General features: G+C 42.7%; 2 protein-coding genes and 1 long non-coding RNA gene across 11 annotated transcripts; all 3 read right to left on the reverse strand.

Annotated features, from left to right (window-relative positions):
• Positions 1-15,702: 15,702 nt before the first annotated feature.
• LOC139531882 (uncharacterized) lies at positions 15,703-19,315 on the reverse strand. Its single transcript, XR_011666445.1, has 3 exons — positions 19,046-19,315; positions 18,249-18,375; positions 15,703-18,126 (listed from the first exon to the last, which is right to left on the reverse strand). It is a non-coding gene; the product is annotated as an uncharacterized lncRNA (long non-coding RNA).
• Positions 19,316-25,616: 6,301 nt separating this feature from the next.
• Positions 25,617-35,164, reverse strand: LOC139531883 (cyclin-dependent kinase 13-like). 2 transcript variants are annotated; one of them, XM_071328817.1, is made up of 14 exons: positions 33,224-35,164; positions 31,717-32,259; positions 31,427-31,594; positions 31,151-31,290; positions 30,793-30,963; positions 29,555-29,744; positions 29,287-29,343; positions 29,012-29,113; positions 28,804-28,881; positions 28,532-28,648; positions 28,285-28,416; positions 27,951-28,150; positions 27,302-27,772; positions 25,617-27,061 (listed from the first exon to the last, which is right to left on the reverse strand). In XM_071328817.1, exons 1-14 carry the CDS (start codon positions 34,360-34,362, stop codon positions 26,382-26,384), a joined length of 4,188 nt encoding a protein of 1,395 aa, XP_071184918.1. In that variant the 5' UTR covers positions 34,363-35,164; the 3' UTR covers positions 25,617-26,381. The 2 variants fall into 2 exon arrangements, with proteins under 2 accessions (XP_071184918.1, XP_071184917.1); XM_071328816.1 differs by having other exon boundaries at positions 27,302-27,775; positions 33,224-35,163.
• A 2,758-nt stretch (positions 35,165-37,922) lies between these two features.
• ralaa (v-ral simian leukemia viral oncogene homolog Aa (ras related)) lies at positions 37,923-56,288 on the reverse strand. 8 transcript variants are annotated; one of them, XR_011666451.1, is made up of 7 exons: positions 56,202-56,288; positions 54,301-54,559; positions 47,571-47,779; positions 47,300-47,474; positions 47,082-47,145; positions 46,872-46,946; positions 37,923-38,313 (listed from the first exon to the last, which is right to left on the reverse strand). XR_011666451.1 is itself a non-coding variant. In XM_071328820.1 (6 exons), exons 2-6 carry the CDS (start codon positions 54,412-54,414, stop codon positions 46,936-46,938), a joined length of 573 nt encoding a protein of 190 aa, XP_071184921.1. In that variant the 5' UTR covers positions 54,415-54,559; positions 56,202-56,288; the 3' UTR covers positions 46,208-46,935. The 8 variants fall into 8 exon arrangements, 2 of the variants coding, with proteins under 2 accessions (XP_071184921.1, XP_071184919.1); XR_011666450.1 differs by having other exon boundaries at positions 37,923-43,938; XR_011666449.1 differs by adding an exon at positions 38,409-43,938 and having other exon boundaries at positions 46,872-47,145.
• Between the last annotated feature and the right edge of the window lie 4,660 nt (positions 56,289-60,948).

The following is a 60,948-nucleotide window of genomic DNA, read 5'->3' on the forward strand; positions in this document are numbered from 1 at the left end:
TGTCATTTCCTGGTTGCTAAAATTCTAATAGTTCGCCTAATTTCTGTTTTGTGACAAAACAAGCAAATATAGTGTAGAGACGCATTGTACTATCTAAACTGCTGTGAAATATATTTTCCATAATCAAAATATTGTATTTTCAGCTGTTTGTAGCTGGTGTACAAAACCGAAGGTAAATGGTGCAAAAACTAAACTTTTGAACGGGAAGCATAGAAAAGCACACATAGAAGAGATCTACTGTACCACTTCTTAGACTTGCTTTCAATGAGAATGACAGATCTATAAGACACATTTCTATGTGAATTTGGTCGTGTCGCCCAAAACGTTACAGTACATATTGCAGCTTTAAAGATGCACTATGGAGAAATTGCTCCACCATTTCCTGGTTGTTAAAATTCTAATTGTTCACCTAATTTCAGTTTATGTGACAAAACAAGCAACTAGTGTAGAGAATCATTGTACCATCTAAACCGCTGTGAAATATATTTTCCATAACCAAAAATATTGTATTTTCAGATGTTTGAAGCTGGTGTACAAAACTGAAAGTAAAAGACGGAAAAACTCAACTTAAGCATGGGAGCTATTGCTATCAGCTTCATGTTATGATGCCAGGGATATCATTAATGCAAACAGTAGTGTCACGGATTCCCTGGTACTGCTGCTCATTCCACCAGTTCCAGAGGTCTACGTCACCGCCCTCTAGGCTTCACTGAACTGTCTCATTACGCACACCTGATTCCAATTCCCCTGACTAGTAATTGCATATATGTGCCCTCTGTTCACCATTGTCTTGTTATTGTTCCCATGTTCGTTGGTCTTGTGAGTGCCTGTGCTTTGTTATGTCGGCTTTCATGCTGCGTGTATTGCGTACTTGTCACTACGGATCTCGTCCCGTGTATTGTTATTATGGGTTTTGTTCCATGTATTTATTAGAGGTTTAACCTCGCTCTTTTGTTTGGGTTACATCCTTGTGTTTTTATATACGTGTTTGTTTTGAGCTTTGTCCCCGTGCCTGCATGGCATATTGTAATTTTGGGTGTAGTATTAAAACCCCCTATTACATATTCCTGCTCCTGTGTCCAATCGTTTATACAACGTGACAAGTAGCAAATTGTTTTCCAACCGGAATATGTTTTGTAACAAAAACCAATGTTTCTTGTTGGACAAGTTAAATAAGAAAAGTTCAACAAATCCCCTCCCAGTTTCAGCCTGTTTTCTGCTGTTTGTTTCTAGTGAATACCTCCCAGAGTTACAGGAATAAAGTGGATGTTTACATGACTTGTAGTAAACTAAACCTAATGCTGACACCTATGGAGATAACGTGTAACAGCATGTTCATGTTGTCCATATCATTACAAAAATAACTACAAAAGTGCACACGAGCTACTGATACACAAGTAATACTGCCCATAAGTATTTTAAACCCCAGTTTGAGAAATGACAGTGATGATACATGCATAAGTTGAGGCCCTGTCTTTATTTGGCATATGAATACATAAATACAAATGAATACACAAGTATGTTGTACATTGTTAGATCTCTGAACACAAACTAGCCCAAGATATACATGTAAATTCACACACAAGAGACAATGAAGAAGAAGCGTCATGCTCTCCCTCCGTGAAAAGAAATTTGACTGCAGCCAACCACAGCGCACAAAAATAACACTACGGAGAGGCGGGACAGACATCAGACTGACAAAACAGCAGTTTCCCTGTCATTGCTTGCTTTGTGATTGATACTCTAGGCACCTGTCCTATCTATAGATCACTAGAAAGAAGATGCATATCATTCGTTCTAGCGGGAGAAAGCTTTAAAGAATTTTCTAACTAGAGAATTGAAACTTTTTTAAATGAAAAGAAGCTTAGTTAATTTATGAATTGGAAAAACACTGATTGCCTTTGGTACAGCTGTATACTATTCCAAACCGGTGTTGTGCCGAAAAGCTCCCCCCTGCCACAATTGATCGCGGGGTTAGGGTTAGGCACTAGTAATGTCTGCAGTTTTCAGTTTCGCTACTTGTTTCAAGAGTATTAGTCTATTAAAAATAAATTTTGGTTGCCTATCCTGATGTGAAGTTTGTTCTATAGAAAGTATTTGACTCTAGCCACAAAATTAAGGAAATTAGAAGGGGGGGGGGGTTAGGCAAGGCTATTTTCTTGCCTGCCGAAATTCTCCCCCCTATTCTTTCTTGGAACTGCAAGGCCTGGCACACTTCTGAATCAATCATTTTTGGTGACCTATCATGCCCTCTGATGTGTGCCACAGGAAGTATTAGACTCTAGTCACAAAAGGAAGTGGTTATTTCAGCAATAATAGTTTTCAGAGCCCTGTACTGTTCTCTCTACCCATCCCTCAATCCCCCATCCCATCATGCTTTTCCCTCTTAGGGCTTTTCCTTAGTTTTTAAGAATGTAGGTACAGTAGTAATAATAAAATGATGATAACAATAATAAAATAAAATAAATTGTACTCTGGGCGGGAAAAAATATATATATATGTTTAACATGAGTGCAGAGGAAAGGTAGATAGTTGGGATCTATCTAGGCCCATATATGATTCGAGGTCTCGAAGGGAAAAGTGCGGACTTGGAAGATGACAAGGGTGTTATCTTCCCTAAAATAAGCGTGGATCACCTGAGGCCTCATATAAAGGAGACTGGTCGGATCCCTCATAAAATAAATTCAGCAGCCTCCAGAACCACCACACCAGCAGGTGCAGCCTCCACAGCCACCACACCAGCAGCTGCAGCTGCTACTGATATAAACAAATGTATGTATGTATGTAATCTTGTCAGGTTGATCCATTTATATATCTCAGTACACTTGTAGGTACATTTTTCCAGGTGTTGCAGAGGCTTGGGGAGGAAAAGATGTATATGTGCTGTTGTCTAAAATCGGCTCATATAAAATCTTTTATCAGGATCTCCACAGAACTGGTCCAAATATGGAGCTGGAACGTGTGGTAAGACTTGTGTTGCACATACAGTATATGTAAACACTGTATGTGTGTGATTAATCTGCGTATTTATAAGTAAAACTTAAATTGTTGTTTTTCCAAGGAACAGATTTACCTTCATTGTCATTCTTTTTTTCTGGCAGGCCATGTTCCATCTGGTGCGGAACCTTTATAGGCAGTCAACCGAGCAAGCTTTCTACATTGACACCTTTGAAATGACTAGCATTTGGAGGAGCAAGAAATCAAAACTTAAGGTTGGTTGGATTATTCTCATAATATCATATATTATATGTTATATTTGACAGATGTTGAACTCAAGCAAATGTATCCTTGCTCTTTTAAAATTTCAGATTGATCCAATAATGTACAAATACAATGAACACAACCACTGGACTGTGACGGTAAGAGCCGCTAAGGCAGTACTAAGAAATACATACATAATACAGAATATACATGTGAACACACAGTCGTTACTTTTCAAAGTCTGCTGCCTGTAACGGCTTTCTTCCTGGGATGAAGGAGAGGACCAAAATGCAGCGCGGCTAGTGTTCAACATGATTTAATAAAGAAGAGACAATAACGTGAACACTATACAAAATAACAAATGTGAAAACCGAGACAGTCCTATCTGGTGCAGAACACAAAGACAGAAGACAACCACCCACAATCCCCAACACAAAACAAGCCACCTATATATGATTCTCAATCAGGGACAACGATTGACAGCTGCCTCTGATTGAGAACCATATTAGGCTGAACACAGAAACAGACAAACTAGACACACAACATAGAATGCCCACCCAGCTCACGTCCTGACCAACACTAAAACAAGCAACACACATAAGAACTATGGTCAGGACGTGACACTGCCTCAGTTTGTATGATGGCAATTTGCATATACTCCAGAATGTTATGAAGAGTGATCAGATGAATTGCAATTAATTGAACTGAATCCCCAAAAAACATTTCCACTTCATTTCAGCCCTGCCACAAAAGGACCAGCTGACATCATGTCAGTGATTCTCTCGTTAACACAGGTGTGAGTGTTGACGAGGACAAGGCTGGAGATCACTCTGTCATGCTGATTGAGTTCGAATAACAGACTGGAAGCTTCAAAAGGAGGGTGGTGCATGGAATCATTTTTCTTCCCTCTGTCAATTATGGTTTCCTGCAAGGAAACACGTGCCGTCATCATTGCTTTGCACAAAAAGGGCTTCACAGGCAAGGATATTGCTGCCAGTAAGATTGCACCTAAATCAACCATTTATCGGATCATCAAGAACTTCAAGGAGAGCGGTTCAATTGTTGTGAAGAAGGCTTCAGGGAGCCCAAGAAAGTCCAGCAAGGGCCAGGACCGTCTCCTAAAGTTGATTCAGCTGCGGGATCGGGGCAACACCAGTACAGAGCTTGCTCAGGCGAAGACTTTTGAAGGATGGCCTGGTGTCAAGAAGGGCAGCAAGGAAGCCACTTCTCTCCAGGAAAAACATCAGGGACAGACTGATATCCTGCAAAAGGTACAGGGATTGGACTGCTGAGGACTGGGGTAAAGTCATTTTCTCTGATATATCCCCTTTCCGATTGTTTGGGGCATCCGGAAAAAAGCTTGTCCGGAGAAGACAAGGTGAGCGCTACCTGTGTCATGCCAACAGTAAAGCATCCTTAGGCCATTCATGTGTGGGGTTGCTTCTCAGCCAAGGGAGTGGACTCACTCACAATTTTGCCTAAGAACACAGCCATGAATAAAGAATAGTACCAACACATCCTCCGAGAGCAACTTCTCCCAACCATCCAGGAACAGTTTGGTGACGAACAATGCCTTTTCCAGCATGATGGAGCATCTTGCAATAAGGCAAAAGTGATAAATAAGTGGCTCAGGGAACAAAACATTGATATTTTGGGTCCATGGCCAGGAAACACCCCAGACCTTAATCCCATTGAGAACTTGTGGTCAATCCTCAAGAGGTGGGTAGACAAACGAAACCCCACAAATTCTGACAAACGCCAAGCATTGATTATGCAAGAATGGGCTGCCATCAGTCAGGATGTGGCCCAGAAGTTAATTGACAGCATTCCAGGGCAGATTGCAGAGGTCTTGAAAAAGAAGGGTCAACACTGCAAATATTGACTCTTTGCATCAACTTCATGTAATTGTCAAAAGCCTTCGACACTTATGAAATGCTTGTAATTATACTTCAGTATTCCATAGTAACATCTGACAAAAATATCTAAAGACACTGAAGCAGCAAACTTTGTGAAAATTAATATTTGTGTCATTCTTAACTTTTGGCCACAACTGTACACGTGTGTAAAATGTGTATGTGCCGTATGTGTGTGTAATTGTCACGATCGTCTTGCGGAGAGAGAGAGGACCAAGGCGCAGCGTGTGCAAAATACATTCTCTTTTATTCAGAGAAGGGAAAAACACGAAACGAACACTGAATACAAACTAAACAAAACAACAAACGACCGTGAAGCTAACGACGTAAGTGCATAGACAAGCAACAAACGTACAACATAGACAATTACCCACAAAACCCCAATGCCTATGACTGCCTTAAATATGGCTCTCAATCAGAGACAATGAACCACAGCTGCCTCTAATTGAGAACCAATCTAGGCAGCCATAGACATACAAACACCTAGACAAGACACTGACCCATTTACCATACAAAACCCATAGACAATACAAAACACATACATTCCCCATGTCACACCCTGACCTAACTAAAATAATAAAGAAAACAAAGAATACTACGGCCAGGGCGTGACAGTACCCCCCCCCCCCCCCCAAAGGTGCGGACTCCGGCCGCACAACCTGACATTGAAGGGGATGGTCCGGGGTGGGCCTTATTATGGCGGCGGCTCGGGTGCGGGATGTGGCCACCACTCCACCATTGTCAATACCCGCTTTGGTGGCGCCTCTGGAGCGGCGACCCTTGTAGCAAGTCCCGGACTGAAGACCATCCCAGAGGGCGCCACCGGACGGATGGGTAGCTCCGGACTGAGGGGTAGCTCCGGACTGAGGGGTAGCTCCGGACTGAGGGGTAGCTCCGGACTGAGGGGTAGCTCCAGACTGAGGGGTAGCTCCGGACTGAGGGACTGCAGCTCCGGACTGAGGGACTGCAGCTCCGGACTGAGGGACGGCAGCTCAGGACTGAGAGACGGCAGCTCATGGCTGGCTGACGGATCTGGCTGCTCATGGCTGGCTGACGGATCTGGCTGCTCATGGCTGGCTGACGGATCTGGCTGCTCATGGCTGGCTGACGGATCTGGCTGCTCATGGCTGGCTGACGGATCTGGCTGCTCATGGCTGGCTGACGGATCTGGCTGCTCATGGCTGGCTGACGGATCTGGCTGCTCATAGCTGGCTGACGGATCTGGCTGCTCATGGCTGGCTGACGGATCTGGCTGCTCATGGCTGGCTGACGGATCTGGCTGCTCATGGCTGGCTGACGGATCTGGCTGCTCATGGCTGGCTGGCGACTTTGGCAGATCCTGGCTGACTGGCGGCTCTGGCAGATCCTGGCTGACTGGCGGCTCTGGCAGATCCTGGCTGACTGGCGGCTCTAGCGGCTCCTGACTGACGAACGGCTCTGACGGCTCGGGACAGACGGGCGGCTCTAATGGCTCAGGGCAGACGGATGGCTCAGATGGCGCTGGGCAGACGGATGGCTCAGATGGCGCTGGGCAGACGGATGGCTCAGATGGCGCTGGGCAGATGGATGGCTCAGATGGGGCTGGGCAGACGGGCAGTTCAGGCGCCGCTGGGCAGACTGTAGGCCTGGTGCGTGGTGCCGGAACTGGTGGTACCGGGCTGGGGACACGCACCTGAAGGCTAGTGTGGGGAGAAGGAACAGGGCATACTGGACCCTGGAGACGCACATTAGGCCTAGTGCGTGGTGCCGGAACTGGTGGTACCGGGCTGGGGACACGCATCTCAGGGCTAGTGCGGGGAGAAGGAACAGGGCATACTGGACCCTGGAGACGCACATTAGGCCTAGTGCGTGGTGCCGGAACTGGTGGTACCGGGCTGGGGACACGCATCTCAGGGCTAGTGCGGGGAGAAGGAACAGGGCATACTGGACCCTGGAGACGCACATTAGGCCTAGTGCGTGGTGCCGGAACTGGTGGTACCGGGCTGGGGACACGCATCTCAGGGCTAGTGCGGGGAGCAGCAACAGGACGCACAGGACTCTGGAGACGCACAGGAGGCGTGGTGCGTGGTGTAGGCACTGGTGGTAATGGGCTGGAGACACGCACCATAGGGCTAGTGCGTGGAGGAGGAACAGGGCTCTGGAGACGCACAGGAAGCCTGGTGCATGGTGTAGGCACTGGTGGTACTGGGTTGGGGCGGGGAGGTGGCGCCGGAAATATCGGACCGTGCAGGCGTACTGGCTCCCTTGAGCACTGAGCCTGCCCAAACTTACCTGGTTGTATGCTCCCCGTCGCCCGACCAGTGCGGGGAGGTGGAATAACCCGCACCGGGCTATGTAGGCGAACCGGGGACACCATGCGTAAGGCTGGTGCCATGTAAGCCGGCCCGAGGAGACGCACTGGTGGCCAGATGCGTTGGGCCGGCTTCATGACATCCGGCTCAATCCTCAATCTAGCCCTGCCAGTGCGGTGAGGTGGAATAACCCGCACCGGGCTATGAACACGTACAGGAGACACCGTGCGCTCTACTGCGTAACACGGTGTCTGCCCGTACTCTCGCTCTCCGCGGTAAGTACAGGGAGTATGCGCAGGTCTCCTACCTGACTTCGCCACACTCCCTTTTAGCCCCCCCCCCCCCCAAGAAATGTTTGGGTTGTACTCGCGGGCTTCCAGCCTTGCTTCCGTGCTGCCTCCTCATATCGCCTCCTCTCGGCTTTAGCTGCCTCCAGCTCTTCACGAGGGAGGCGATATTCTCCCGGTTGTGCCCAAGGTCCCTTTCCATCCAATATCTCCTCCCATGTCCATGAATCCTTTATGCGCTGCTCCCATTGCTGCTTTACACGCTGCTTGGTCCCGTTATGGTGGGTAATTCTGTCACGATCGTCTTGCGGAGAGAGAGAGGACCAAGGCGCAGCGTGTGCAAAATACATTCTCTTTTATTCAGAGAAGGGAAAAACACGAAACGAACACTGAATACAAACTAAACAAAACAACAAACGACCGTGAAGCTAACGACGTAAGTGCATAGACAAGCAACAAACGTACAACATAGACAATTACCCACAAAACCCCAATGCCTATGACTGCCTTAAATATGGCTCTCAATCAGAGACAATGAACCACAGCTGCCTCTAATTGAGAACCAATCTAGGCAGCCATAGACATACAAACACCTAGACAAGACACTGACCCATTTACCATACAAAACCCATAGACAATACAAAACACATACATTCCCCATGTCACACCCTGACCTAACTAAAATAATAAAGAAAACAAAGAATACTAAGGCCAGGGCGTGACAGTAATATGTGTGTGAATGTAATACAGTACATCCACAGTAAAAATGAGTCCTATATCGACATAACCTGAAAGGCTGCTCAGCAAGGAAGAAGCCACTGCTCCAAAACCGCCATAAAAAAGCCAGACTACGGTTTGCAACTGCACATGGGGACAAAGATTGTACTTTTTGGAGAAATGTCCTCTGGTCTGATGAAACAAAAATAGAAATGTTTGGCCAGAATGACCATCGTTATGTTTGGAGGAAAAAGGGGGAGGCTTGCAAGCCGAAGAACACCATCCCAACCGTGAAGCACGGGGGTGGCAGCATCATGTTGTGGAGGTGCTTTGCTGCAGGAGGGACTGGTGCACTTCACAAAATTGATGGCATCATGAGGTAGGAAAATTATGTGGATGTATTGAAGCAACGTCTCAAGACATCAGTCAGGAAGTTAAAGCTTGGTCGCAAATGGGTCTTCCAAATGGACATTGACCAAAAGCATACTTCCAAAGTTGTGGCAAAATGGCTTAAGGACAACAAAGTCAAGGTATTGGAGTGGCCATCACAAAGCCCTGACCTCAATCCTATAGAAAATGTGTGGGCAGAACTGAAAAAGCGTGTGTGAGCAAGGAGGCCTACAAACCTGACTCAGTTACACCAGCTCTGTCAGGAGGAATGGGTCAACATTCACCCAACTTATTGTGGGAAGCTTGTGGAAGGCTACCCGAAACGTTTGACCCAAGTTAAACAATTTTAAAGGCAATGCTACCAAATACTAATTGAGTGTATGTGAACTTCTGACCCACTGGGAATGTGATGAAAGAAATAAAAGCTGAAATAAATCATCCTCTCTACTATTATTCTGACATTTCACATTCTTAAAATAAAGTGGTGATCCTAACTAACCAAAGACAGGGAATTTTTACTAGGGTTAAATGTCAGGAATTTGGCTACGGTGTATGTAAACTTCCGACTTCAACTGTATAGTCTGTTACAAGTCATGTAATAATGAACTGGCTATTGAATCACTAAGACTTATCATACATAATGTATAATAAATCATTTATACATGCCTCCTCTCAGTCAGCAACAAGCTTCATGGAACATGGTCTCCTCAATTGACTCCATACTGAAATACTGAAATGAAAGTAACAATTAGCTGTCAGGCTGTGTCTGTAGCTCTATTTGGAATATAATACAAAATAATGTTAATTTGAAAGAGTTAGCTGACTAGCTTGTAAAGTGGCGAATTAAAGTAAAGTAAACTCACCCCATTCCGTACAAATGTGCGCAGCGGCGACATTCAAACGAGGCTGCAAAGAAAACTAATGCGACTGTGTTGACTTCAAAATCGGGGGTGTGAACTACGTTTCTATTCAAGCGTTGATCGACATGGTAATGGCTCTATAGTATTGGAGAAAAGTTGAAAAAACGGACCCTCCGTTACATCATGACGTGTCATGCCGTAACGTACAGCACGCATAAAGCAACTATTTCTGTTTTACAATCTCTCTCCGCCAGGTGTAGCACTTCTCTCATCGTTTAAAAACAAGAAATGGACAGTGACGGGGGTAAGGGGGGATACCTAGTCATATTTTGCATCGTCACTGCAAGCGATCACGACTCTCAAAAAAACTGTTTACTTCTGAAGATAACTTTAGCACCGTCCTAAAAACCAGATTAAAATTCGACACAAACCTTCAAATGAGTATGTAATCACACATTATATAAACTCTTTATAGTGTTTTATTGACATTTTAGAGGTGATAAGTTGGACAGAGTGAAAAAAAGCAATTTTCCCACAACATCTCTCCTCACTATCACGCATTAGTTTTGCTTCCCCACCCGCCATTTTTAAAAAGACCCGACGGGGCTCATTGCCTTCTTGAATCATGCAGAAACGGACAGTGTTTAGGTCATGTCATATATTTTGTTGGAAAGGGGAGAAAGTGTGATTTACAACGGTATTGACATTACAGTTGATCTGGAAGTATTATGTTTTTGGGGCGCTAAAATAAGGTCAATTGTACGGACCAAGGCAATGTACAAAAGTGAGTGAGTTTACGTTACCCTAGCTTTTTCTGTTTTGCTAGCTAGCTTACAAAGGTGCTCAAATTAGTTTCAACTTTAATTATCTAACCTATAGTTTATCATATGACTTTGGCGTCATATATTTGAATAAAAAAATATTACTTGCTTACCTTAATACATTGAAAAATAACGTGCTTATTTGTAGGCTACTTGCAAGTTGGTTCAACCACCATCCTCTTGCATCATCGTGCTGGAATGGCAGTTTTAAGAGTGTATGCGTTTATTAAACACATTATTTCCTCTTACTAGCATTTAGTTTGCAACAGCACAGGTTTGTATGAACCTTACTGTTTTCCACTCAGACCTAGACAACAATGTTGCAAAATCTGAATTTGATCTTTGCCCTGCCATAGAGAGCTAACATCAGACGTCAACTAGCCATTTTTCTGACCAGGTAAAATCATGCAGCAGCATCATTAATATGGATATACATGTCAATACAAAACAGCTGGAACACTTTTGTGTTTGATGTGACTGGGTTAGCGTTTGTTAGCTGTTGCTTTCTAAAATCCCCATTACACCCTGGGGTATGGATAGAACCCTCATGCTTATTTACCTTCACTGGGTAAATACACTGAGTGCACAAAACATTAGAAACACCTTCCTAATATTGAGTTGCAACCCCTTTTGCCCTCAGAACAGCCTCAATTCATCGGGGAAAGGTGTCGAAAGCGTTCAATAGGGATGATGGCCCATGTTGACTCATGCTTCCCACAGTTGTGTCAAATTGGCTGAATGTCCTTTGGTGGACCATTCCTGATACACACAGGAAACTGTTGAGCGTGAAAAACCCAGCAGTGGTGCAGTTCTTGACACTCAAACCGGTGCGCTTGGCATCTAATCTCATACCCCGTTCAAAGGTACTCATTTTTTTTGTCTTGCCCATTCACCCTCTGAATGGCACACATACACAATCCATGTCTCAATTGTGTCAAGGCTTAAAAATCCATATTTAAACTGTATCCTTCCCTTCATCTACACTGATTGAAGTGGAATTTAACAGGTGACATCAATAAGGGATCATAGCTTTCACTTGGATTCACCTGGTCACTCTGTCAATGTTTTGTACACTCATTGTATATAGAACCTTTTTATAGTAAAGATTTCTTTAATCTCGTCAAAAGAACCAAAATGTTGTATATAGAACCCCAAAGAACCATTTTGTGTATGGTATCTCACCTTATACCATGGTCAGGTTACTGCCCCAAGGGCAGCAACATCAATAGAATCTGCCATTATGATATACCGTTGTGGCCAAATATATTGGCACCCTTGCACTTTTCTTAAATAATTACCTATTTCTTCCAAAATAAGTTCAAATTGGAAAAAAAACTTTTGGTCTCCACACATTATTGGATGTTCAACATTGCAGATCCAATTTAGATTTTTGAAACGTAAGTTTAGAATTTTTATTTAGAAAAGAAAAACAAAATACCCAAGAGGTAATATTTGGTTGCACAGTCTTTGGCCTAGATAACTGCTGATAAATTATTCTTAGCCATCAATGAGTTTGATGCACCTTTCTACTGGAGGTTCTGCCCAGTCTTAAACTACAAACCACTCCAATTCTGCAATGTTTGAGGGGTACCTTCTACCAACTGGTGTTTTCAGATATCGCCGTTTTCGATGGCATTCAGATCTGGACTCAACGCTGGCCACTCCAGAACAGTCTAACATTTCTTGTTAAATCATTCCTGGGTGATTTTTTTTTTTTTTTTGACAAGAGACCTAGTTTTGGACACTGGGTGGCACATTGGACTCAAACACCTTGATAATCTGTGGATTTTATGATGCCTTGCTACCAGAGGCAGCAAAACAAACCCACAGCATTATCAAACCTCCCCCGCTGTGTGTGTATTCGTTTTAACCTTCTGAATGAATTAATGATTATATTGAAGAAAGAAGGTGTAATGAAGGCAACTCTTATGATTAGGCTATATGTAGGCCTCATGATTCATTTAACCAATTAAATGTAACTAAATATAATCTATGTAATCCCCAAAAGTCTTAGCCTATTTATCATAACTTTTTTTGTTGTTGCAGATAGCAAAAGTTTAAATATTTGACTCTGGTGGCAAGTCCTGTCTTCCATTGTGGCTGACGGCATTCACCGCCATGCCTCAACTGCATTTACCATCATGCTCTCATTGAAAACAATGACATCTGTGAAATATTACCTGATTTTCAAAAAACAGCCACACATTTGGGCTCTCGTTTCTGCCTGACTAAATTTTGCACAGTGCAAAAGAGTAGTGTACAGGCACACTTGCTTCAAATAACTTGTTCAGTGCAGTGGGTGGGTGATTAAAAAAAATATGTGAGCTATTCATGTAGGCAACACTGTCCTGTCAATGTCTCGCAAAATCATCCCATTGTCCCGCATTTGGGTATTTTAAATGTTGTCACCTTAGGTTGACTACATCCATGATTGTTTTAAATATAAAAATGGGGTCGCAGGCCAAAAAAGTTTGGGAACCCCTTTCTTATAGAATATTAGCTCAAAGGTATTGTGGAGCTCCTGCACCTAAATATAAACAGTACTGGCACCCAAAATGAGTACCGGCACTTAGTCCATTCCAAGTCAAGCACTGAATATACAAAGATAACTAAAAAATAGCACCAGGAAAGAGAAATGCTAACAAAAGGCTAATTGCTAATAGGCATGCTAATTGCTAATAGGCATGCTAATTCCTAATGCATTCTAAATGAAAATGCTAATGCTAGCATGAGCACGAGCTAGTTAAGAAGCTCAACATGAATGCTGATTACAACAATAGGCAATCTTGAGCTCTGAATACAACAAGACATCTTAAGGCACTTAGGCCTACTTTTAGGTGGACGCACAATAAAACATCAAGTCAGCAAATGTATTGTGACTACAAGAAGAGTAGTGGGAGGGAAAACATAAAATGCTCATCAGGATCAGGGGAGAGTGACTGCCTCTTATTGAAGCCACGGAAGTTCAAGGCAGACCGCGGTACTGCAGGCATTGTTAGCAAAAACAGGATCCCCATTATAGTTAAAAATTGCAATCTTCCTGTAAATAAATAAAAATGTTTTGAAGACAATCATGGTACCAATAATTGCTTCTATTACATCAGATGTATGGCCTTGAACCGATTACTTTTAAAACACACGTAGAAGAAATTATAAGGATAATTGAGTTAATGCAGTATCCAGGTCGGCTTCAACTTGAGTTACTCAATGACCACGTTTACATGCGCACAGTATTCCAAATAGCTCATATCCTCAGGGCTGACAACTTTTGAAGAAAGCTTGGAGTGAAATTTGCTATATGAATTCCATTGTCTCCTGGCTTAACCCCTAGATGGGGGTCTGGGTGTCCTCCCCCAGGAAATGTTACTGTTTTAAAGCTTATTTCCAAAAATTCTACCTATTTCAACATGGCTTAGGCCTTTGAGCAGGGTTGATTATGTTGTATATGCCACAGTTCAGGTGTATTCAGGATGCTTTGAATATTAAATGAACACTCAAAATTTGACGACTTTGTTACTTTGAGATTTTTGGGGGATGAAATTTAGTATGCTAATCTTTTTTTTTTTAATTATTATTATTTTGGGGTGGTTTGACACTTTCTTTCAGACAGTAAGGAAATGGGAGAAACAGTGGGAAGGTTGGAAGCAGGGATTAAACCCTGGTCTCTGGTGGAAAGTTGTATGCAACATGTGCCAGGGAGTGTTACCACTACACCAAGGCTCTGCAGAGGAAATACTAATATTAATGGTTGATGGCAGTGGGTAACTAAATCATAGATTGCAGTCTATGCCTACTAGTTGAAGATCCTTTTCATCATCTTACTCTGCATAGACAAAATATGATGCATTTATGACTTGTGAGTCCCCTCTACCATCTCTGCCTAGTATGTGCACAATGCTAAAATGTAAAAAATTATAGGTGAGGCCTGGCGCATTTAATATCCAACGCTTATTTGTATGACCTATTCAAAACTGTCCATGAATGACTGCAAAAATACATAGCCTCATATCATTCATTTTGAAAGACAAGTAGGCATATCAGATTTAAAATATGTGATTACACTGGCAAAATTGTGAAGAAGCCGAATAATAAAATAAGTGCGGGGAATAATAGTAGTGTTCTTGCTGACAAGTACATTAATTACCCTATAATTGTTAGATTACATGTTAGATATTGCTGCACTGTCGGAACTAGAAGCACAAGCATTTCGCTACACTCGCAATAACATCTGCTAACCATGTGTACTGTATGTGACCAATAACATTTGATATGATTTTATCCCATTGTTAAGAATGAGAATTGTTCCAATGATCAGGTAATAGATAGATAATAAAATGTTGTGAAGACAAGACGACCCTACACCCTAACCAAATTATTTTCTACTTATTTCCCCTCTAGAATCAGGTCAACCTACCTTCCCTGCTGAAACATAGTGTAGGTCTGTCTGCTGCCTTCTCCTTGTCACAGCCTAAATGCCAATCACCAAACGAGGGGACTAATGCAAGTGTGGATTAAATCAAATTTAGTACAAGCTGTCAAAAGGGACGGGAGTAACAGCTACATAATTGTGTTGACAACATTGTACATAAAACAGCGCAACCGTGCTGCTCTTTTTACAAACTTAGCGGCGAACGTTCTCTCTCCATTCAGCTCCACTCTAATCTTGAGGGGCTTTTCTTTAAAATGCCCATCCAATCACCTTGATCCCTTACATAACTGGACTTCAATGCATTGCGGTTCACAGTGCTGTGACAATACAGGACAATAATGCTAGAGGTTCCGCTCGTAAGGTTATTAAATTGCAGGTGCAGACAGTGGTGGAAATAAAGTTTTATACATGGGGTGGCCAAGGCTACTTCAGAGGGTCCATAGACCATGACAGAAAATTAGTGTGTAACCCTAACCTTGCATCTAAGGAGCATGAATGAATCCTATGATTTCTGATTAGTTCTTCAATGTGGCAGATAGTGTGGTCCAAAAGGGTTACTTCACTAGAATTCTTTAACATACTGTGAATACTCAATGTCTCTACCTCGGAACTGCAGCTACATTTCTTTCTCACACACACACACACACATACTGTACTGTCCTCACACTGGAGAGACTTGTGTCACTCTGTTTTCATGAATATATAATCTGGGTCTATAAGTGTTGAACATCCAAAATATTTTCAGAAAATAAAGCTCAAGCACCAAGGAGATAGTATTTGTGTGTTACATAAATTGCATAGTTTATTTACAAAAAAACACACTGCAATTTGACATACCAGGTATCAAGAAATGGACTTGAAAAACTTTTTTGCCCATCAAAATGACAAACTTACAGTATCATATTTATGCTCAAATATATTATGTTAACTAATAGCAAAGAAACATTTTGGAATTGGCCTAATCAAGACCAAATTAAATCTGTGTGACATGATACCCCTTGGATTTATCATTTTAGAATGTCAGTATACTAGCTAGTACACAGTGCAGGTATAAATCCTGACCAGAGGGACTGCCTAAGTGCCAAATTATCCTAGGTAGATTTAAAACAGCATAATTCTGTGGTTCTGTTGAGAACTGGCAATGTTTCACAAACTCATCCACGTTGAGGGAGCGTGCCCTCCTTGACTCAACACTGAGAATTCCGAGGTGATTTAAGGTGGTCATCAACCATTGTTGTCTTGAGGTGGGTTTTAATCCGTTTTAAAGCTGAGAAGCTTCTCTCGTAAGAAGCACTGCTGACTGGTGTAACAACAGAAATCTTACGAAGTCGAAATAGCTCATGGAAGACCTCTTTCAAGGAGAGTAGACGGTCTGTCCCTTCCACTTTTCTCTCTCCTATCAAAAAGCCTATCAAGAAGCCACTTGGTTTGGTGAACCTCATGTTTGAGGTCCTCTAAATCTGACTCAAAGGTCTGAGCAAAGGCAAACAGAGGCTCCTCATTCAAGAATGTTGTACTCTTTGGGTTGAGAGACTGGACCCCTTGCATTCTCACAATTCTTCTTTGAAAAACGCCTCTGCAGCTCAGCTGTGAGACTGTCAAGCACCTGATAAAAGATAGCTCTTTGGAAGCTCTCACCATCACTTTGATCACTCATTTTCTGTCCTACAGTGCTCATCGTCAATGAGTAGTGAAATCTTAAGCTTGTTTTAGGCTGTCTTTTACACACTGTTTGTACACTTATTGTGCAGTGCTCTGAAATCTCTTCAACCTCTTTCCATAGTTCTCCAAAGTAACCCTCACTTCTGTAGTCCTGTAATGTGTCTGTAAGGGCACCTACTAGATCCACAGCTCTTGCTAGGTCAAGAGAGCTTGATTGGAGCATGTCAGAAAGACATTTGGTATCACCAAGCACTTTACAAAAGGTAACCAAAAGCCCTCTGAAATGTAAATATAACTGATCTATCACCACTATTTTCAAGTGTGATATCCTGTAGCACTCTCAGAACTGCTGGAAGCCTGTCCCTCAGATTACGGCATACCATGTATCTGCATGCCCACCTTACATCCGTATGTCTCTGTAGTTCCCTGGACTGCTGCTGTGGATACAGCTCTTTCTGAACTGCAAGCCACTTGAGATGAATGTAGAAGCCAGATACAAAGTTATAACTTTTTTGCTCTCCTGCAGAAGCTTTAACTGCCTCAGGCACTGATTTTACAGCATCGACAAGACCCAAATTCAAACAATGTGCATTATAGTGCACATAAAATGCAAATCACGCACTGTTTTTAATCCATGCAGACACACCAGAATGCTTTCCGCTCATGACGGATGCACCGTCAAATCCTTGCCCCACAAGATTATTTCTGTAGTCCAGAACATGTTTTTCAAGCCAATCAATTATCATTTTTGCGAGACCTGCTGCATCTAAGCTTTCAGCTGACTGAAAGTGTAACAAGCTTATGTGGATGGCCTCATTGTAATAGTACATCACAACTAAAGACATTTGTTACTTTTTCTTTAAATCTCTGGTTTCATCTGCAATTACACTAAAAACTTCACTTTCTTTTACTACTCTTATTATTTCACTTTGTACCATCTCAGCTAAGCCCTCAATCACTTTGTTCTGGATTTCGTGGCTTGTGTACTAAGCATTGCCACATGCATTCATCCTTTTCTCTGAGTGCCATGCTTTGCTATTTCTTCTAAGATTGTCAAAAAATGACCCTTGTTGTGAGAGTGATCAGACTCTCGATGAACTCTGTGCTATATTTTGAGTGGTAGTTAATAGGAGCACATCTGCAATAGTTTTAATGTAAGTACAGTTTTCCTCCACTTTCTTTTCTGGTCCTCATTTATGACATCTAACATTGATGAGTTGCTGTCAATAGCCCTTTTATGCTGATTCCAAGCATACATAGCATTTATATGATGCTCTGCCTTCGAATGGAGCCTAAACCCAGAATCTTTAAACAGCGCCTTTTTTCCAGTTACAAATACCTGACTGTGATGTGAAGGCAGATTCAGGTGTATTGAGCAGAGAAAAATGCCTACAGGCGAAACAATAAGTCAAATCTTGATTTACAGAATATTCAAGCCATGAATTGTCCTTATACCAGGAGCTGTTGAAAGCCCTGTTCCTAGTACCAAGCTGAGTACTGGGAAATGATTTCAAACACAGCTGTACAGGACCTTCTTCTCTGGATCTTGAAATGTCTGAAATACACGTTAAATAATGTGTCATCTCTCTATGGAAATGTATAATTAAGGGATCCACAAGATTAGATACCAACAGCTGCTAACTAAAATGTGTAGTTTAAAGTATAGGCCTGGCCTACCATTGGGTCCTTTTGGAACAGCATCTGGTGCTTGATGCAGTTGGGAGAGGCTCGATGACATCTCCAGGCAGCTCTGGCTCACTGTCTTGCTCAGAGCCAGAGGTCTCTGTGTCATCCTTTGATACATCTATTACATTAAAATAACACAAGAACCATTAGTGTATAATCACAATAAAAATGCTACAGCCATCAAAACAAGAACACGAAACAAGAACAACCAACATTTTAAAGTGAGGCTTAATCTAACAACATCATCCATTACAAGCTGAAGCTAAACTTAAATTCTGAACTGGGCATGTGACTGACCGCCTGGTAGATGCTCTGACCTGGTGGTGGTAGACTGGGTCCTTGTGAAGTCTGACCACACTGACTCGGACTAGCCTCATGTAAGGAGCTGCTCTGGGGTCCGGTGGTGATGGGGCTGGGGGCTGTTTGCACCTGATCTGCCTGTTTGTGCTTCTTTAAAAATAAGTCTATCTCTCCCTTTCTTTTCATGTTTAATTGTGGTAATCTTTTGAGTAACGTTAACAGATTGATAATAACAATTGTTTGTATTCAGTTCAAGTACGAAAATCTAACTGAGTTAATGGATTTCCAATTGCTGAACACTGACAGCTGTAGCCTACTACTTACCCCACATTAGCTAAACATTCGTATACTGTAACTTACGACACTGCACTGTATTTGCATGTCTTACTAGCACAGATGTAAACATAATGTTAGGCTAAATTGGGAACCGATCTCTCTTATCTGATTAACAGTCTTTTAATGGAACCAAAGGTCTTACGTTAACTTACACAGCAACTCAACTTTCGGAAAAGTTGTTCAGGAAACCTAAACCCGATGCTAAACCTTAAAATTTACTTCAAATATCATGCTTTCGCCAACCGTGAAAAGAGCTCATGGAGCTGTGGAAATATTCTCTCTTCTTCTTCTGTATGTTCTTCTTATTCTTCTGTATCTCGCAACCAACCAATATTCTCTCTTGTTCGATTTGAAATATGCGCCGCCGAACGTCAAAATAAATGCTTCTTTCAACAAGAGGTGAAATGAGATGGCAATCAGCATCAAACTGTCAGTAGCGAATAAAATGTTGGGGTGGCCAATCAGATGTCAGGGGTGTCCAGTGCCACCCCGGACACCCCTCTGGCTCCGCCCCTAGGTGCAGATGCTCCGATTTCAAAACGATTTGGAGAACATATGAAAAGTTAATGCACTGAATATACACTGGATTAATCAGTAAAATAAAACCAGTGCTTTTAGATGCGTGAGATATAAGAGGTGTGGTGTGTGAGCGTGAGAACTGGATGCGTGTGTCTCACGGTCAATGCGTGAGAGTTGGCAGCTGTATCCCACTTAAGGTCTTAAAATATGCGCCCAAGATGAACTGAAGTCTTATAAATGTGTTTAATCGTTTTCTCAGCTTTTAATTTCCTTAACACTGGTCAAACTGATGACATTGGACATTTTACACATGACCAATCTTTCCACTTTTGGAGCTATTGCATTTTATCCTGGTCTCTAAACGAAACAGACAACTTTACCAGTGTTATTACCAGTGTTAACTATCGATGTAAGACATTATTCTGGTGAGCACTACTTTATTTAGTCTTCTAGGTCAACGATTTATGACAAAAGAGTAGTTGCATGTATCTAACTATAGTTGACAAATGGCCTACCAAATGTCCAAAATTATAATATGGCCTACCAAATGTTGGAAATTATAAGGAGAAACTTGTCTAAATTAGGAGTGAAAGTACCCACTATGTTATGTGGTTCAGTACGGAGTATCAGCAAAATAAATTGTTATTGAATTCTTATGGTGGATCGAACTGCGCAAGTAGCCTACTTTTTGAAGTGGTTTGTTTGACAATCAGATGAAAACATAATTACAAAACACCACACACTGCACAACACATATGATATGTGCAACTGAGCCTGCGCAGGCCGCAACAAAACAACAGTAAGCAAGATAAGATGTTTACATGCCACAGTATCCCATCTAAGATATGCATATCCCAGGCATCTTATCCTGGTTTCACATACGCAGGATACAAGCTTAATCATGTTATTGTAAACGGGATATGATGTTTATATGTGTCAACTCAAAAACAGAATACTTGAGTATCCCGAATAATACGCTAACCAAATTCCCATATCGATCAATGTGATACAATCCTTTTCCAAAGCGTCTGGTCTATACCTTAACATTAATAAATATGAACTCATAGCTGTCAAAGATTGTGTGACACCTTCATATTATGGTATTCCAGTAAAAGAAGAACTTACATATTTAGGCATAACCATTACAAAGGATCAGAAGTCTAGAGGCTTACTAAATTTTAACACTCTTATTAAAAATATCCAGAAGAAGCTAAATCAATGGCTACAGAGGGACTTATCTTTAAAAGGTAGAGTCCTAATAACCAAGGCTGAAGGTATCTCTAGACTAACATATGGCGCTCTATCTTTATATCTTGACAGTAAAATAAGCAAGGAGATAGACCAGATGCTTTTCAACTTTCTTTGGAGAAACCGTACCCATTACATTAGGAAAACTGTTGTAATGAACACTTATGAGAATGGTGGACTGAATTTTCTGGACTTTACTACTTTAGATAAAACAATTCCTAAGAAGACCCACTTCTATCTGGAATTTTATTCCTCATCATGTCTTCTCTACTTTTGGTGGCCTTAACTTCATGTTATTGTGCAATTATAATATTGACAAAATTCCAGTGAAACTTTCAGCTTTTCATTGGCAGGTTTTCTTGTCATGGTCCTTAATTTATAAACACAATTTTTCTCCACACAGATATTATATATGGAATAATTGGGATATATTGTATAAAAATACTTTGTTTTTAGAATATTGGTTCTAAAATAATATCCTATTGGTGAGCCAACTGGTAAATGCAGAGGGTCTTTTTACTCAGTTATAAGGAATTCTTATCACTTTACAAGGTCCCTGTAACACCTAAAGATTTTGCAATTGTTTTAGACGCCATTCCCTCAGGTGTTGCTGTTATTCAGGAACGTGTCAAGACCTGACCCTCAGAGCCTACCTTCTATTGACACTGTTGACTCATCAGTAGGAAAGATTTGTTTCTCTTTTGGCCCATTCAACAACAGAGTGATACGAACCTTGTTTCAGCAGGATGTTGTATACCTTATGTCATGCCTTATTGGAATGGATTTATTGATAATATCTGTTGGAAAAAAGTTTGGACGTTGCCACACACATACCTACTTGTTAATAACAAAATTAAGGAAGTTTCCTTTAAAATTATTCATAAATATTATCCTGCCAACCACTATATGAAGAAGTTTAAGGAAAACATAAACTCAAATTGCTCCTTTTGTAATGACCACCCAGAAACAATGTTACATCTTTTTGGGCAGAAAACTGTTGCAAGACATCAGTAGACTTATAATTGAACACATTTATGAAGATTTTACACTATTGTGGAGAGATGTACTGCTTGAATTCTTTACATACGATAAAAATAAGCTGAAACATTTTTATGTAATTAATTTCATTATTCTTTTGGCCAAATTTCATATACACAAATGTAAATTTACTAACAAAATTATATATAATCTATATATACTTGTGTTCCCTTATGTAGTTTCTGTATTGATTTGTTGTTAATAAAAAATATATATAAAAAAAAAAAAATCCCGAATAATAACGGATATTAGTGTGCATGTACACGTTGTCAATGAGAGGGGGAAGCATTGAGCTAGCCTGCAACTTCACTTCCTGGAGTAGCTCAAACTGCGCATGTTATGTCTCCATGAGATGCCATCTTAACCGACTTAATTTGGCTTCAATGCTCTTCACGTAGGAATGAATGGTGTCACGTGATCGATGGTTTTGTTCATTCATATACAGTCATTGGTCAGGGTGGTGAAAGCAGGTTTCTGACTGAAAGCAAAGACTATCTATTATATTAACGAGAATGCCGAGTGACAGCTCTAACAACGGAAATAAATGTCCTCAAAGATGGAAAGCAAGCGAGAGGAGGCGAGACAGGGGGGCCATTCTAGCCAATGAGAGGGCAGATACGCGTGAAAACAACAGGCACAACACCGATATATAACGTTATTTTTTTTTAAGTTACCGAAATGCCAATGATCATGCTGTTTAATCAGCTTTGTGATATGCCACACAAGTCAGGTGGATGGATTATCTTGGCAAAGGAGAAGTGCTTACTAACAAGGATGTAAACAAATTTGTGCACAAAATTTGATAAGCTTTTTGTGCGTATGGAACATTTCTAGGATCTTTTATTTATTTTATTTCAGCTCAAGAAACCAACACTTTACATGTTGCGTTTATATATATATTTTTGTGTTTACTAGTGCATTCGTAACAACCCAACCATTACGAAACGTCTATTTGATCAAATAAGCCTCACATAGCAAATGAGCAATTACATTTTTTGTTGACCAAATTCGACACTCTCATTGACCTCCATCTAAAAACTCCTCACTTCATGGTCTTATTTTCATGTAAAGATTTTGTAGGACCTCTCTGCTGAAAGCTAATGAGGGTCGTCCGCGAACCAACTGGTCTTTTTGAACGGCTCCTTTTGGAGAACGTTGGGAACCGAATCATATCGGTGAGAGACGTTCGTTCGTTTGACTCGCTGATTTACACACTGCTAGCCTAGTAGGCCTACTGCCGTTTGAGCTTCAAACAACCATTATCTGCAAATAAGTTACAAAATCATTCTCTGAAGATGGTAAATCCTCACTGCAGATACCATAAATAGTGGGGAGAGCACATCACTCTGGTCCATGCTCATTTTTAAGTAGTGAATAAAAAATATAAATTGCAGGCGATCTAATAACTGTGTATTTGAACGTGCATATCACGATCTGACATAATGGTTGCCTACCTTTTGGGCTTTACATTAGAGATTAGCAAAACAAATGTATGGTTCTAGGTCGATATTCAGGTTTTTGAATGAAGAGCCGTTTGGGAACAAAATTATGCTACTCTTTTACGTGAAAGAGACAAATGATGCGGCTCAGCGAAAAGACCCTGAATGTCCATCACCACGTTTCTGACATCTGCCCTGCTCGTGCTGGAGTCCTACAATCACTGACGTCCCGGGAATATTGAGTGCTGACATAATACTGACTGGCGTGACCTTGACCAATAAGAACTAAAGGAAAGTTCGGGTCTTGTAAATAGAGCCGCGTTCATGTGCTAGTTGCAACTAGGAATCTCTGAAATGTCCGACTGCTAAATCGTTGTAGAAAGATGATCCAGAGTTTCCCACTTTGGAAGTATCAGAATCAGCCAATAGGAAGCTCTACGCAAATAACTTGCGTTAATTTTAACTCTGAGATTCCTAGTTCTGACTAGCACATGAACAAGTACAGGACAAGGACAAGTATGAGTAACTGCATGGTCCTTACTATTCGCCATTGAAGTTGACATTTAAAATGGTTAAGGTAAGGGTTAGGTAAGAGTTATGGGCAAGGCTAAGGACTTCCCAAGAATCGCGCATAGCAATCCGTAACTGCGTACGTGGTGTGTCTGAATGTGGATTTTGCGAAATAAGTTCAAAGATCAACATAAGTGGGTGTATGGAACATACCAGCTAATTGGGCAGATTAGATGCCACTCAAGACAATTTTGCATGACTGCTTATTGCTTCCTTGTAGCATTTTAGCTAAGCCGGTTGGGAGAATTAACGTAGCCGGTTAGGATAATTCACCAGGCAGGTTAGGATAACTAACCTAGAATGTTAGGAGAATGAGGTTAAGGAAAGGGTTAGGCTTAGCTAAAAATAATACTAGAAACAGCAAGCTGCCGCGTAAAACGGTCTTGATTGTCAACCAATCTGCCCAATTAGCTGTTAGGTTTCCATAACCCACTTATGTGGATCCTCCCACTTATTTCGCAACGCCCACTTTCAGACACACCACGTATGCGGTTAGCCATTTCTCGAATAGGATGAGCTGCCAAACAAGAAGCTCAACCTAGCTGACTGAAGCTGGCCGTTTTTACATAGATATTATTTCAAATTAAATTTAGTCCAGACAGGTCTACTTCGACTCTTTTCAATTGAAATAAGCTCTTAGACTAATGCTCAAACAAAGCAGCATGTAAAACACACATTTCACCACTAAATGGTGTTAACTAAAATGTTCTATATTATCACAAAATAGACTAGGCTCTATTGCGTCCTTCTTGATCTCAAAAGTAGAACATTATTCTGTCAACAAAGGCAACGAGAAAATGGAAGTAGCCCATGCATCTGAAGTAAAAATGTCTAAGTTGTTTTGGAATGAGACACATAAAACAATGTTCACTAGTGGTGGGTACCAATATCGATATGACCAAAGCTTATCATGATATCGGGTAAAAGAGCATACATGAATGTTCCTGCAGGCACAAAACTACCTCACAGCCTACAGGTTTCCCATTGTATTCAAACTTTTGGGGTAGGTTAGGCCCCCAGAACATTCACACATGCCCTAATGGGTGGGTCTCTGTTGAAGGTTGTGGTTCTTACAGCAGAAAAACGACCCCAAACACATATCAAAAAGTACTTTCAAGAAACGCTGGACTGTTCTGGAGTGGCCAGTGTCGAGTCCATATATGAATCCCATTGAAAACCTATGCCGAGATCTGAAAACAGCGGGCCAAACTTCCAGTAGAAAGGTGCAGCAAACTCATTGACAGCTACAAGAAGCATTTGTCAGAAGATATCTTGGCCAAAGCCTGTGCAACCAAGTATTACTCTTGGGTGTAGGCAGCAACATCAATATAATCTACCCTTATGCTATAGTAACTACCCAGAAATAGATGTAGCAATATCGACAGCATCTGAAGAAATAGATTTCATCGTATTCATTTATTCAGCTTGAAATGTGTAGTTGTAGATTACTTTACAATGGAGTATGGCTGAAGTCAGTTGTGGTTAATGCCTATTTCTCCCTCACAGGCCTGGGATTTGTAGACATTTCTAACAGAGTAATGACTTATACCTTTCAGCTCTTAGAGGAGCAAAGGGCCTTAACGGTGCATCTCCAGCAAACTCTTATTCTGGGTGGTTTTCATGACTTCCTTTCAGGTGGTTCCTGCCTTCGTCATCCATGTCTTCTTTTGGCAGCCAACCTTCCAACCAAAAATAGTATTGTGTTGAAAAATAAAAAAAAACATGTATGTCCTTCATTAGTTGATCTTCTCTAGTATGCTATCAATTTACAAATGTTTTACATCAGAAAATAGACAAATATCAGTTCAGTAGTTGGTTGGCGTGCACTGTCCTCCAGTGGTTAGTCTGTTCTACATGTTCAGGTATGATTCTTTGATGATCGACAGTCAAAGTAAGACACAAAAAAAACCATTGTTGCCATTTCTTTAATAAACATATGACCCCCCCCGCCAAAAAAACATTTTAGTACAAAAAGTATTTTTTAAGTTGGGTTACATGTCTCCTTTTGTTTTACAATGGCTATTGGCAGAGGGCTTGTGAAAATTAAAGTGAACATGGCCTTCCTCCATCAAGTCAATCAGTAGCTATCAGTTTTACTGCAGTCACCCATGTGCCGCCAGTCTTTCAGGAGCCAATCCTCTTCAAAAAACAAACTCCACCTTCAAGTCAGGAGCCCAATCAACTGAGCCCTCCTGGTTTCAACATATGCTTGGCCCAAAATAAAAAAACATTGGTAATTTTCTAAAAACTCATTTCATACCTAAATCGTTCTGGCCTACTTTAGTCAGTAGTGCAAAACAGTCTGCTCGGAAGCAATTAAAAGAAAGGCTTGGGTACATATTTAAAAGCAATACCTAGCCTGGTAAATGTACACTCAAAAAAGGTAAAAGCTTAATTTAAAAGAGAGTAGTAGAATACAAACAAAAAAAACAATATGAAACAGTATGAGCAAAAAAAGCCCCCTCTATACAACCCCCCTTCTGCAACATACCCCACATTCCAGATACAGGAGGAATACAATGCTTTACACATATTTTTGTATTTATTATTACAAATCAAGTGTGCATTTCCAGATCCCTCTGGTCTAGCCTGAGAGGGTTTGGGCTCAGTTTCTTTTGAGTCCACAAGTCTGAGGTGTCCATCATACCCCGCCCATTCACTATGCCACAGCCAATCAGAAGGGGAGGTGTCGTCCTCGCATGGCTGCTGAGTTCACATGTGGGTTGAAGCCAAGGGGCATAGGTGGGGCCACAGCCTGGGAAGGGGAGCTCCAGGACTGGCCCGGAGGAGGTATGGGCGGGGGAGGGGTAGCATGGTTATAGAGGTGGATGCTGGTGGGGTTGGGCTTCCCTTCCACAGGCAAGGAGGGGCTGTGATTGTACTCAAAGCGATGGTCTTTGTCACCGCTGAACACCATGCTGCTAACACCTCCACCTCTGCCTGAAGGGAAGGGCTCTTGGAGTGAGGTGGCCAGGGACCCGGTAGCCGAGGACTGCTGAGTGCTGCTGCTGAACACTTCCCTCAGGTTGTGGGGGGGCAGGCCACCCCCCAACATGTGGCCCATGTAGCAGTCGCCAAAACCTGCAGGAGGGAAGGGTGGAGGGGGTGGGCGGCTGTAGTCACCGCCATAGCTGGGTCCTTCTGTGCCGGGGTGGGGTGGGTAGTCTGGCTCCGGGAGCCTTCCTCCCTCACCAGCTCCACCTGAGGTTGGCATAGGCGGCAGGTGGCCCATCTTATGCGCCATCTTCTGCCGGTAGTCCAAGTCCTCGCAGCGGGGAGGGGGCTCGGGTGGTTCAGGGGGTCTCTGGTCGGGGGGGAGGATGGGTCTGGAGGAAACTCCGCTCCCCTCGGACACTAAGGGGGAAAACACAAGACATGATGTTAGTTCAAAGCAAAGGGATAGTTCTCGTCCTACTTTGCAAGTTCGTATTCTACCATAGGGATATCCAAAATTAAAACCATTGTGTACAGAATTTGAGACAGATAATCCTACTGGATAGTCACAGCAGTGGAATACAAGTCTATACACATAATTTCTGCTTGCAAAAAATGAGGTTATAAATACGTCACAATATTCTCTATATGAGTAGATACCTGGCGAGACAGGGATAGGCTCTGGGGGCTGCTTGAGCTCAGAGGGTGGCGGAGGGGGTCCTCCTGCTGGTGCGTTTGTGCCGTCTGCATCGCCAGTTTCCTGCCTCTGCTGGGCCTGGAGGAGCTGGGCCAGCAGCATGGTGACTGCCGTCTGGGTGGCTGCCGACGCCTCCCCATCAGGCTTACCCTGCGATGCCGACGAGGGATGCGGCGATGGGGGCTTGGGCATGGGGGGCGTGCGGGGTGCTCCACCTGACTGAGGGAGCTTGTGGGGCTTGAGTGGAGGATGTGGCTCTGGAGGCCGGTCGGAGTCGGAGTGTTCTGGCGGCAGGACCTTGGAGAGCTGCTGTAGAGTCTCGGGGTTGACCTTGGCAATCTGGGCCGGGTTGACAGCGCTCTTGGACTGGCCGAGCAGATTGAGGAGGACCGCCAGCTGTTCCTGAGTCAGTTGGGAGTTGGGAGCTTTTGAGTCTACTGGAGACAAAGAAAATATATTTTAGCAATTTACTAAAAAGTACCTCTTAATTCACTCCAAGTTGTTATTAGTCGTTGCAATATAAGCCATTAAAGTGAGTGTGTAACTGATAAGGTGTGAGGCCAGTATGGAGGGGTGGCTTTGCGGTACTAGACTAAAGGCTCATTCACTCACCCAGTAGGGCTGAGGCAGCCACAGGTTGGCCTTTGAGCCCCCCAGGCGGAGGGAAGCCCTGGGGGGTGTTGCTACGACTGTCGTCTCCCAGCCCCAGCTCCTTACGGGGAGCCTTGGAGGCTGACAGCTCCTCTGGCATCTGCTTCTGCCTCCGCCGCTTCTTACTCCACAACTCGTGGCAGTCCTGCCACAGGGGTAGACTGGAGGAGAGAGATGGGAAGAGGACAGGAGACAAAATGGAAATAAGGATATCAAAGGGTGGGTCATCACAAAAATGATATTCTACAGTAATGAATCACAGACTACGAAGTAAAACGCCTTTGGCCAAACATACTCTGGTGGGGGCATCTTGGTTGGGTCCACATCTTTGAGGAACTCACTGCTTAGCGCCGCCTCGGCAGCACAGCGCTTACTGGGGTCCAGCGCCAGCATGTGGTCAAACAGGTCCAGGGCAGAGGGTGGTATACTGACCAAAGAGAAAGATGAAGTGGTTAGTCAAACACAGCCAAAGGATAATAACATTATTTTCATACACCAATGATGAGCCCAATTACTGAATTCAAACAAGCAGATCAACTCACAAAGCAAACTCTTCTCGCAACCTCCGCCGGTACTGTTTCTTTGGTTTCATGGTGTTGAAGTAGGGCAGCTTGATGACATCTGGCCACACAGCGGGGCAGGGGCTGCCACAGATACGACTGGAAGGGAGAAAAGCCAAAGGCCAGAGTAAAATATCACGCCCTAACAAGAAGACTGTCCAACGAGATAGCTGAAGGTCTTTCAGACCGTTAAAAGGGATACCGAGGATAAGAAATGTAGGGATTTATAGTACCCTTCTCGGACCACAACGTACCTGATCAGCTCTAACTGGGCAAGCTCCTGATTGGCTTGGAAAATGGGCTTCTTTGTGAAAAGCTCCCCCAGAATGCACCTGATTTAAGACAAAAACAGGGTGAATGCATGATTCTCTTTATAGAACCATCTGTCCTCGGTTTAAGAATCATGAATATCAGCCAGTGAAACACCACACCTAATCAACTAAACGTAGGTGTGTCTCTTACCCGCAGCTCCACACATCAATGGCAGGTGTGTACCTCTCCTCCCCCAGTAAAAGCTCTGGGGGTCTGTACCACAGGGTGATCACCTTGTTGGTGTACGGTCGGCTACAAGACAGGAACAGAAAAATGCATAAGTATCAATAATATCATCATCCACAACAAAACACAGTTGAGACCAATATGCTTGATGAAGTAAAACAGTCATAGATAAAGTAATACTTCTGAAAAGCGAACAACTATTGGCAGCAATCAACTCTAAGCCATATCGGGACACTTACCTCTCCTCAGAGTTATAAAGTCGAGCCAGTCCAAAATCTGCCAGCTTTATTTGACCCCTGGCGTAGAGAACAGAACACAGCATTAACGTGACTTCCGACTCCTTTCTGTCAAACAATTCTACTGATTCCGCAGCGGATATAAATTGTTTTTCATTCTTTGACTATCCTGGTCCCAGATCTGCTTTGGTGTGATAATGACCATAGGAGTTGACAAGACAGCACCGACAAATCTGGGACCAGCAGGCTAGCTATCCTGAGGAGCACTCACTTGTTGTTAAGCAAGATGTTGGAGCACTTGATGTCCCTGTGCAGGAAATTCTTCTTGTGGCAGTAGTCGAGGCCCTCCAGCAGCTGCCTCATGAAGGACTTGATGTGGCTCTCGTTGAAGTGGACCAGGCCAGACTCCAGCAGCCCCATCAGGTCGTGGTCCATGTATTCAAACACCAGGTAGAACGCACCTGTAAAAGGAGAACAAATGCATGGAGAAACAATGTAGACATGGGTCTGTATCCCAAATTGCACCCTATTCCCTATATAGGGCACTACTTTTGACCAGGGGTTCTCAAAGTGGGGTACCGCATCTAAAAATATTAAAACAATTAAAAATTATATATCAATATATATTTTTGTACATTTTGGCCAAGAGATCCATGGGATAAGTTTAGGGGGTGTAATACAATGTAATATTATTAATCTACAATGTGTTCTTAACCCTGGGCAACATGGGCCTAGGAGGCTCACAGGGATATTTTCAATTTTTGTCGACCAATTATAAAATGTTCAACTCAAATCGGCAATCTTCTACCCCCCCCCCAAAATAAAAATAAAAAAAACATAGAACGCATTGCAATTTAAGCTTTAAAACTATTAAATGTTCCCGCTGCCTCAATGCAAAATGTGTAGAATTGGAGGATATTAGCTTGAACAACTGCAAAATTCTCTCCCAATGCCAAGAGGCGGGCCTTATATTATATATTATATTCCTTCCTAGGGCCCGAGACTTGGTTCATTTCCCATTGCACTGCCAAAGACATAAAACTCCTTGTATGCTATTTTTATCTCACTACCTTCTTGCCCTTTGTGCCGTTGTCTGTGCCCAATAATGTTTGTACCATGTTTTGTGCTGCTGCCATGTTGCTGTCATGCTGTGTTGTCATGCGTTGCTGCCATGCTATGTTGTTGTGTAGTGTTGTGTCGTCTCTCTTGTCGTGATGTGTGTTTTGTCCTATATTATTATATTTTTTATCCCAACCCCTGTCCCCACAGGAGGCCTTTTGCCTTTTAGTAGGCCGTCATTGTAAATAAGAATTTGTTCTTAACTGACTTGCCTAGTTAAATAAAGGTTAAACAGCTGATTCATCTGATTGCTATCACAAAAGGGGTCCCCGGCCCTAAAAAGTTATAGAACCTCTGCCATAGGGCCCTGGTCAAAAGTAGTGCACTATGTAGGGAATGGAGTGCCATTTAGGATGCAAAATGATAATTCAGTGGGTTTGCCATACGGACCTTTGTCGTTCTTGAAGTCCAGGGCGTCCTCCTTGTCAGTGACTATCTCCTTCATGTTGATGATGCTCTTGTGGTTGAGTTGGCGGAGGATCTTGATCTCCCTGATGGCGGTGATAGGGAAGCCCTCCTTCTCGTTGTCCAGGCGCACCTTCTTCAAGGCCACCATCTCAGCTACACCACAGGGATAGAGATAAAGGGCAGAGGATATTAGAAGATACCTTTTCATACATAATAGTTACCCTGGGCATAGAAAGACTAACATTTTGATTCAAGAGTCTGAGTTTGCCAAACAGATTATTCTGTTTGGTTAAAATGTTGATGGTAAAATAATACATCGTAAGCATTTAGTAGTCATCACCTGTATCTTTGTCTTTTGCCTTGTACACCTGGCCGTAGGTGCCTTCTCCTGTGATGCCGATGATCTCAAACTTGTCCACGCACCGTTTACCCCAATCGATCTCAGTCTCCTTGATCTCCCCAAAGCGTGGGCCGCAGATCCTGAAAAAAAAAAAAAACAACAACAAGAGATTAGGTCAAGCGGTGGTTCTCAACCCCAGGCAGTAGAGCTTATTGAGGAGCATAGGCCATTGCCGTGGTAGGGTGAGACATGGAAAGTCAAGGGGCCCAGACATACTTGGGCCTGCGGCGAAGCGTGGTGGTCTTCTTCTCGTCATATGGGCTGTGAGGGGAGGAGGCGCCTGTGGGTAGCTCGGGAGGAAGTGGCAGGTCGCTCAGGAGGTGGCGTGCCTTCTGACGCTCTGCTGGATTCTTCCCTGATAGCGATGGTAAGACGTCCTTCAAGCTGCACAGGGGAGGAAGATAAGATGAGAAGTTAGGCTATGGAAAGAGGGGAAGGCATGTATGAGAGTGAAAAAATGTATGAGTTCTCTTAATCATAAAAACTCTTTATTATGTTCCGATTACCTGTCTGCTCCAGCTAAGTGCTCGAGGATGTTCAGGGGCAGGTGTAGAGCTGTCAGTGTAGAGGCAGTTGGGGCAGTGACTCGCTCCTTCTCTTTGCCCTGTCCAGATGCTGGTACTTTCCTCTTGTCTCGTTGCACCGAGGGGACATCCTTTCCCTTCACATCTCTATCTCTGCTGGGCTTGGGGGGCTCTGTGCTCCTCTTGAAAGTCCTGTCTGCGGGGGACTGGGGCTGGCTCGACACAGGGGTCCTGGGGCCCTTCTTAGTGGCGTGGTTGGTCTTGGGGCTGGGTTGGTGGGAGCCTGCAGAGGGAACCTTGGTGGGAGTTGAGGTGTTACTGGAGCTCTTGGCCCGGGCAGCTGCCTCGGCAGCTTTGGCCTTCTTCTGCTTGCTGAGCTCGGCCGCCAGGCTGCTCTTGAAGGTCAGTGTGCTGGGGGAGAGGCTGGAGGGCCGGCTGCGGGAGCGAGAGTGTCGGTGGCGGCTGCGTGAGCGGGAGTGCCTCGAGGGGGAATACGGACTCCTGCTTCGAGACTTGCCAGATCGCCTGGAGAAAGGAGAGACACATGAATTTCTCATAGGAGAAAAGTTCCCTTTAAAGAGCGACTGCCTTTAAAAAGGAACAAATCCCTTTGAAAATGGTCTGTGTGGCGTCGATTAGCCAGAAACAGTTACTCTAGTGTCAGAATTGCCTACAGAGTGTAAGTAGGATAATTTTGGTCATAAAGTCAGTATCCTCAACAACAAAAATAAAAGAGTTTGGAATATCCATGCATCATAACAGGTAAATGAAGGCTGGATTTAGATTGAACAATGTCCATTTCTCCTCCAACATGGGGTGAATAGCAGCTGTGATTGCTTTCTATCCAATAGCATAGACAGTGAGACAGACCTGCCCAGCAGCTCCGACTTCTGTTTACATAAGATAACGTCACACATTTTCTTTACTTGAGAAATACTGCAAACACCTTACATGTAAAATTGCACAACAAACACCCTCGGCATAAACAACAAAATTACAGATTTCTTGAGTTCTTAGATTCATTATGGTTATTTTGAGGAAGTAAAATAGGCTTCCGCGTCTAGTGTCTCATGGGTGACATATCATTAACCAAATGCAGAGTCGGTCAGGAAACACACCAAGAATTAAATCAAATGTTTCTAATAAGCAACAGAAAAACATGTGCCAATTGGTATGCTGTGTCTCTTTAAAATGTTCGTATTGTCTAATAAGTGCTATTTTAGCAGACTACTGGAATGGCAAATAAACACTTTCAGTGGCATTGAAGGCATCATTACAATCTGAATCACAATCTAGTAAAACAGTTGTACTAAATGAGTTTCACAAAGCTTTGCTCTCTTGGGTGATCCAGATTCTGCCCTCAAATGTACATATCTCTCTCTCAGTACTACTAAATTCAAAAAAAATATATATATAATACATTCAGGAGGGTAACACCTATTAATAATTCGCTTTCAGCCAGTACAGTAACCTCTGATCAATTGCTTACCTTACGTCTGGACTTGGGCTCAGTGACTTTCGGTATGGACTTCGTGATCGCCGACGGGTACCGTAGGGACTTGAAGCAAGTTCTCCCTGTTCGAATGGACTATGTCGGCCATAACTTGGAGACCTGCGCCAGTTGAATGGGCTCGTTGGAGACCGCTTTCTTTTGTTGCTTGAGTATGAACTGGGCGACTTTGAAATGTTGTAGGCACCATAGACCTCAGAATCTCGGCTGTAGTATGTTGAAGTAGGGGACAGCCTTTTGTTCCCATAACTGGGGCTTCTTCTAGATATAAACTGGTTATTATAACTACCACTGGGAGACTGGTATCCATAGGAATACGATTTCCCATGTGGGCTATCTGCCTTGAAACCAGGACTTCTTCTGTAGGCCCCGAGTTCTTCACGGTCATCTCGGTATGATTGTGGTGCATCCCTGTACGCAGACGGGGGCTCCTTTTCAGAACGCGTCTTACTTTTGTGCCGTTTAGACTCCTTTTTGTCCAAAGACATGGGGGCCAAGGTTGTAGACGTCTTCTTGCCGTTACTGTCAATGTTTCTCGCACCGTCTCGGTTGTTTTTGGTGGCGCTCAGGCTACTACCACGAGATTTCGAAGTGTCCCTCTCACGGCTCTGGCGTTCCTTTCTTTTCGGTTCCTTCTCTTGTCTATTCCTCTCGGATGAACCACTGATTTGTTCACCCTTCCTGAGATGCAATACAGCCCTGTCTCTTCGAGACCTTTTCTCTTGGGATGTCGGTCCGTTCATGCCTGTGAACTCAACTTCGCTAAGTCGGTCGACCAAAATAGTAGCATGCGGTTCTGGTTTCGGCGAAGGGCTCCCAGAAAAGCGTTCTGATTGGGAACTCACATCGTCATATTCCACTAAAGTCCGAAGTTCACCTCTTGAAAGAGTGCCTCTCCGTTCACTGTCTGGTTCATCTGGCGTATGCCATTGTGCTTTCTCCCTAGCGTGACTGTGTTTCTTTCGGATAGATGACGACCGCCTCTTCTCCCGGTGTTTCTCTCGGTGCGGAGTAGCACCGCTTCCAGGTTTAACGTTACTGCGCCGCTCCTGTCTGGCACTTCTCTGTGCCGACGGGCTTCTTCCCCGACCCTCGCGAAACACCTCAGAGTTAGGCATTTTTCAAAAAGATGTGATATATACTTTTGGTAATATTAGTTGTCTTTAGTGTTATGTTCCTTGCCACACAAAACATTTGCTACAAATTAGCTAGCAAGCTAAAGCTAACTAGCTAGTCACTAACTGGTAGTGAGCTATTCCAAGCGACAATCCATCGGATTCATCAAACAAGTCCATCCAATGTTTACCTCGAGATTAAATTCTGATAATACGAGAAAAATAAATCAAATCATTAGAATCCTGGTCTGCAATTCCAAAGATTTGCTAGCTGGCTAGCCAGAGCTAACTAGCTAGCAACTGTAGCTAACTAGCTAGCAACTGTAGCTAGCTAGGCAGTGTCTCGTAATTGCATTCCATTCCATGCTTAGTGTAGCAGGCCCAATGTCTCCTGCTCGAAAGGAAATGTTTCTTGAGGAATATCGCAGCTCAGATCGGCTTTAAAAATATATTCCCAAAGTGCTGAAAATAAGGAAAAAACATTCACTTTTTAGGACAAACTTCTTTACGCTTGCCATCACACTCCAGTTTGGACTAACAAGGAAGTAGGTAGCTAACTAGCACGCAAACCGTAGCTTTCAAACTGAAGGCCTACTATTCCGCTGTTACGTCCAATGATGTGCAGATCAGTGTTTACGTCACTACCAAAGGAAAACTCCTGACACATTTAAGTTCCTCCACATTGGGAATGAAAATAGTCAATCTAACATATTTAAGTAATTTTTCATTCCAAATATCATACTGCGTTACTTTGTATTACCTATAGCCAGGCCAAAATATACAACCCCTGGGATGCGCCAAGAAGTGGTTACGGGGCGAGAGCCAATAACACTGAATGTGTGATTTTGGTTGGAGGGGGGGGGGGGTATAGCCTACATGTCATATGGGACAAACAGCATCATATCAAACTATACTGAACAAAAATATAAACGCAAAATGCAACAATTAAAGATTTTGCTGAGTTACAGTTCGTAATGAAATCAGTCAATTGAAATGAAATAATTAGGCCCAGATCTATGGATTTCACATGACTGGCAGCCAGGCCCAGCCAATCAGAATGAGTTTGGAACATTTTATTTCAGCTCATGAAACCAGCACATTACATGTTGCGTTTATATTTTTGATCAGTATAGGTATATTAATAACTCAGATTTTCGCCCCGCGTCACCATTTGAGAGTCAGGCGCTACAATTATTATTCCTCACTGGTCAAGATTATGTAAGTAAGCATTTCACTAGAAGGTCTACACCTGTTGTATTCGGCGCATGTGCCTAATACAATTTCATTCAGCCAAAATTAATGTTGGAAAGAGAACATGGGTCATTTTAGTTTGCAATGTCTACTGTGAATATTACATACAAAATATTAAAATAGGCAATTTACAGCTGTGTTGCACTGATTGTTCCGTTATTGCAATGTAAGTCTCAGAATAAAAAGGATTTGTTTGTAAAAAATTATAATCACTTTATTTGTCTATCCAATAGCTCACAAAACAAGAACTGAAAGGTACACAGCATTTCAATTATTGTACCCAGTAACAGTAGGATACATTAGTGTTTTTGTTAAGGATGTGAATAAACAGTCAACATAACTACACAATACAGGTATAACCAACATCCATATTGAAATTGATCTTCAGTTTGATAAAGCAAATCAAAGATAAATATTACAAATTGAAAGTAAAAGGATATTAAAACATAAGGCAATACATGTGTACAGTAAAAAAAATAATAATACTCACATTAAAAGAAACAGTTTCCTGTAGAGAAAATACACCTGCATTCACATTACTGCAACAAAATGTAATACAAAGTCCTACATAGTCTCACGAACCAGACCTGGCCTTGCTCAATAAGACCTGGCCCAGTCCATTGTGATTAAGCCGAGCAATAGGAAAATAACTTAATAAAAACATTTGTCATTTGAGACAACAGAGTTGCCAAGTAGGGGCTTGGACCCACGCACGTGCGTACACACACACCGAACTTGATATAGGTCAGTCAAAAAGCAAGGTAGCACCATGGAAGTAGATAATGGTATGCTACAGAATGCTACAAGAGCAAAGGGGGGGGTTCTAAGATGACATGGATTTGTTTTAAGGTCATACCATGGATCATTTAGCTATTTGATTTGGAATTTTAGGAGCCTTTTAGGTATCCCCAAATAATAAATAAAGCATGACAAAATATTACACTTGGCCTTTACTACTATAGCCCATATAAACGCAATGAATTACACATTCATAAACAGCAAGACAGCACAAAAATAAATCATAAGGAATAAGGTTTTGAAGTGTCTGTCCTATATCAAGGAGATAAGAAAGCTCAGGAATATATATATATATTTTTAAACAAACACATTTAACCCCTTATTTTTGTTGGCACAAAACTACCTCCATTCATTTGTATGGGTTACCTTTAGGACTGGTCCAGCGACACTTGTGGACGTCAAAGCAAAACACGGAGAACCCCGTTGTGTTAGTGAGTCTACGATTTTCTGGATGTCTCCTGGTTTGACAAACAGCTCTGTAGCTCCGCCACTTTCCACTGCAGATGCGGAAGGGCGACATAGGCGGATGAAGTGGATTGAGACGTAGCCCATGCTAGATCTCTCTAGCTCAAACTGACGGATTTTGATGGGATTTTTTTAAATTATGTTATTTAGATAACACACCGGTGCATCAATAGACTCTAGGGGGTTTTAACATCAAGTTGTAAGACTGAAAAGGTCAAACTATCATGGGGTGAGTTTCCCCAAAAACATATTTTTTAAATTAAAATATATATATATGTTAAACAGCTTTGAGTTGGAATGGTGTGGGTGCATACCAACAAAAAATGTTGATGAGAGTAGACAGCTGATTGGCCAGCTCCTCATCCTTTATGCGGAAATAAAAAGCATTTTTTGTCAGAAACACATTTGTGGTGGTTTTGAAGTGTTTTTTCTCCAATTCATGCTTTGGCCAAAAAGTATAGAGTATAGAATGAGTCACGACATTATACGGGTATGAGTTATCAGAATTTTAAACTTTTAAAATAGATCCACCGGACAATTACTTTAAGGCTTAATTTTACCAATCAGAATAAGCTCTTTTCAAATCAGAACTGGACTGGCTGTCTAAGGCTGTCTACACTTGACACTTACATGCGACTTCGCCTATCAGAATATGAACATCACATTGAAAAAGACCGGTATAGATGCAAAAGTCGCATTGTGGTCGGATCTGTCTGACCACTTCAAGAGGTGGTCAGAGACGCATGTGTGGATTTCTTCTCATTCTGGACCCAATCAGGCTACCGAAGGTGCATGCAGTGGGCCACATCAGCACTCCGCCCACAAGTTTCCAGAAAACTTGTGTTTTGGGAGAGAGAAGCACCTTTTTTTTCATTAAATGTTGAAGGAAATACGTTCCTAGCGTGTAAGAAAGATGTTTGCTGGCTTCAATTAGCTAGTTGGCTAGAATTTATTAGAAAAACAAGGTTGTTTGGCTAGTTAAGCTAATCTGTAAGAAATCCCTTTAGCGTTGCTAACTACAGTACCAGTCAAACGTTTGGACACACCTACTCATTCAATGGTTTTTCTTTATTTTTACTATTTTCTACATTGTATAATAATAGTGAAGACATCAAAACTATGAAATAACATGTGGAATCATGTAGTATACAAAAAAGTGCTAAATCAAAATGTATTTTATATTTGAGATTCTTCAAAGTAGCCACTCTTTGCCTTGACAGCTTTGCACACTTGGCATTCTCTCAACCAGCTTCACCTGGAATGCTTTTTCAACAGTCTTGAAGGAGTTCCCACATATGCGGAGCACTTATTGGCTGCTTTTCCTTCACTCTGTGGTCCAACTCATCCCAAACCATCTCAATTGGGTTGAGGTCGGGTGATTATGGAGGCCAGGTCAGCACTTCATCACTCTCCAGCCTGGAGGTGTGTTGGGTCAGTGTCCTGTTGAAAAACAAATGACAGTGGGACTAAGTGCAAAACAGATGGGATGGCGTATCTCTGCAGAATACTGTGGTAGCTATGCTGGTTAAGTGTACCTTTAATTCTAAATAAATCACTGACAGTGTCACCAGCAAAGCACCCCCACATCGCCTCCTCCATGCTTCACGGTGGGAACTACACATGCAGAGATCATCCGTTCACCTACTCTGCGTCTCACAAAGACACAGCGGTTGGAACCAAAAACCACAAATTTGGGCTCATCAGACCAAAGGAAAGATTTCTACCTGTCTAATGTTCATTGCTCGTGTTTCTTGGCCCAAGCAAGTCTCTTCTTATTGGTGTCCTTAAGTAGTGGTTTCTTTGCAGCAATTCGACCATGAAGGCCTGATTCATACAGTCTTCTCTGAACAGTTGATGTTTCTTCATAGCGCGTGATGGTTTTTGCAACTGCACTTGAAGAAACTTTCAAAGTTCTTGAAATTTACCAGATTGACTGACCTTCATGTCTTAAAGTAATGATAGACTGTTGTTTCCCTTTGCTTATTTGAGCTGTTTTTGCCATAATATGGACTTCTGTATACCACTCCTACCATGTCACAACACAACTGATTGCCTCTAACACTTTAAGCAATGAAATTCCACAAATGAACTTTTAACAAGGCACACCTGTTAATTGAAATGCATTCCAGGTGACTCTCATTAAGGTGGTTGAGAGAATGCCAAGAGTGTGCAAAGCTGTCAGCAATGCAAAGGGTGGCTACTTTGAGGAATCTCAAATATATTTTGATTTGTTTAACACTTTTTTGGTTAGTACATGATTCCTATGTGGTATTTTATAGTTTTGATATTTTCACTATTATTCTACAATGTAGAAAATAGTAAAAAATAAAGTAAAACCCTGGAATGAGTAGGTGTGTCCTGTAGCTTGCTAGCTAGTTACAGAGGTTAGCTGGCTAGTAGGCTACAGCCATCAAGTTGTCAGATTTATCCTGTTCCGCCGTTTGCAGAATGCATACTGGCATTTGAATATAGCATGGGAAAAGGGAAACCAGACACAATGTGGACACATTTAAAATGTAGTTTTAGACACATGACGCGTTCTTAAATTGCATGATCAGAACTCCATGATCAAAATACAAAAGCTGAATGAACTGTCAAGTCTCGACATGGTGAGTAAGAGTTAAAGAGTTGAAGTAGTCAAATGTAATGTCTGATGAAATTCCAATAACAATGAATTCAGTCAAAAGGAAAACATCATTTGAGGCTCAAAAAAAAGTAGAAAAAAAAGGGGTACTCCAAACATTGCATATAACTGTTAATCTAGGTGTGGGGATAGTCTACTTCAGGGTTTTACCAAACTCTGTCCTTGGGACCCAAAGGGGTACACGTTTTGGCTTTTGCCCTAGCACTACACAGCTGATTCAAATAATCAGCTGTGTAGTGTTAGTGCAAAACCCAAAACGTGCACCCCTTGGGGTACCGCAGAACGAGTTTTGGAAACTCTGGTCTACTTGTTCACAATCACAATGGACATCAAGGCATCAATGTTAATGACAGTGTGAATTTCTCGTCAATAACAATACAGTGATAAGCAGTCTGCCTGCCTTCCCGCTTTTGGAACAACAGCTACCATTGTTAACGGCGCAGACAAGACCATCTCGTCATTATGTACAGTACCTCATTATATACAGTACCTCACAACATCACCTTGCCAACCTGGGAAGGTAAAGAAGAGATCGAATCAAATGCTCGCTGTGGTAAACAGTAACTTCTGGCGGTTACTGAAGCCAATGTGGCATGTTGAATACATTTTCTTCGCACGAGTTTGGCTCTAACATTTGAACCGCTTTGGCTATAAGCTATTATTACTCCCCTCTATGATCACAAGGCACGTTAGAAGGGAATGTCACAAAAACCACAATTTGGCCACCATAAGAATATAATTTAATAGCAATGTCATAGGATTGGAAAGGCTGTCCTTAGGGCTATGGAGTGGAAAGGCTATCCTTAGAAGGGCTCTGATAGGCCAGATCGTTCTGCTTCGGTTTGCCACAGAGTGTCGTGCAGTACGCCTGAATTAAAACCCAGACAGTTATATTGGTGCCATAATCTCCGAGTACGAGGTCTAAAGGGGATAAAATGCAACCGAGGTGGTTTGATGAACCATACTCTTTTGATGAGTAACCTTGCTGGAGACTTGGAGACTTGAAGACTTGTGTTAGCTTCCTGAATTCATCCCAATGGGCTTTAGCTAAGTGGGCTAACAGTCTTCTGACATGCAGGAGACCTGGTTCGAACCCAGTCAGTCACAAGAGCAAGATTAAATAGGGAGTGGAAAGGCTCGACAGGGTTATTGAACTATATTCCTAAGGGGGCAAAATAATGTTTTTTTGTGACCTTCCTTTCTAACGTGGCGTGTGAGCATCAGAGGGGAACAGAAAGCCCATGCTTTCCACCTGGCCACCCCTACTCTGGTCAATAGCCCTGCACCCCCCACGGTAAACTTGCCCAAGCCTCCCCCATTTCTCCTTTACCCAAATCCAGAAAGCTTATGTTCTGAGAGAGCTGCAAAATTTGGACCCCTACAAATTAGCAGGGCTAGACAATCTGGAACCTCGCTTTCTAAAATAATCAACCGAAATTGTTGCAACCCCTATTACTAGCCTGTTCAATCTCTTTCGTATCGTCTGAGACCCCCAAAGATTGGAAAGCTGCCGCGGTCATCCCCCTCTTCAAAGGGGGAGACACTCTAGACACAAACTGCTACAGACCTATATATATCCTACCCTGCCTTTCTAAGGTCTTGGATAGCCAAGTTAATAAAACAGATCACCGACCATTTCGAATCCCACCGTACCTTCTTCACTATGCAATCTGGTTTCCGAGCTGGCCATGGGTGCACCTCAGCCACGCTCAAGGTCCTAAATGATATCATAACCGCCATCGATAAGAGACAATACTGTGCAGCTGTATTCATCGACCTGGCCAAGGCTTTCGACTGTCAATCACCACATTCCTATCGGCAGACTCAACAGCCTTGGTTTCTCAAATGACTGCCTCGCCTGGTTCACCAACTACTTCTCAGATAGAGTTCAGTGTCAAATCAGAGGGCCTGTTGTCCGGACCTCAGGCAGTCTATGGGGCTGCCACAAGGTTCAATTCTCGGGCCGACTCTTTTCTCTGTATATATCAATGATGTCGCTCTTGCTGCTGGTGGCGCTCTGATCGCAGACACCATCCTGTATACATCTGGCCCTTCTTTGGACACTTAATTAACCTCCAATGCCATACAACTCTCCTTCCATGGCCTCCTACTGCTCTTAAATGCAGGTCAAATTAAATGCATGCTCCTCAACCGATCGCTGGCCGCACCTGCCCGTTCTGACTTAGAATATGTGGACAACTACAAATACCTAGGTGTCTGGTTAGACTGTAAGCTCTCCTTCCAGACTCACATTAAGCATCTCCAATCCAAAATAAAATTGGCTTCCTATTTCGCAGCAAAGCAACAAAGCATCCTTCACTCAAGCTGCCAAACATACCGATCCTTGACTTCGGTGATGTCATTTACAAAATAGCCTCCAACACTCTACTCAGCAAATTGGATGCAGTCTATCACAGTGCCATCCGTTTTGTCACCAAAGCCCCATATACCACCCATCACTGCGGCCTGTACGCTCTCGTTGGCTGACCCTCGCTTCAAACTCGTCGCCAAACCCACTGGCTCCAGGTCATCTATAAGTCTTTGCTAGGTAAAGCCCCCGCCATCACTGGTCACAATAGCAGCACGCGCTCCAGCAGGTATATTTCACTGGTCACCCCCAAAGCCAACACTGCCTTTGGCCGCATTTCCTTACAGTTCTCTGCTGCCAATGACTGGAACGAATTGCAAAAATTACTGAAGCTGGAGATCCATATCTCCCTCACTAACTTTAAGCACCAGCTGTCAGAGCAGCTCACAGATCACTGCACCTGTACATAGCCCATCCAACTACCTCATCCCCATACTGTTATTTATTTTGCTCCTTTGCACCCCAGTATCTCTACTTGCACATTCATCTTCTGCACATCTATCACTCCAGTGTTTAATTGCTAAATTGTAATTATTTCACCACTATGGCCTATTTATTGCCTTACCTCCCTTATCTTAACTCATTTGCACACACTGTATATATACTTTTTTTTCTCTCTATTGTGTTATTGACTGTATGTTTATTCCATGTGTAACTCTGTGTCGCACTACTTCGCTTTATCTTGGCCTGGTCGCAGTTGTAAAATGAGAACTTGTTCTCAACTAGCCTACCTGGTTAAATAAAGGTGAAATAAAAATAAAATAAAAACCCCTAGGTTGCATTAAAGTCACTCAATAGTTGCATGATAAGCCTTGCAGAGTAAACGGTCTTTATGGAAAATGTAGTTGCAGACGGTGTGCTCTAACTATGGTGGCAGAGATGGTCATCTTTGGTGCATAGCCACAAGTCACCAGCCTGTTGTGACATGAATCAGGGTAATGTTCAGAGAAAACCTTTGGCGGTACTACACAAACTAAATATTCAGGTTTCAAAATGTTTTGTTTCCCTGCCTATTGAACACAACTAGCTTGCCAAAAAACGTGCAGTATTTAAGAAAAAAGTTCAGAGGACCTTAAAGAGCAACTGACCCTAAAAAGCAACTTCTTCTGGGAGACCCATATGGCTGCGCACAATTGGCCCAGCGTTGTCTGGGTTAGGGGAGGCTTTACTTGGCTCATCGTGTTCTAGCAACTTCTTGTGGCAGACCAGGCGCCTGCAGGCTGACTTCGGTCATCAGTTGAACAGTGTTTCCTCCGACACATTGGTGCGGCTGGCTTCCTTGTTAAGTGGGCGGGTGTTAATTAAGGAGCGCGGTTTGGCGTGCCATGTTTTGGAGGACGCATGACTCGACCTTCGCCTTTCCCCGAGCCTGTTGCAGCGATGAGACAAGATCGCAAATGAATATGACTGAATTGGGGAGAAAAAGGGGGGTGAAAAAATATGGCCTAAGTAGCATCGAGTCAAACATTTAGTGTCAAAATGTACTACTAAGTGTATTTGTCCAAAACTGATATTTGCGAGACGATAAAAAATAATAAAAATTATATGTCACGGAATGAAGATTAACATATGTTTTCCGTGTGTTGAGTTTATTTTAATACTGCCCACAAGCCAGCACCCAAGTAATCATCAATTCGGAGCACAGCTCCACACTACCTGATCATAATGCCTATGGGGCTAGTCAGGGACATTTCATTTATTTAACTAGGCAAGTCAGTTAAGAACAAATTCTTATTTACAATGACGGCCTACCCCGGACGACGCTGGGCCAATTGTGCGCCGCCCTATGGGACTCCCAATCACAGCCGTATGCGATACAGGATGTGTACATGGGACAATATCTCTAAATTTCAATGATTTAAAAACTTCAAACCAACTATAAATTGTAGAAATTCATATACAAATATTGAAAGCATTTAATGAGACAACTAAAATGTACATTGTGTAACTTAGACGGTCCCTACTATTCCCAGAGATAGGCTATCCAAAGTCAAACCAACTTTGCCAAGGTAGCACACCAGCCGGCTGAAGCTAATTGGCTAACTCTTCCCATCTGCGAACACACGAGACACCTACATCAAACCAGACCGCGAAACCAACTCCCGTTTGAGTTCAGTCATGGAAACTAGCATTTCTTAATGAACCAAGTCTAAAACAAGGCAAAATTAGGAAGTGCAGTAGCCCTTTAAGACCAAAGATCTATGACATGTTTAGATATAATCCAGTTGACCCAGCCTGTAACAAGTGGGTCTGAGGCAGCAGTAATGGAAAGGACTGGGTGATATAGAAACCAAGAGAGAACGTGACAGAGAATATGGTGATTTCTGGTAATGCTCCTTAATTACAGGACCTAACTTTTCCAATGGAAAAAGTAAATGAAGTAAAGGACAGGTAAATTACCAAACAAGTTCAGGTAAACTGTAAAGTTTCACACCCTTCTACCATAATGAACGAGAACCCAAAGAATTGGTCTTCTCTCCAAGAATGAATGAAAGGGAGTGTAAATAATGAAACTGTGATTCCCCTCACAACAGAGGAGAACAAAGCTTGTTAGTGTGCTTATGTATACGATTTTGAAGTTTTGAAAACTTAAGAGTGTATGCATCAATAGTACATCTAGATTTTTGGTTTCTTTTTTAAATAATTCAGTGCCTAACTAGTCCTGGGCCTAGAAAGAATATACAATAGTGATGAAGGACATGCTCCTACAGAAAGTATGATCAGCTTAGCCTATAATAATAGACTAAACCAGATTTGGAACAATTAGAAAAATATAACTCAATTGATTAAAACAAAGTAATTTCAATATGACTGAAATATGTAGTCTAATATCCATCTTACAATATAGTCATCTCGGTTTTCATTTGAAACACGTTTTGTCATTGCTTCGCTTGTTTGTAGCATTGCAAACTTTGTAGACTATTTGTATTCAACTATGAAGTTAACGGCAGTCAGAGACAAACACTTTGATTGCGTTTCTGAGATGGTGTGTAAAGTTATGCGGGAGGGCAAAAGATATTCTGACACTTTAGCTGTTCTACAAGTGGTCTGAAGCAGATACAAGTGTTTTCAAATGGAAAGTTAGTAATGATGGTTTTGTGAAAAAGCGCTGAGATTTAACGATGCTCCTACGAAATTTCTAACGAACTTAGCCTTAAGATGCTTTTGGGAAACCCAACCCTGGAGGCATGCAGGCTTTTTTCCTCTCATTCAATCAGGTTCATTGGTGTCAAATAATTCCAGTTGGAAATGGTCCCTCAGAAATAGGAAAATGTTCTTGGTTTGGGGCTGTTCAAGATCTCAGTCATAACATGACCATGGTCTTGTTGGGTATGCTTACATTTAACTTCTTATGGCTGCAGGGGCAGTATTGAGTAGCTTGGATGAAAGGTGCACAGAGGTGCCCAGAGTAAACAGCTTGCTCCTCAGTCATAGTTGCTAATATATGCATAGTATTATTAGCATTGGATAGAAAACACTCTGAAGTTTCTAAAACTGTTTGAATTATGTCTGAGTATAACAGAACTCATATGGCAGGCAAAAACCTGAGAAAATCCAAACAGGAAGTGGAAATTCTGAGGCTGGTGGATTTTCAACCAAGCTCCCATTGAAATCCCAGCGAGATATGGATGAGTTTTCACTTCCTACGGCTTCCACTAGATGTCAACAGTCTGTAGAACTTTGTCTGATGACTCTACTGTGAAGGGGGGCCGGATGAGAGGAGAATTCGTCATCACTGCCATGAGGTGACCATGCGCGTTCACATGAGGACCTCCGTTACACCGCTCATCTGAAGTCAATCTAATTCTCCGGTTGGAACGTTATTCAAGATGTATGTTAACAACATTCTAAAGATTGATTCAATACACCGTTTGACATGTTTCTACTGACTGTTAAGGAACTTTTGGACATTGTCACGTTTTAGTGAACACGCTTTGTGACTTTGGAATTGTTTACCAAACACGCTAACCAAAGTAGCTAATTGGACATAAATAACGGACATTATCGAACAAATCAAGCATTTATTGTGGACCTGGGATTCCTGGGAGTGCATTCGGATGAAGATCAAAGGTAAGGGAATATTTATCATGTAATTCCTGGTTTCTGTTGACTCCAACATGGCGGCTAATTTGACTATAGTTCTGAGCGCCGTCTCAGATTGGTTTGGTTTGGTTTTTCCGTAAAGTTTTTTTGAAATCTGACACAGCGGTTGCATTAAGGAGAGGTATATCTATAATTCCATGTGTATAACTTGTATTATCATCTACATTTATGATGAGTATTTCTGTTGAATAGATGTGGCTATGCACTATCACTGGATGTTTTTGGAATTAGTGAACGTAACACACCAATGTAAACTCAATATTTTTTTTATATAAATATGAACTTTATCAAACAAAACATACATGTATTGTGTAACATGAAGTCCTATGAGTGTCATCTGATGAAGATCAAAGGTTAGTGATTAATTTTCTCTATTTCTGCTTTTTGTAACTGCTATCTTTGGCTCGAAAAATGGCTGTGCTTATTCTGTGGCTTGATGGTGACCTAACATAATCGTTTGTGGTGCTTCGCTGAAAAGCATATTTGAAATCGGACACTTGGTGGGATTAACAACAAGATTACCTTTAAAATGGTATAAAACACATGTATGTCTGAGGAAGTTTAATTATGAGATTTCTGTTTTGAATTTGGCGCCCTGCACTTTCACTGGCTGTTGTCGTATCATCCCGTTACCAGGATTGCAGCCATAAGAATTTGTTATATTCACGTAAAAAAAAAAAAAATATTTAAATCAGCCTACAAAGAGCCAAGCCCAATGTTTTTACCACATTAACTCTGTGCCATCTCTAACATGTGGTCCAGAAGAACTAAAGAGGCTGCAGGTTTGAGGAGTGTCAGAGCATAGAGGATCGAATGAGCAACAAGGATTATGGGACTGCCAAGTCTGTCCATGAACCACTTGCCACAGTCAGTGCCACTCACCTTTTGTTCAACCAACCAGTTACTTCTGATCCAAGACTAGAATCCCTAGGTACCAGAACCAGGATTAAGGGGCTTCTATGGGCACAAATAAAATGCAAAAATAGGTGAAATATTTATATACACAAAGCAGTCATCACTGACCCCCTTGTCACTATAAAATGCAGCATCTCTCTCTAATCCTCTTGGCCAAACTTTTCCTTTTCTTCTTGCCGTTTTTCTCTTTACTGTCCTCCATCTTTCTCGCTCGGATCTCTCTCATCAGGTCAAAGAAAACCTGCAAAGATGAGTATAAACACAGTCCGTCTACAGATATGGCACCATGTTACTATGTAACATCCAAGACAACCTACTCTGCAGTTTGTGAATGCAGAGGAGCTGGGAGCAGAATGCTGAGCCCTGGATGGTAGATGCAACCCCATCTGGCTCACCTTGTCGACATTGGCACGGGTTTTGGCAGAGGTCTCCACGTAGCACACGCCCCACTGTTCAGCACGCGCCTTGGCCTCTTCCGCGCTGACCTGCCGCCGGTCCTCCAAGTCAGACTTGTTCCCCACCAGGAGGAAGGGCGCACTCTCATCCTCCTTCACCCGCAAGATCTGCTCCCTGCAGAGCAGAGTCATTAGATGACAGTGGAGCTATGACATGTAACAACTATGGGACTATGATATGTAACTACATGGAGTTGTTATGCTGCTCAACCTGAAGTCTGCTGTAGCTGCAAACGACTCTGCCTCAGTGATGGAGAAGACACAGAGGAAGCCCTCCCCACTGCGGAAGTAGTTGTCCCGGATGGCAGCATAGTCCTCTTGTCCCGCAGTGTCCAGGATGTCTATCTGGACCTCCTCCCCATCCAGAACTACCTTTTTCCTATAGCTGTCCGCTTTGGTTGGTTCATAGTCCTCAACAAACTAAGGGGGTAGCATCAACAGACAATAAATTACTACCAAGTGAGTTCATGCACACAACTGCAAAATTGGGGAAATGAGATCAGCCTAGAATCAAGGCCGGCCAAACTGACGTTTGGTTTAGACCACCAGAAGGTTCCAGGAATGTATATCTTTTCTTATCAACCGAATGTGCCGCTTAGTTCATGGAGGTTACTCATGTAACTGGTTCTGATATCCACCAAAGCGGTTCGTACAAAGAGCGGTTTCTGTTCTCTTCATACAAATTTGGCTTGCAGATCTCCTTTCCTACACAAACAGTAATTGCCTGATGAGCTTCCCTGACGTTATCCTGAACATCCCAAAACAATTCTGAAAACATTTCACTTACCGTTGCAAATAGTTACAGCATTACCATATTCAAGTCATTTGCCATTTTCTAATTAGCCTTAAGAACATAGAAATATGGCTGCAGTTTGTGCTACAATAGTTAATAAGGCAATAAAAAGAAAAATGTAATTGTGTGTATACATCAGCCTAGAACATCAACATCGGTGCATCCCTAATGCAAACATCTAAATTGAGAGTATGTAGAAATGATAATGGACCAATATAAGTCAAAAGTTGACAACTCTTATCAGGGTTTTTCTTTATTTTGACTATTTTCTACATTGTAGAATAAAGCTCTGATGAAGGCCGTGAAGCCGATACGTAAACTTATTAAAAGATCAGTGATACTATCAAGAGCAGTGTGCGGTTTCCTATTTCCTTCAGAATAATAGTGACGACATCAAAATTGTGATGAGGTAGGTAGATTGGATGGGCTTTTTACAGATGGGCTGTATACAGCTGCAGCGATTATTTAGCTGATGTTTAAAGTTAGAGGGAGATAAGTCTCCAACTTCAGAGATTTTTGCAATTTGTTCCAGTCATTGGCAGCAGAGAACTGTAAGGAAAGGTGGTCAAAGGAGGTGTTGGCTTTGGGGATGATCAGTGAGATATACCTGCTGGAGCACGTACTACGGGGGGGGGTGTTGCTATCGTGACCAGTGAGCTGAGATAAGGCAGGGCTTTACCTAGCAAAGACTTATAGATGACCTGGAGCCAGTGGGTCTGGCGACGAATATGCAGCGAGGGCCAGCCGATGAGAGCATACAGGTCGCAATGGTGGGTGGTATATGGGGCTTTGGTGACAAAACGGATGGCACTGATAGACTACATCCAATTTGCTGAGTGTTGGAGGCTATTTTGTAAATGACATCGAAGTCGAGGATCAGTAGGATAGTCAGTTTTACGAGGGTATGTTGGGCGGCGTGAGTGAAGGAGGCTTTGTTGCGAAATAGGAAGCCGATTCTAGATGCTTAATATGAGTCTGGAAGGAGAGTTTAGTCTAGCCAGACACCTAGGTATTTGTAGTTGTCCACATATTCTAAGTCAGAACCATCCAGAGTAGCGATGCTAGTCGGGCGGGCGGGTGCGGGCAGCAATCTGTTGAAAAGCATGAATTTAGTTTTACTAGCGTTTAAGAGCAGTAGGAGGCCACGGAAGGAGTGTTGCATGGCATTGAAGCTCGTTTGAAGGTTTGTTAACACAGTGTCCAAAGGGCCAGATGTATACAGGATAGTGTCGTCTGCGTAGAGGTGCATCAGGGATTCTCCCGCGGCAAGAGCGACATCATTGATGTATACAGAGAAAAGAGTCGACCGGAGAATTGAACCCTGTGGTATCCCCATAGAGACTGCCAGAGGTCCGGACAACAGGCCCTCCGATTTGACACACTGAACTCTGAGAAGTAGTTGGTGAACCAGGCGAGGCAGTCATTCGAGAAACCAAGGCTATTGAGTCTGCCGATAAGAATGCGGTGATTGACAGAGTCGAAAGCCTTGGCCAGGTCGATAAAAACAGCTGCACAGTATTGTCTGTTATCGATGGCGGTTATGATATCGTTTAGTACCTTGAGCGTGGCTGAGGTGCACCCGTGACCAGCTCGGAAACCAGATTGCACAGAGGAGAAGGTACGGTGGGATTCGAAATGTTCGGTAATCTGTTTATTAACTTGGCTTTCGAAAGACTTTAGAAAGGCAGGGAAGGATGGATATAGGTCTGTAACAGTTTGGGTCTAGAGTGTCACCACCTTTGAAGATGGGGGATGACCGCGGCAGCTTTCCAATCTTTAGGGATCTCGGACGATACGAAATAGGTTGAACAGACTGGTAATAGGGGTTTCAACAATGGAGGTGGATAATTTTAGAAAGAGATGGTCCAGATTGTCTAGCCCAGCTGATTTGTACGGGTCCAGGTTTTGCAGCTCTTTCAGAACATCTACTATCTGGATTTGGGTGAAGGAGAAGCTGGGGAGGCTTGGGCAAGTAGCTGCGGGGGTTGCAGAGCTGTTGGCCGGTGTTGGGGTAGCCAGGAGGAAAGCATGGGCAGCCGTAGAGAAATGCTTATTGAAATTATCGATTATCGTGGATTTATCAGTGTTGACAGTGTTTCCTAGCCTAATTGACTGCGTGTATTGGTTCCTGACGTCCCTGAAACCTTTGCATATCGCGGGGACTATTCAATGCTTGTGCAGTCCGCCACAGGAAGTTTTATCGCGGTATTGTTCAAATGTGCTGGAAATGTTCAAAAAGTACTGATACACACTGAAATCATTTCACCAAGTTTAATATTGAAAACCAACAAATAAAATTAGCAGCACTATGCACTTTTTGTGTACATAAACATTAAGATAATAACATTAAAGATGTCACCATGTGGCCATGAGGTAAAAGCTTCCCTAGTGCAGGTTTAAATGAACACAACCTTAAGATAACAAATAAACAAATAAAATTATCAGCACTCGCTTTGAAGTGAGGCACGGCAACCTTCAACAGCCTCAGAAAGCCAGGCCTCTCAACAATTTGAAATGGCATCATGTCCTTCGCAATGTAATGTGAAAGGGCTGCAATGAGGTCTTTCATATTACATTGCCATGGACATGATGGCATTTTAAACCGGTAGCCATTTCATCCCTACAGTGTGGTGAAGGCGCAACGGCGCCTCTTCAACCTCCGGAGGCTGAAGAATTTTGGCTTGCCATCTAAAACCCACAAACTTTTACAGATGAACAACTGAGAGCATACTATCGGGCTGTATCACCGCCTGGCACGGCAACTGCACCGCCCACAACCGCCATGTTCTCCAGAGGGTGGTGCGGTCTGCATAACGCATCACCGGGGGCAAACTACCTGCCCACCATGACACCTACAGCACCCAATTACAAGGAAGGCCAGAAAGATCAAGGAAAACAACCACCCAAGCCACTGCCTGTTCACCCCGCTACCATCCAGAAGGCGAGGTCAGTACAGGTGCATCAAAACTGGGGCCGAGAGACTAACAGCGAGAGGTTGCTGCCTACATACGGACTTGAAATCATCACCACTTTACTAAATGGATTTCTAGTGACTTTAATAATGCCACTTTAAAAATATTTACATATCTTGCATTACTCATATCATATGTAAACTACTGTTAAAAATATATGATTTTCTTTAAAAAACAAGGACATTTAAGTGACCCCAAACTTTCGTCCATTAAAATAACACCAAATTGATCAGAAATACAGTGTAGACATTGCTAAGGTTTAAATGACTATAGTAGCTGGAAATGGCAGATTTTTTATGGAATATCTACATAGGCATACAGAGGCCCATTATCAGCAACCATCACTCCTGTGTTCCAATGGCACGTTGTGTTGGCTAATCCAAATTTTAAAAGGCTAATTTATCATTATAAAACCCTTTTGCAATTATGTTATCACAGCTGAAAACTGTTGTGCTGATTTAAAGAAGCAATAAAACGGGCCTTTAGACTAGTTCAGTATTTGGAGCATCAACATTTGTGCGTTCGATTACAGGCTGAAAATGTCCAGAAACAAGGAACTTTCTTCTGAAACGCGTCAGTCTATTCTTGTTCTGATAAATGAAGGCTATTCCATGCAAGAAATTGCCAAGAAACTGAAGATCTCATACAACGCTGTGTACTACTCCCTTCACAGAACAGCGCAAACTGGTTATAACCAGAATAGAAAGAGTGGGAGGCCCCGGTGCACAACTGAGCAAGAGGACAAGTACATGAGCGTGTCTAGTTTGAGAAACAAACACCTCACAAGTAATCAACTGACAGCTTTATTAAATAGTTCCAGCAAAACCCCAGTCTCAAGGTCAACAGTGAAGAGACTACTCTGGGATGCTGGCCTTCTAGGCAGAGTAGCAAAGAAAAAGCCATATATCAGACTGGCCAATAAAAAGAAAAGACTAAGATGGGAAAAAGAAGACACTGGACAGAGGATGATTGGAAAAAAGTGTTATGGACAGACTAATCTAAGTTTGAGATGTTCAGATCAAAGAACATTTGTGAGATAAAAAAATAAAATAAAAAAAATAAAGATGCTGAAGTGCTTGACGCCATCTGTCAAGCATGGTAGAGGCAATGTGATGGTCTGGGTGTGCTTTGGTGGTGGTAAAGTGGGAGATTTGTACAGGGTAAAAGGGATCTTGAAGGAGGAAGGCTATCACTCCATTTTGCAATGCCATACACCGTGGACGGCACATAATTGGAGCCAATTTCCTGCTACAACAGACCAATGACCCAAAGCACAGCTCCAAACTATGCAATAACTATTTAGGGAAGAAGCAGTCAACTGGTATTCTGTCTATAATGGAAAGGCCAGCAGTCACCTGATCTCAAACCTACTGAGCTGTTGTGGGAGCAGCTTGACCGTATGGTATGGACGAAGTGCCCATCAAGCCAATCCAACTTGTGGGACGTGATTCAGGAAGCATGGGGTGAAATCTCTTCAGATTGCCTCAACAAATTGACAACTAGAATGCCAAAGGTCTGCAAGGCTGTAATTGCTGCAAATGGAGGATTCTTTGACGAAAGCAAAGTTTAAAGGACAAAATTATTTCAATTAAAAATCATTATTTATAACCTTGTCAACATCTTGACTATATTTCCTATTCATTTTGCAACTCATTTCATCTATGTTTTCATGGAAAACAAGGACATTCCTAAGTGACCCCAAACTTTTGAACAGTAGTGTATATACTGTATTTTATACCATCTTGCCTATACCGCTCGGTCATCATGCATCCATATATATATACTTATTCAATCCTTTTACTTAGATGTGTGTATTAGGTAGTTGTGGAATTGTTAGATATTACTGTACTGTCGAGAAATAGAAGCACAAGCATTTCACTACACTCGCAATAACATCTGCTAACCATGTGTATGTGACCAATAAAATTTGAAGTAACAAACACATCAACTGTTCAGAGGAGACTGCATGAATCAGGCCTTCGTGGAATGCTGTTGTAGCCATGCTGGTTAAGTCTACCTTGAATTCTAAATAAAATCATAGTGTGTCACCAGAAAAGCACCCCTACACCATCACAGCTCCATGTTTCACGGAGGGAAACGCGCATGCGGAGATAATCCGTTCACCTACTCTGCATCTCACAAAGACACGGCGGTTGGAACCAAAAATCTCACATTTGTACTCATCAGACCAAAAGGACAGATTTCCAATGGTCTAAATGTCCATTGCTCGTGTTTCTTGGCCCAAGCAAGTCTTCTTATTGGTGTCCTTTAGTAGTGGTTTCTTTGCAGAAATCCAACCATAAAGGCCTGATTCACAGTCTCCTCTGAACAGTTGATGTTGAGATATGACTGTTACTTGAACTCTGTGAAGCATTTATTTGGGCTGCAATCTGAGGTGCAGTTAATAAAATTAACTTATCCTCTGCAGCAGAGGTAACTCTGGGTCTTCCTTTCCTGTGGCAGTCCTCATGAGAGCCAGTTTCATCATAGAGCTTGATGGTTTTTGCAACTACACTTGAAGAAACTTTAAAAGTGATTGAAATTTACCAGATTGACTGACCTTCATGTCTTGGACTGTCATTTCTCTTTGCTTATTTGAGTCGTTCTTGCCATATTGGTCTTTTACCAAATAGGGCTATCTTCTGTATACACCCCCTATCTTGTCACAACAACTGATTGGCTCAAACGCATTAAGGAAAGAAAATCCACAAATTAACTAGGCACACCTGTTAATTGAAATGCATTCCAGGTGAATAACTCATGAAGCTGGTTGAGAGAATGCCGAGAGAATGCCAAGTGTGTGCAAAGATGTCATCAATGCAAAGGCTGGCTACTTTGAAGAAAAATATATTTTCATTTGTTTAACACGTTTTTGGTTACTACATGAATCCATACGTGTTATTTCATAGATTTGACGTCTTCACTAGTATTCTACAATGTTGAAAATAGCAAAAATAAAAAACCCTAAAATGAGAAGGTGTGTCCAAACTTTTGACTGGTTGTGTGTGTGTGTGTGTATATATATTTTTTTCCCCCCTGTCCCTCGAGCCAAAACGTTTAGCCACCTCTGGCCTCGAAAGTTGGATGTAGGCCATAAACAACTGTTATCCAGAAGAAAAGTAGGCCTTCTAAAACAGCCAACAAAATATGCTCTTCTGACAAATATTATTTCTTACCTCGTCATACATGAACTGCAGAGTGAGGGCTGACTTCCCCACTCCACCACTGCCCACCATGATCACTTTGTGGAGGGCCAGAGAGTTCTGCCCTTTGGGCTTTGCTGCTGCCATGGTGGTTCACTCCAAGTAAAGAGGGTTTAAGGAGAGCAAGAGGTTCGGGAAGGAACCAGGAGGGGAAGAGGGAGGATCTGAGGGTAAGCCAGATAGATTGGACAGCAGACTCCAACTGCAACGTGATGCAGAGTGAGCTTGTCCCCTAAAATGAAAAAATAAATAAAAACAAGACATAACATGATTTGCAGTACATCAAATACATAATTCACACTGCTGCATTGTATACTACCGCCACAAGGGACCACTCTCACAGCAGTTAAGACAACTTGGCTGGATCAGTGAAACTGAGAATTGAGAAATGTCTTAAGAGAAATACAGTACATTCGATAAGTATTCAGACCCCTTGACTTTTTCCACATTTTTTTTACGTTACAGCCTTTCTAAAATGGATTAAATATTTTTGTCCTTCAATCTACACACAATACCCCATAATAACAAAGCAAAAACTGTTTTTTATTATTTTCTCATTTATTAAAAATGAAACAGAAATACCTTATTTACATTAGTATTCAGACTCGTTGCTATGAGACTCGAAATTGAGCAACGGTGCATCCTGTTTCCATTGATCATCCTTGAGATGTTTCTACAACTTCATTGGAGTCCACCTGTGGTAAATTCAATTGATTGGACATGATTTGGAAAGGCACACACCTGTCTATATAAAAATGTCCCACAGTTGACAGTGCATGTCAGAGCAAAAACCAAGCCATGGGGTTCGAATGAATTGTGCGTAGAGCTCCGAGACAGGATTGTGTCGAGGCACAGATCTGTGGAAGTGTACCAAAACATTTCTACAGCATTGAAGGTCCCAAAGACAGTGGCCTCCATCATTCTTAAATGGAAGTTTGGAACCACCAAGACTCTTCCTAGAGCTGGCTGCCCGGCCAAACTGAGCAATTGAGGGAGAAGGGCCTTGGTCAGGGAGGTGACCAAGAACCCGATGGTCACTGACAGACCTCATGAGTTCCTCTGTGGAGATGAGAGCATTCCAGAAGGACAGCCATCTCTGCACCAATCAAGCCTTTATGGTAGAGTGTCTGAGTAAAGGTTCTGAATATTTATGTAAATGTCCTACTTTGTACATTTTTGGTGCAAATGTATTAAATTATCTAAAAACCTGTTTTTGCTTTGTCATTATGGGGTATTGTGTGTAGATGGGGGGGGGGGGGTACTATTTAATCAATTTTAGAATAAGGCTGTAACGTAACAAAATGTGGTAAGTCAAGAGGTCTGAATACTTCCCGAATTCACTGCATGTCCTAATTCCAAACAAGGATTGGTTAGCATTCAGTCCATTAAAAACAAGAAATAGGACGCTGTAAGGGAAGCGAGGGAGAGGCAATGTGTCAGGGAAATAAAAGGTATTAGCTATGCTACAGTGAAATTGTAAGTGAAATGTCAAGTACTGTATGGTGTTTTTGACTAGGAAGCCATCGTAACTAGCCAGTTCACGTTAGCTAGTTTTGCTGACGCTAAGCAAGCTAGCGTTACGTAGCTAAGATAGTTACTGTAGTTAGCTACATAAAACTAGCTAGTTTCACATACTAAAACAACAAGGTGTACTGTAGCTCACTGGCTAACGTTATGTGCAAAACGACAAACTAAAGCTAGCTGGCTAGCTACTTAAGCCAGGTGACTAACGTCAGCTAACTTGTTCTTCAAAGTGCGGTAGAAGGTTGGGCTAGCTAGCATGCATTGGAAATAACCTTACCTTGGAACACTATGAGCGATACAGGCTACAAAAATGACAGCTGCAAGCTGGTTTGAAGAAACCGTTAACTTACCCTCTTCTCGCGATCCTGGCAACAAGACAAGAGCTAGTCAAGTCTTCTTCTTTGTTATCTACTTCTTCTTCTATGGTATCATGGCGGGCCGCAAGAAATCGTTTAAGTCATGCCGCCACCTACTGTGGTGGAATGTACGATTAACCATGAGCTGCCCAATTCTGTATTATCATGAAAAGAAAAGAAAAAAACAAATAAATCCTTAACTTCTACCACACCCTCCCCCCTCCCATTAAACACTCCACCCTTAGGATTGTTCAGCATGTCAACAACCATTTCAACAGCAACATCTGTTACCCCCAATATCTATTTTGCTGTGTCTGCAATAACCTTCAACCTGGAATTTCTGCTTTCCACAACCCAAATCGTATTGATAACCTTAACAATAAAAGCTATGACCTCAACTTTATTCATTATCAAAGTGTCCTTTGACACTGCACATTCATGAGCACAAGATTTCTGAACAAGCCTCGAAACCATGCCCGGACCATCAGAAGCACCAGCCCCGACAGTCAGTACATATACTACAGGTACATCCATGTGAACTCCATAAATCCGCACTGTAGTTCTACCAATCTATTTTACGGCCTCTGCATACGATACATCATGACTGATCTTATATCTCTGAGCCTCTCTCTGTACCTGGCATCCACCAAATGCTGCACTGTTCTCCCCCACAATTTTTTATTTATTTTTTATTTCACCTTTATTTAACCAGGTAGGCTAGTTGAGAACAAGTTCTCATTTGCAACTGCGACCTGGCCAAGATAAAGCATAGCAGTGTGAACAGACAACACAGAGTTACACATGGAGTAAACAATAAACAAGTCAATAACATGGTAGAAAAAAAAAGAGAATCTATATACAATGTGTGCAAAAGGCATGAGGTAGGCAATAAATCGAATAATTACAATTTAGCAGATTAACACTGGAGTGATAAATCATCAGATGATCATGTGCAAGAAGAGATACTGGTGTGCAAAAGAGCAGAAAAGTAAATAAATAAAAGCAGTATGGGGGGTGAGGTAGGTAAATTGGGTGGGTAGTTTACAGATGGACTATGTACAGCTGCAGCGATCGGTTAGCTGCTCGGATAGCAGATTTTTAAAGTTGTTGAGGGAGATAAAAGTCTCCAACTTCAGAGATTTTTGCAATTCGTTCCAGTCGCAGGCAGCAGAGAACTGGAAGGAAAGGCGTCCAAATGAGGTTTTGGCTTTAGGGATGATCAGTGAGATACACCTGCTGGAGCGCGTGCTGCGGGTGGGTGTAGCCATCGTGACCAGTGAACTGAGATAAGGCGGCACTTTACCTAGCATAGCCTTGTAGATGACCTGGAGCCAGTGGGTCTGACGACGAACATGTAGCGAGGGCCAGCCGACTAGGGCATACAGGTCGCAGTGGTGGGTCGTATAAGGTGCTTTAGTAACAAAACGAATGGCACTGTGATAAACTGCATCCAGTTTGCTGAGTAGAGTATTGGAAGCTATTTTGTAGATGACATCGCCGAAGTCGAGGATCGGTAGGATAGTCAGTTTTACTAGGGTAAGTTTGGCGGCGTGAGTGAAGGAGGCTTTGTTGCGGAATAGAAAGCCGATTCTTGATTTGATTTTGGATTGGAGATGTTTGATATGAGTCTGGAAGGAGAGTTTGCAGTCTAGCCAGACACCTAGGTACTTATAGATGTCCACATATTCTAGGTCGGAACCGTCCAGGGTGGTGATGCTAGTCGGGCGTGCGGGTGCAGGCAGCGAACGGTTGAAAAGCACGCATTTGGTTTTACTAGCGTTTAAGAGCAGTTGGAGGCCACGGAAGGAGTGTTGTATGGCATTGAAGCTCGTTTGGAGGTTAGATAGCACAGTGTCCAAGGAAGGGCCGGAAGTATATAGAATGGTGTCGTCTGCGTAGAGGTGGATCAGGGAATCGCCCGCAGCAAGAGCAACATCATTGATGTATACAGAGAAAAGAGTCGGCCCGAGAATTGAACCCTGTGGTACCCCCATAGAGACTGCCAGAGGACCGGACAACATGCCCTCCGATTTGACACACTGAACTCTGTCTGCAAAGTAGTTGGTGAACCAGGCAAGGCAGTCATTAGAAAAACCGAGGCTACTGAGTCTGCCGATAAGAATATGGTGATTGACAGAGTCGAAAGCCTTGGCCAGGTCGATGAAGACGGCTGCACAGTAATGTCTTTTATCGATGGCGGTTATGATATCATTTAGTACCTTGAGCGTGGCTGAGGTGCACCCGTGACCGGCTCGGAAACCGGATTGCACAGCGGAGAAGGTACGGTGGGATTCGAGATGGTCAGTGATCTGTTTGTTGACTTGGCTTTCGAAGACCTTAGATAGGCAGGGCAGGATGGATATACAGTGGGGAGAACAAGTATTTGATACACTGCCGATTTTGCCGATTTTCCTACTTACAAAGCATGTAGAGGTCTGTAATTTTTATCATAGGTACACTTCAACTGTGAGAGACGGAATCTAAAACAAAAATCCAGAAAATCACATTGTATGATTTTTAAGTAATTAATTTGCATTTTATTGCATGACATAAGTATTTGATACATCAGAAAAGCATAACTTAATATTTGGTACAGAATCCTTTGTTTGCAATTACAGAGATCATACGTTTCCTGTAGTTCTTGACCAGGTTTGCACACACTGCAGCAGGGATTTTGGCCCACTCCTCCATACAGACCTTCTCCAGATCCTTCAGGTTTCGGGGCTGTCGCTGGGCAATACGGACTTTCAGCTCCCTCCAAAGATTTTCTATTGGGTTCAGGTCTGGAGACTGGCTAGGCCACTCCAGGACCTTGAGATACTTCTTACGGAGCCACTCCTTAGTTGCCCTGGCTGTGTGTTTCGGGTCGTTGTCATGCTGGAAGACCCAGCCACGACCCATCATCAATGCTCTTACTGAGGGAAGGAGGTTGTTGGCTAAGATCTCGCAATACATGGCCCCATCCACCCTCCCCTCAATACGGTGCAGTCGTCCTGTCCCCTTTGCAGAAAAGCATCCCCAAAGAATGATGTTTCCACCTCCATGCTTCACGGTTGGGATGGTGTTCTTGGGGTTGTACTCATACTTCTTCTTCCTCCAAACACGGCGAGTGGAGTTTAGACCAAAAAGCTCTATTTTTGAATCATCAGACCACATGACCTTCTCCCATTCCTCCTCTGGATCATCCAGATGGTCATTGGCAAACTTCAGACGGGCCTGGACATGCGCCTGCTTGAGCAGGGGGACCTTGTGTGCGCTGCAGGATTTTAATCCATGACGGCGTAGTGTGTTACTAATGGTTTTCTTTGAGACTGTGGTCCCAGCTCTCTTCAGGTCATTGACCAGGTCCTGCCGTGTAGTTCTGGGCTGATCCCTCACCTTCCTCATGATCATTGATGCCCCACGAGGTGAGATCTTGCATGGAGCCCCAGACCGAGGGTGATTGACCATCATCTTGAACTTCTTCTATTTTCTTCTATTTTCTAATAATTGCGCCAACAGTTGTTGCCTTCTCACCAAGCTGCTTGCCTATTGTCCTGTAGCCCATCCCAGCCTTGTGCAGGTCTACAATTTTATCCCTGATGTCCTTACACAGCTCTCTGGTCTTGGCCATTGTGGAGAGGTTGGAGTCTGTTTGATTGAGTGTGTGGACAGGTGTCTTTTATACAGGTAACGAGTTCAAACAGGTGCAGTTAATACAGGTAATGAGTGGAGAACAGGAGGGCTTCTTAAAGAAAAACTAACAGGTCTGTGAGAGCCGGAATTCTTACTGGTTGGTAGGTGATCAAATACTTATGTCATGCAATAAAATGCAAATGAATTACTTAAAAATCATACAATGTGATTTTCTGGATTTTTGTTTTAGATTCCGTCTCTCACAGTTGAAGTGTACCTATGATAAAAATTACAGACCTCTACATGCTTTGTAAGAAGGAAAACCTGCAAAATCGGCAGTGTATCAAATACTTGTTCTCCCCACTGTAGGTCTGTAACAGTTTGGGTCCAGGGTGTCTCCCCCTTTGAAGAGGGGGATGACCGCGGCAGCTTTCCAATCCTTGGGGATCTCAGATGATACGAAGGAGAGGTTGAACAGGCTGGTAATAGGGGGTGCGACAATGGCGGCGGACAGTTTCAGAAATAGGGGGTCCAGATTGTCAAGCCCAGCTGATTTGTATGGGTCCAGGTTTTCCAGCTCTTTCAGAACATCTGCTATCTGGATTTGGGTAAAGGAGAAGCTGGGGAGGCTTGGGCGAGTAGCAGCGGGGGGGGCGGGGCTGTTGGCCAAGGTTGGAGTCGCCAGGAGGAAGGCATGGCCAGCCATTGAGAAATGCTTGTTGAAGTCTTCGATTATCACGGATTTATCGGTGGTGACCGTGTTACCTAGCCTCAGTGCAGTGGGCAGCTGGGAGGAGGTGCTCTTGTTCTCCATGGACTTTACAGTATCCCAGAACTTTTTGGAGTTAGAGCTACAGGATGCAAATTTCTGCTTGAAAAAGCTGGCCTTTGCTTTCCTGACTGACTGCGTGTATTGGTTCCTGACTTCCCTGAACAGTTGCATATCGCGGGGGCTCTTCGATGCTATTGCAGTTCGCCACAGGATGTTTTTGTGCTGGTCGAGGGCAGTCAGGTCTGGAGTGAACCAAGGGCTATATCTATTCTTGGTTCTACATTTTTTGAACGGAGCATGCTTGTCTAATATGGTGAGGAAGTAACTTTTAAAGAATGACCAGGCATCCTCAAC

This window comes from Salvelinus alpinus, chromosome 10 (assembly GCF_045679555.1).
Source record: "Salvelinus alpinus chromosome 10, SLU_Salpinus.1, whole genome shotgun sequence".
Classification (NCBI taxonomy): Eukaryota; Metazoa; Chordata; class Actinopteri; order Salmoniformes; family Salmonidae; genus Salvelinus; species Salvelinus alpinus.

Coding starts and splice junctions, on each gene's coding strand:
- LOC139531883 (XM_071328816.1), bottom strand. CDS start 34,362: ATGCCTAACTCTGAGGTGTTTCGCGAGGGTCGGGGAAGAAGCCCGTCG. Junction 28,417..28,531: donor TTGCGAGAAGAGTTTGCTTT/GTGAGTTGATCT, acceptor CTCTTTGGTCAG/TATACCACCCTCTGCCCTGG. Junction 28,151..28,284: donor ACCAAGATGCCCCCACCAGA/GTATGTTTGGCC, acceptor TCTCTCCTCCAG/TCTACCCCTGTGGCAGGACT.
- ralaa (XM_071328818.1), bottom strand. CDS start 54,414: ATGGCAGCAGCAAAGCCCAAAGGGCAGAACTCTCTGGCCCTCCACAAA. Junction 47,475..47,570: donor GCAGCTACAGCAGACTTCAG/GTTGAGCAGCAT, acceptor TCTGCTCTGCAG/GGAGCAGATCTTGCGGGTGA. Junction 47,146..47,299: donor CCCGTGCCAATGTCGACAAG/GTGAGCCAGATG, acceptor TCATCTTTGCAG/GTTTTCTTTGACCTGATGAG.